The 72,089-nt window shown below is 35.4% G+C and overlaps 4 protein-coding genes across 5 annotated transcripts in view; 3 read left to right on the forward strand and 1 right to left on the reverse strand.

Annotated features, from left to right (window-relative positions):
- The first annotated feature begins 13,689 nt into the window (after positions 1-13,689).
- LOC139852653 (pentatricopeptide repeat-containing protein At1g01970) lies at positions 13,690-17,084 on the forward strand. The gene is made up of 3 exons (XM_071841971.1): positions 13,690-14,178; positions 14,735-15,588; positions 16,731-17,084. Exons 1-2 carry the CDS (start codon positions 13,750-13,752, stop codon positions 15,503-15,505), a joined length of 1,200 nt encoding a protein of 399 aa, XP_071698072.1. The 5' UTR covers positions 13,690-13,749; the 3' UTR covers positions 15,506-15,588; positions 16,731-17,084.
- A 573-nt stretch (positions 17,085-17,657) lies between these two features.
- Positions 17,658-24,951, reverse strand: LOC139852627 (uncharacterized). Its single transcript, XM_071841942.1, has 10 exons — positions 24,603-24,951; positions 22,686-22,791; positions 21,692-21,752; positions 21,323-21,606; positions 20,728-20,867; positions 19,561-19,635; positions 19,306-19,396; positions 18,725-18,928; positions 18,406-18,450; positions 17,658-18,193 (listed from the first exon to the last, which is right to left on the reverse strand). Exons 1-10 carry the CDS (start codon positions 24,813-24,815, stop codon positions 18,117-18,119), a joined length of 1,296 nt encoding a protein of 431 aa, XP_071698043.1. The 5' UTR covers positions 24,816-24,951; the 3' UTR covers positions 17,658-18,116.
- A 37,969-nt stretch (positions 24,952-62,920) lies between these two features.
- Positions 62,921-66,322, forward strand: LOC139852585 (probable protein S-acyltransferase 14). Of its 2 annotated transcripts, XM_071841890.1 has the most exons (8): positions 62,921-63,117; positions 63,206-63,407; positions 64,034-64,256; positions 64,360-64,451; positions 64,710-64,833; positions 64,933-65,018; positions 65,101-65,166; positions 65,882-66,322. In XM_071841890.1, exons 2-8 carry the CDS (start codon positions 63,219-63,221, stop codon positions 66,005-66,007), a joined length of 906 nt encoding a protein of 301 aa, XP_071697991.1. In that variant the 5' UTR covers positions 62,921-63,117; positions 63,206-63,218; the 3' UTR covers positions 66,008-66,322. The 2 variants fall into 2 exon arrangements, with proteins under 2 accessions (XP_071697991.1, XP_071697990.1); XM_071841889.1 differs by having other exon boundaries at positions 62,921-63,407.
- A 2,377-nt stretch (positions 66,323-68,699) lies between these two features.
- LOC139855592 (uncharacterized) overlaps positions 68,700-72,089 on the forward strand; it is a 4,077-nt gene continuing 687 nt past the window's right edge. The window contains exons 1-6 of the mRNA XM_071844831.1: positions 68,700-68,791; positions 69,499-69,869; positions 70,426-70,577; positions 70,660-70,740; positions 71,523-71,598; positions 71,677-71,769. Coding sequence (XP_071700932.1) covers positions 69,515-69,869; positions 70,426-70,577; positions 70,660-70,740; positions 71,523-71,598; positions 71,677-71,769 — 757 coding nt within the window. The 5' untranslated portion in view covers positions 68,700-68,791; positions 69,499-69,514. The remainder of the gene's footprint in view (positions 68,792-69,498; positions 69,870-70,425; positions 70,578-70,659; positions 70,741-71,522; positions 71,599-71,676; positions 71,770-72,089) is intronic.

The following is a 72,089-nucleotide window of genomic DNA, read 5'->3' on the forward strand; positions in this document are numbered from 1 at the left end:
ATTTCATAGCATTATTTCTCAAGAAAGACAAGCTTTTAGTTGCAATTGTTCTATTTACAAGTGATATTCGTTTAAATATTAAAAGGTGAAGACAAAAGACAGATTCGACGAATTGAAGACGCAAACGACCAAAAAGCTCAAAAGTACAAAATACAATCAAAGAGGTTCCAATTATTAATAAGAAACGTCTCGAAATTACAAGAGTACAAGATTCAAAACGTAAAGTACAAGATATTAAATTGTACGCAAGGACGTTCGAAAATCCGGAACCGGGACCAGAGTCAACTCTCAACGCTCGACGCAACGGACCGAAAGTTATAAATTAATTATGTAAATAAATATAATATAATATATAATTAATTATATAAATTATATATTTATATTATATTTATATATTAAATTCCGTCGGCAGATTAAAAGAAAAAGATGTGTGAGCTGGAAAATCAAACTCCGCGACTCGCGGAGTTTGAAGGCAAAAATTGCCGCGAGTCGCGGAGCCCCAAATTCTGAAACCGCCTATAAAAGCAAACGCAGTTTGATCGCAAATATATCAATATATATCCATCCATCTATCTATACGTAATATTTATATTTATAATTTATATTTTAATTTTAATTTTAATTTTAATCCTAATAATAAGGGTATGTTAGCGAATGTTGTAAGGGTGTAAGTCGAAATTCTGTCCGTGTAACGCTACACTATTTTTAATCATTGTAAGTTATGTTCAACCTTTTTAATTTAATGTCTCGTAGCTAAGTTATTATTATGCTTATTTAAAACGAAGTAATCATGATGTTGGGCTAATTACTAAAATTGGGTAATTGGGCTTTGTACCATAATTGGGGTATGGACAAAAGAACGACACTTGTGGAAATTAGACTATGGGCTATTAATGGGCTTTATATTTGTTTAACTAAATGATAGTTTGTTAATGTTAATATAAAGATTTATAATTGGACGTACCCATAAATTACCATATACACTCAATCGGACACGATGGGCGGGGTATTTATATGTACGAATAATCGTTCATTTAACCGGACACGGAAATGGATTAATAGCCACTAGAATTATTAAAACAGGGGTGAAATTATGTACAAGGACACTTGGCATAATTGATAACAGAGTATTAAAACCTTGAGTTACACTCAGTCGACATTCTGGTGTAATTATTAAACAAAGTATTAAAATCTTGTTACAGTTTAAGTCCCCAATTAGTTGGAATATTTGACTTCGGGTATAAGGATAATTTGATGAGGATACTCGCACTTTATATTTATGACTGATGGACTGTTATGGACAAAAACCAGACGGACATATTAAATAATCCAGGACAAAGGACAATTAACCCATGGGCATAAAACTAAAATCAACACGTCAAACATCATGATTAAAGAAGTTTAAAAAAGCATAATTCTTTTATTTCATATTTAATTCCCTTTATTTTATATTTAATTGCACTTCTAATTATAGCACTTTCATTTATTGTTATTGTATTTAATTGCACTTTTAATTATCGTACTTTTTAATTATCGCAAGTTTATTTTATCGCACTTTTATTTATCGCAATTTCATTATCGTTATTTACTTTACGCTTTAAATTAAGTCTTTTATTTATTTAATATTTTACATTTTGTTTTAACTGCGACTAAAGTTTTAAATCGACAAACCGGTCATTAAACGGTAAAAATCCCCATTTATAATAATAATATTACTTATATATATATTTGTGTTTTTAAAAGTAAACTAATATAGCGTTAAGCTTTGTTTAAAGATTTTCCCTGTGGAACGAACCGGACTTACTAAAAACTACACTACTGTACGATTAGGTACACTGCCTATAAGTGTTGTAGCAAGGTTTAAGTATATCCATTCTCTAAATAAATAAATATCTTGTGTAAAATTGTAACGTATTTAATAGTATTTCCTTGTAAAATATAAAGCTATTTTATATACACCTCGCATAACATCAACACATCACCTTAATGATCACTCATCTCATCTGTATAATATCGACACCCTTCTGCGTCTTCTTCATTGAAACAACAGGAAACAGACACAGATTATTAAACACAGCTATTCAACCCGCATCGTGATCGTTTTCTTCATCATATTTGTAACATTATTCATCGTCTTTCTCATGTGTTACGTTCACTGTTCATCATCACTTTTATGTGGATTTTGGTTGTTTGATTTGGTCATCTAAATAGAAAAAAATAGTAGACTGCAGTAGCAGTGGTGTTTTGTGGTGATCCCTAATGGTGATTAAAGGTGGAGGTGAGTGTTTGGCGGTATTTTAATTAGACAAGAAAAATATGACGTGTAGTAATTAGTGAAATATGTTTGTATTTTGTTCTTGGCTAGTGAAGTAGTAATAGGAGAATAGCTGTAGCAGTAGCAGTGACGGTTTTTTTGGATATCCGTTTAGGAACACAAACCCAGCTGCAACAGTGGGATTTGCAGGTTCGTTGTGGTTGGTTTGTAGGTTATAACAGAAGCAGGAAAGTATGGCAGCAGTGATGTTTATGGATAGCAGGAGGTGATTGTTCTAGTGGTCTATGAAAAAAATAATATAGTGATCAAAAGATTATGGTTATCGATGGTGAATATACACGATGATGTATATGTATATATATATAGATAGATATAGAGAGAGATGGTAGTTAATGATGGTTGTCGTGGTGATTTAAGATGGTGGAAGTGGTGGTTGAATCGTGTTCGACAACCCAGAAACAAAAAAAAAATAGTCTGAACTAAATGGTGGTTTAGTGATGATGGCGATGGAAGGTGGCGAGTGGTTTGTAAAGAAGACGAAGAGAGATAGTTGGATGGTGGCAATTGTAATGGTGATCTTGGGGTGTTCTTGTACTCGTAGTAGTAGTAGTATTTGGACAGAAAACGTGTGATTGATGGTGGTTATTAATCGAACCTCAAGTGGTTATTGATGGTAGCTTGATGGTGGTGGCGACATGGTGGCTGATGGTTGTATTCCATGTTGGTTCTAGGGTGGCGTTGGGAGGTAGCAGAGACATGATGAAGATAGTGGCATGAAAGGTTGATCAAGAATTTTAGATACATTTGTATATGCTCTTGTATGTATATGCATATAATTAATGTATGAATATAAGAGACTGAATATAAGAGTTAGAGGATAAGAGTTAGTGGTATGAAAAAGAAAAATATGGACGTACAGCTCATTACAATTTCAATTCAATCACCTAACTAATTGATTAGAAGTCAATAATATAAAAATATTAATAATATAATAATAATTATAATAATAATATAAAAAGAAAACATGTTCCATTTGATTTAAACAGAACTCTTAATTTGTAATATATGCCGACAGTTTTCACGGGGTGTGTCCACTGCTAAACAGTTACGGATAAAAGTGTTTCTAAATATCCCAAATTTTTAGATTAAACATATTTAATTATTTCACTCATTACCTGTTTGAAACCTGATCAAAAAGGTTCGAAAATTATTTATTTTCTGTTCCAATTTATATGTACGGAGTACAAAAACTTAGTTCGAAAAGGTAAAAAAATATTTATCAAAACTATTATCTTTTTATTCAAATTTTGGAACAACTTTTATTTTAAAACTTCATATATATATATTAGACCTATTTTAAAAATAATTAAATGTCAACCGAAAACTACAGACGTTTACCATTTAAACTCATAATTAATTATATTCAATATACGCTATGTATATATATAAACATTTTTAAATAACAAAATTTACTACGCAAATAAGTATATATTAAATAATTAAATTAAATATAACAATATATATATACAAGAAATATACATTTAAAATAATAGTTTTTATTTCAATGTATTTTATTGTACATATTTATTTATAACTATAAATGTATATAATAGTTTATTAATGTTCCAGTTATTATATATCTTATACATATATTTATATATACACATATTTATATATATCCACATATTTACAAGCAATGGTTCGTGAATCATCAGGAACAATCGAAATTGAATATATGAACATTGTTTCAAAATTTTCTAAACTCCACATTACATACTTTGCTTATCGTATCGAAATCATATAAAGATTAAGTTTAAATTTCGTCGGAACAACTTTAAAAATAATTAAATGTCAACCAAAAACTACATACGTTTACCATTTAAACTCATAATTAATTATATTCAATATACGCTATGTATATATATATAAACATTTTTAAATAACAAAATTTACTACGCAAATAAGTATATATTAAATAATTAAATTAAATATAACAATATATATATACAAGAAATATACATTTAAAATAATAGTTTTTATTACAATGTATTTTATTGTACATATTTATTTATAACTATAAATGTATATAATAGTTTATTAATGTTCCAGTTATTATATATCTTATACATATATTTATATATACACATATTTATATATATCCACATATTTACAAGCAATGGTTCGTGAATCATCAGGAACAGTCGAAATTGAATATATGAACATCGTTTCAAAATTTTCTAAACTCCACATTACATACTTTGCTTATCGTATCGAAATAATATAAAGATTAAGTTTAAATTTCGTCGAAAATTTCCGGGTCGTCACAGTACCTACCAGTTAAAGAAATTTCGTCCCGAAATTTGAGTAAGGTGGTCATGGCTAACAATAAAAATGTTTTCCTGACGAATATGAGTGATACATAGAGTTTTTATCATCACCGAGTAATATAGATTAAACGATTCGGTTACTTGAAGCGTATGAGTGAAGCTATCGCAAAAGATTGAGATAGAGACTTAACTTCTGACGTAGTCATGGTGGATTTTAGAAGATAAAGTATGTCTTAGCTTTTGACGTAGCCAGGGTTAAATTTAGAAAATAAGATGTATCTTAACTTTTGACATTGTCTTGGTTGAATTCCGGAATTCAAGGGATATAAAGAAAATCTTAGAAATCTAAAAGATTTGATTCTTCGGCGAATAATAAAATTAAGATCTCTATAATTAAATACGGTGATCTTCCTCGATTACACTGTCTGATATTTCCATTATAAATTAAGCTCTTTCGTTCCATTATTTTCCACCACTTTCATTTTCTATACTTTAATTCATATTTCCAAATCATCAGTCAATATGCTTAATCCAGTTTTAATTCTGGATATAATTCTGACTTTCATATCGATCATTCTCCTTTTTCATCTACCACCGGAGGAATCTATTCACTTCTACTATTACCTTGGGGTTGTAGTATTCCTAATTCTCCCATGTCTTTGTGTTGCTATACGCATTGATATACACGGTTTGTAATTTCTGTGTTGTTATTGGGTTTTATATCTTCCCTTATATTTGTAAGCTCTTTGCCTTTTTATTCTCATCTCGACCTCTAGTAAAACGAGTAACGGTCCAGAATTCGTAGGTATGGAGTTTCGAATGAACTTAATGCTCTAAGCAAGAAAGAACGTAATAGCATGATTTGATTTGTCAAATTACCAGAATAACTGAGAATAGAACTTTCAAGAATATATTTTCTTGATATGTTCATAAGTTAATTTGAATGAAAGAGTTGTGTAACATGGCACGTGATGACGATATGATCTGTGAATCATCAGGTTCCATTAGAAACTCAGCATGACTTACTGTAATATAATCACGTTGATCAAGTGTCATTATATTATACTAATTCATGCATCAATTTCTTTACATTTCTCCAGAATGTATTCATAAATTAAACTTAGATTTTACAGAAGTTTCCAATATAATAAAACACAGGAAGCACGAAGAGGTAGATAATTTCGGACAAGAATATTTAATGAAAATATCCTCAGAAATATCGAAGATATTTATGATGATATTTTGGAATTTCTAAGTTCGAAGGTTGGTGAAGAAAAATTTTTCCGCAAGATTTTAACGCGACTTCAGAGCAAGATATTCTCTAAAGATTTTATCGAATCCAGAACTACCTGGATTCTTTGAATATAGGGTTTGGTCCTTGTATTTGTCCTTGGTCTCCTTCATGGTTAGCTCAATCCGTTTTTCAGTACCAAATTTTTAATCGAGCGTTCCCAACACTCCATTCTTTATCATCAACCTCTTGGCCATTTAGGCCATCTACAATTTTACCGTTTCTTCTGCATTTAATGCAGCCATATCTGAATCATCGGTTATCAATCCGAGGTGGGTTCAAGAAAATTGTGTTTTTAGATGATTAACGCTGATGGTAATATGGTGGAATATAAAAGATGTTCCGGTAAAAATAAATGAGCACACATATATATCAAGATTAAAATAAGGTTGTTTCGAATGAAAAGTCGAAGTTGTTTTGTTGGAGCTGTGCCAAAATTGACTATTTTGAAGAAGAACTGCAAAGTTATTTTGGGTAATAATAACACTAAAAGAATTAGCACAGCTACGTGTTAAACGTTTATTCAGGTTCTGAGTGTTTTCAGGTGCATAACTATATGCATCAATCTTTTCTTTCGTAGATGAAGTGCGGTTGGTTCATCCTATCGATTGAAGTGTTTTCAAGAATTATGAAAGGTTTGAATCTCAGATTGTAATCGTCAAGATACAAATGAGGTTTAAGATGAAATCAAGTGGAAAACTTGAAGAATTGTTTAGTTTCATATGTTATAATCAATATTTTAATCCATTTTAATTTTCTAATGTTGGTAGTCCTCAGTTGATTATTCACAGTTAACAATTCAATAATTCTTATATAATTTAATATATAATATTCGAATTAATTAATATGTATCGTGACCCGTGTACATGTCTCAGACTCGATCACAACTTAAACTATATATATTATTGTAGAATCAACCTCAACCCTGTATAGCTAAATCCCGCATTACTGCATATAGAGTGTCTATGGTTATTCCAAATAATGTATATAGATGCGTCGATATGATATGTCAAAACCTTGTATACGTGTCCCGATATTTAAAGTGCGCAAAAATAAATAACAGAAATTAAATGACGATAAATAAAGTGCGTAAAGTAAATAACAGATATTAAATGACGATAAATAAAATTGCGAGAATGTAAATTGCGATAATTAAATTGCGATAAATAAAATGTAATCAGTTAGCTAGGAACAATTAGCTAGGAACAGTTAGCATGGATTCTTAACAAAATTTCTCATAATTAATTTGTTTGTTTCTAACAAATTTTATTTTGTCCAATGTTTTCTTCATTATACCACTTGTTGGATTCTGATAGGTCAAAATCCAAATATGAAATTGAATGAAAATGGTTATTATGCGGTGAACGGATACGTATATCGGTGGTTGTAAGTAGGATAGTAAATGATTTTTGAATCAAATTGGAAGAATGTACAGTGTAACTTATTAATGTGAAATCTAAATATTTCTGGGGTATTACCTACCCGTTAAAATATTTTCACAATTAACACTTTGTACGAAAGAATTTTTAATTACAATCTTTATGAAAACATATATACATATATATTTTCTTCAGATGTAATTATAGATTTAATGAGTTAATATAGTATTAATCTCATTTGATTTACCGTTAGAACTAAGATACATAATCTATAAAACATTAGAGATTACATAATCGCCATGTCGAACGAAGATAAAATAGATAGAATGATACGTAGAACGATGATTATGCTCGTGATACAGAATGTGATATTGAGGCAAGGATTGTTGATGATACAGGTGCTGTTACTGATGGTACTGTTGGTGCCGGTGATGTTGCTGAAGCTGGTACGTTTTGCACCATATTTTTCAAGGCTACAGCTCGGGCGCGAAGCTTGTTAACTTATTACTCCGGGATGATTTTTGGTAGGAACGAGCGAATGAATAAGGTTTAGAATCTAAGTTATGATATAGTCGTGGTGAGATATTCGGGAAATGAGAGTGAAAATGGTGTTTCGGATTGGTTCGCCGGTGAATGCTTCAAGTCCTTCGCCCAGCGGACAATATGGTGGATGAAAGGGATCGCTTCTTCTTGTTTCCAATGATTAAGTAGGCTACAAACCCATCAGATGAATTGAAGATGACTAGTTGGTTGATCCATTTAGTTTACGCTGCTTTCGGAGCTTAGGTGAATATCCATGTCGGAATAGCTGTCGGAATAGCTGTCAGAATAACTATCGGAATAGCTATCGGAATCTGAGGAATTCGAACTGGTTGAGGGATTCATCTCGTATGATCAGATGAAGGATTTTTGATAAAAAAAATAGATTATAGAATGTAGATTAGTACCCTGCAATACATAATTTACATATGCATATATAATACTAAAATTCCATAAGTTACGGAGGAATCTACGGAAGCTGTCAGACAAAGGTAACAATAACAGATACGCTAAGATATAAATATATCTATACACTGTCTATGCAATAGGGGCAGTAAGACGTGTCTAGACTTTAAGGATGATAAGCAAATAATTTTCGACACGAAATGATAAGAAAAACTTTTGACATGCAGACACGGTCGAAGTCCAGACTCACTAATGCATCCTAACGATTTATCAGTTAGACACACTAATGCAGACTTGGTTCGCTAAGACCACCGCTCTGATACCACATGTCATATCCCGTCCTAATCCGTCTGGACGAAGTCACCAACATCTGGTTCCATTGCGATGATCGACTCCAAATAATGTCTTTACAATGAGCAAATGCACAGCGGAAGATTTCTTTCATTCCTGAGAATAAACATGATTTAAAGTGTAAACCAAAAGGTTGGTGAGTTCATAGGTTTATCATAAAACAATAAAATTCAACATTTTGATAGACCACAAGATTTAAATCCTGCATGGTACAAATGGGCCCGAATCCTATACCCACCTGTAATGTACATGCGATATCTTGTAAATACAGTACACATTTCTCGTGTACGAAATCATCTTTCATAAATCTTAGTAACCGTACACATATCTCGTGCACAAAAAATAACATACACATAACTTGTGTATAAAATCATTCTCTCGATACATAACATTCATATCAATTGGTGACAATTATCATGTCCACATAATTCAATGGTGGCAATTATCATGTCCACATAATTCAATGGTGGTAATTATCATGTCCACATAATTCAACAATAATTCGCAGAACTTCTGTCTGCATAATAATTCATTCGAGGAAGGTTTTGCTTGTGTCTATCTCGTCAAACATTTATAAAAGCATTTCATGTATTCGCAGTTCAAAATATATTTCCAAAAGCATTTAATAAAGCAGTTGTAAAAACAGCGCATGTATTCTCAGTCCCAAAAATGTAAAGAGTAAAAGGGAGCAAATGAAACTCACGCATATAAATATTGTAAAACAGTTATTAAAACAGTGCATGTATTCTCAGCCCAAAAATGTAATGAGTAAAAGGGAGCAAATGAAACTCACGCATATAAATATTGTAAAATAGTTATTAAAACAGTGCATGTATTCTCAGCCCAAAAATGTAATGAGTAAAAGGGAGCAAATGAAACTCACAATAATGTATTTTGTAGTAAAAATACATATGACGATATTGAACAATGCAGGGTTGGCCTCGGATTCACGAACCTATATCATTTGTATATTTATTAATATACATAGTTGTAATCTGAAAAATATATATATAAATTTATTAATTATATCCTTTTTATGTTAATAACTTATATGTTCTAGGTATTTATTTTTATATATTTTAGCTAAATAATATATTAATTTTGTTATATCATATATTAAGTGTGTGTGTGTGTATATATATATATATATATATATATATATATATATATATATATATATATATATATCATTTGTTTGTTAAAACAGTATTTTAATAATATTAAGATAATATTTGTAGTGATAAAATTAATAATGATAATACTCATATTAGTAAAATAATACTAACAGTAGTTTTTAATAAAATACATAATCTAAAAATAATAGTAATGAAAATATTACTTTTTGATAATAATACTTAATTCTTTAAAATAATAATAATTGTAAAAATATCTATTTTACTACTAATGTTAATAATGATAACAAGTTCAATTATAACCATACTACTAATTGTATTATCAATAAATATGATATTATTACTAATACTTTTGTTGATAACAATGATAATAATACTAACAATTATAAAATGATACTAATAATGATATTTATAATAATAGATGGTATTATGTTCATAATAATGATAATAATAATAATGATCATAATAATAATAATAATGATCATAATAATAATAATAATAATAATGAAGATGATAATAATAATAATAATAATAATAATAATAATAATAATAATAATAATAATAATAATAATAATAATAATAATAATAGAAATAATATTTATAATTTATAATACTAATAATAACAATAATAATAATTATAGAGATAAAATAAAAGTGTATACCCCTTCATAAGCTTTTTGTAAAAAAAATGCCCTGGATAGGGCTCGAACTCGCGACCTCTCGCCCACCCACAACACGCTTTTACCAATCAATCTGTGCCGTTTCTCTCTGATTAAATGCCATGATTTATTTATTTAGCCTAAACATATCGGATAATATTGGGCCGCATTTCCAGCCCACCTCAGTTCTCTAGCCCAAAAAGGCAATTTAGCCTTCAACCCAATTTCAGTTACTTAAATCACGGCTCAAAATAAATCCAAAGGAATGTCGGCAGGGAATAAAAAAAATAATAGGAACAAAAAGGGGATCATTTTATCATCATCCAAAATAAAAAAAAATTATGGTTGCCATCGTTCTCCATCCACATAAATCATTCTCCTATCATTAGTGAATTATCATACTCGCATCAATTTCATTCATTATCGCCATCGTCATCATCTAGTATCATCATAATACATCACCTTAATGATCACTCATCTCATCTGTATAATATCGACACCCTTCTGCGTCTTCTTCGTTGAAACAACAGGAAACAGACACAGATTATTAAACGCAGCTATTCAACCCGCATCGTGATCGTTTTCTTCATCATATTTGTAACATTATTCATCGTCTTTCTCATGTGTTACGTTCACTGTTCATCATCACTTTTATGTGGATTTTGGTTGTTTGATTTGGTCATCTAAATAGAAAAAAAAATAGTAGACTGCAGTAGCAGTGGTGTTTTGTGGTGATCCCTAATGGTGATTAAAGGTGGAGGTGAGTGTTTGGCGGTATTTTAATTAGACAAGAAAAATATGACGTGTAGTAATTAGTGAAATATGTTTGTATTTTTTTCTTGGCTAGTGAAGTAGTAATAGGAGAATAGCTGTAGCAGTAGCAGTGACGATTTTTTTGGTTATCCGTTTAGGAACACAAACCCAGCTGCAACAGTGGGATTTGCAGGTTCGTTGTGGTTGGTTTGTAGGTTATAACAGAAGCAGGAAAGTATGGCAGCAGTGATGTTTATGGATAGCAGGAGGTGATTGTTCTAGTGGTCTATGAAAAAAATAATATAGTGATCAAAAGATTATGGTTATCGATGGTGAATATACACGATGATGTATATGTATATATATAGATAGATATAGAGAGAGATGGTAGTTAATGATGGTTGTCGTGGTGATTTAAGATGGTGGAAGTGGTGGTTGAATCGTGTTCGACAACCCAGAAACAAAAAAAAAATAGTCTGAACTAAATGGTGGTTTAGTGATGATGGCGATGGAAGGTGGCGAGTGGTTTGTAAAGAAGACGAAGAGAGATAGTTGGATGGTGGCGATTGTAATGGTGATCTTGGGGTGTTCTTGTACTCATAGTAGTAGTAGTATTTGGACAGAAAACGTGTGATTGATGGTGGTTATTAATCGAACCTCAAGTGGTTATTGATGGTAGCTTGATGGTGGTGGCGACATGGTGGCCGATGGTTGTGTTCCATGTTGGTTCTAGGGTGGCGTTGGGAGGTAGCAGAGACATGATGAAGATAGTGGCATGAAAGGTTGATCAAGAATTTTAGATACATTTGTATATGCTCTTGTATGTATATGCATATAATTAATGTATGAATATAAGTGACTGAATATAAGAGTTAGAGGATAAGAGTTAGTGGTATGAAAAAGAAAAATATGGACGCACAGCTCATTACAATTTCAATTCAATCACCTAACTAATTGATTAGAAGTCAATAATATAAAAATATTAATAATATAATAATAATAATAATAATAATAATAATAATAATAATAATAATAATAATAATAATAATATAAAAAGAAAACATGTTCCATTTGATTTAAACAGAACTCTTAATTTGTAATATATGCCGACAGTTTTCACGGGGTGTGTCCATTGCTAAACAGTTACGGATAAAAGTGTTCCTAAATATCCCAAATTTTTAGATTAAACATATTTAATTATTTCACTCATTACCTGTTTGAAACCTGATAAAAAAGGTTCGAAAATTATTTATTTTCTGTTCCAATTTATATGTACGGAGTACAAAAACTTAGTTTGAAAAGGTAAAAAAATATTTATCAAAACTATTATCTTTTTATTCAAATTTTGGAACAACTTTTATTTTAAAACTTCATATATATATATTAGACCTATTTTAAAAATAATTAAATGTCAACCGAAAACTACAGGCGTTTACCATTTAAACTCATAATTAATTATATTCAATATACGCTATGTATATATATAAACATTTTTAAATAACAAAATTTACTACGCAAATAAGTATATATTAAATAATTAAATTAAATATAATAATATATATATACAAGAAATATACATTTAAAATAATAGTTTTGATTACAATGTATTTTATTGTACATATTTATTTATAACTATAAATGTATATAATAGCTTATTAATGTTCCAGTTATTATATATCTTATACATATATTTATATATACACATATTTATATATATCCACATATTTACAAGCAATTGTTCGTGAATCATCAGGAACAGTCGAAATTGAATATATGAACATCGTTTCAAAATTTTCTAAACTCCACATTACATACTTTGCTTATCGTATCGAAATCATATAATGATTAAGTTTAAATTTCGTCGGAAATTCCCGGGTCGTCACATGTGAGTTGCAATCTTTGCAACTTAATCTTTTTTTTTTCTCCTTCTACTTTTGTTTAAGTACTATAATATCTTAGTGTCTATGTATGTACTTTCAATAGCTTCGTGTTGTTAGTTTGTGCAGTGTGTTGTAAGTTATGAGCACAATTTGTGTAAGCTGGATGGGTAGATACCCTACTGCTTCGAGTTGTTTAGTAATATAAATTGTTTTTCGAAAAAAAAAAAGAAAAAAAGAATTGAATTGACGTAAACTATTTTATACTCTGTATTAGTTAGTACGGATTATAAGGGAGATCCTTAATCTAGAAGTATAATTGTGGGTTTATGAATAAAAAATTGATATGGATCACTAATTCTCTATCTTTTTTGGCTCTTTCTATATATTTTTTTTTCGGTAACCTGGCTATCAACATTTTTTTAACTGATTAATCTCAGGGCGACTACCTGCTTTGCGAGCGGCCCGAAGTCATTGCAGGCGAAACTCCGTATCATGAGAGAGAATAACTTTATGGGTGTAATAAATCGAACCTTATGACCTTCACATCTGAAGGTCAGAGTCTTTGCATACCACCGCCACGGCCACCGCCACCGCCACCTTCATGGTTTTGGCTCTTTCTATATCCATTTCATTCTTTTCCACTAATAAAAAACTGGAGAACTCAGTAAATTTTGTTTCTTATGTACAGTGCAAACTATTCTTTAATCTCATAAATTTCACTTAGCTTCTTCACACATTCCGTTTTCAGCTAAAACAATGTTATCTTTCTCAAACCCTAACTGTACCCTAATTCACAAAACTCAACTATATAATCACTTATTATATTCATATACACAATCACCATTCACCAAACTAACAAACACACACCGTCTAATTGTTAACCCTCGGTTAGTATGTGCTGTTGGCGAATTAGGGCAAATACAAGATGAAAAACCTAAAATTAGGTGGATTGAAATCAAACTTGATGAAATTAACGATGCGCAAAGGAATCACATATCTCGTTTACCGAAAAACATGACGAATCGATGTAAAGCTTTGATGAAACAATTGATTTGCTTTTCACCTGAAAAATGTAGTTTATCAGTGTTGTTGTGTGCTTGGGTGAGGAGTATGAAACCAGCTAGAGCTGACTGGCTTGTTGTTCTTAAAGAATTGGATAATATGAATCATCCATTGCGGTTGGAGGTATATATATTCTTTTCAATACTTATACTTATTTGATTATCTTATATTATGTTTAGAATCTGGGAATCGCTTGTCGTCTTACTATTAAAATGATAAAATGTCTAACCTTGTGTTGTAGTTAATGTGGTTGTGGCCTGCCTAGAGAGGTCAGGAGTTCGACTCTCTTAGCGCGGGGGCAGTGGGGAAGGGGTTTTTACCGCCCACACCCTCGGATTTGGCCGGGTTTCCTTATGGTCAGGGGGCGCGTTATGCAACTGTGGGAGATGAACGCGTGGTTGGTTAAGTCCCCTGGGTGATTCCCGTACTGATGTTAAAAAATGATAAAATGTCTCTTATTAATTGTGTTGGGTGGACTTCATAATAAAGGTCAAAAGGGTTTATTTATTATTTTGGCGAACATTGAACTTAATTTGCTCATTTTTATTGAAAACCACCACATGCTACTAGCGAATTGCACTGTAGGTATATGACTGACATTAGCACTTTTAATCTCTTTATGAAACTGATGGAGAACTTTCAATCTTCAATTTTCCTAAACCTTTGAATTTTGATTTAGGTGGCTGAATTTGCACTTAATGAAGAATCATTTGAACCTAACATACGTGACTATACGAAGTTAATCCATGGTTATGCTAAGCAAAGTCGGTTACAAGATGCTGAAAACACACTTCAAGCCATGAAAAACAGAGGTTTAGAATGTGATCAGGTGACTTTTACGTCCTTGATTCACATGTACAGTAAAGCTGGGAACTTTAATCGTGCAAAACACACATTTGAAGAAATGAAACTTTGCGGTCTTCTTTTAGATAACAGAGCTTATGGGTCAATGGTTATGGCATACATAAGAGCCGGAATGTTAAAAGATGGAGAAACCTTGCTTAAAGAAATGGAAGCCCAACAAGTTTATGCTAAAAGTGAAGTTTATAAAGCAATGTTACGAGCATACTCCATGAATGGTGATAGTGTAGGAGCTCAAAGAATTTTTGATGCAATTCAGATCGCGGGTATTATTCCCGATGATAAGATATGCACGGTTTTGATCAATGCGTATGTAGTTGCGGGTCAAAGTCAAGAAGCTATTGCTGCTTTTGAGAATATGAGGAGAGCTGGGATTGTACCTAATGACAGGTGTGTTGGTTTAATGTTGGATCTTTATGAGAAGGATCAAAAGCTTAAGGAAGTGTTAAATTTTTTGATTTATTTGGAGAGGGATGGGATAATGATTGGGAAAGAAGCTTCGGAAAAGTTGGCTCGTTGGTTTCGAGAATTGGGAGTGTTAGAAGAAGTTGAACTTGTTCTTCGAGATTATGGTTCCGTTAAAGCATAATACAATGCAAAATTTGCAATTGCTTTAAAAAGTCTATGCCAATGTGTCACCTTTTGCAAAAAACAATGCAACCAAGCTTCGGTGTATGTAATCTCTGACACTCACTTATTGGAGCGTGATGGCTTTTTGCTTTATATTTTTAATACTTCTCGTTTCTAGTTATATTGTATGCAACGTTTACCTAAAAGAAGGTAGTCATAAGGGATGGGATGGGTAACGCTAAAAAAAAAAAAAACTTGATAAACATACAATGATTTAGGTGGCTGTAAGTATTTAAGTTACACTTTGGGTGACCTAAAATCTGTTAATATGTAATGCTATTAGCCAACGAATACAATATTTGCCACTACCCGCGTCAATTCATTCCAAAAAGTAAAAGAGTTGAAATTGCTAGTTTTTAACTACAAGATTGGTCTGTTGTGTCCTTATTGAGGGCGGTGTAGATGTTTGGCAGGTATTGAGACAGTTCGGTCCATATCCGGTGTGGGCGTTAGAGCATTGAGAGGACCTTTCCCTAGTACGAGAGGACCGGGAAGGACGCACCTCTGGTGTACCAGTTATCGTGCCCACGGTAAACGTTGGGTAGCCAACTGCGGAGCGGATGCTGAAAGCATCTAAGTAGTAAGCCCACCCCAAGATGAGTGCTCTCCTATTCCGACTTCCCCAGAGCCTCCGGTAGCACAGCCGAGACAGCGACGGGTCATTTTCTATTAGTCAATTTGTTTAGTCAAATGTTACATTTTTGAAGATGGGAGGCCTATAATTTTTAGTATCTGTTAAGGAGATGGTAGGGGTGATGCTCTGTATCTTACTCCTTCCATTAGAAGAAGGTGCAATCTTGGTCAGATAAATAGTTAAGAAGATGCGTTTGACTTTTTGTTGAATATTTGAAGTACATCCTCATATTGACAAAGTAAAAGAATCTTGCTTAACAATAGGCTGAATACTTGTCAATATTTTTGTAATAATTCTTGATAGACAGAGGTAAATCAGAATTGAAACTTTGCCGAAGTAGCACTTTGGTATGGAAACGATTCCATTGATTTAGGAATAGAATGCTAATGCTGCAATGTTAAGAGACCATCGCATTGCAGGTCCTTGGGACACAAAGATCTTCAAGATAAACGTGCAATAAATACTTGTTTGTTTGTATAATTTCAAATTGAAGTTGGTCCCATTATCTTATGTTTTTAATGCTGATCCATTTACATTTTTTGTAATTCAGGATCATGGTTTGAACTCTTAGGAACAACTGAACAAGTAGCAGCTATGGTTGGCTTGATACAGCTTTTCAACGGAAACTGCATGCTGAGATCATAATAATAGTTGCAGCATAGCATAATGACCAAATGCCGCAGGGCAAGAGAGGATGGTGTTGTTTGCATAAGGTAAAGAAACAGAAAAATCCATATTTTGAGCCCAAAATGCCAAGTTTGGTAGAATTTTTTATATTGTACAATGTTAAAATGTCTAATCTGATAGTTGATACCTTGATAGTATTATAATTTACAAATTTTGATAAGATTACGAACTTTCATTTCATTAGCTTTGTTGTCACATATAACTTCCTCCTAATATTCAACTCTCAAACTTAATCGTTTGTATTTTTCATCTTCTGATTCTTGCTCTTCGTATAACTATACTTCTGTTAATATCATATGTTCTATGTTATATTTCTTCATCACGTGTGTATGTATTTGGCACGAGGTAAATTTAATCTCAAAGGATTCTTCTAAGTATACTTAATTTTGAGCAGCATCGTTAATCCTTGCTTATCAGTAGGAGATTCGTAAAAGTTGAACCACTTACAATAGTTCAATTAAACGAACACATGGTTTCGTTAAACCAATATGTTTAAATTTTAACATTTTGAACCTCTTTGATTATGGCAATGCCAATGGCAATACTTGTGATTTTGCTTACTTGAACTTTTTATTAGTATAAAAGGTATTTTTCTTTTGAATTGTAGCATATTAGTCTCTATCTTTATGTAGCTTTGTATTACACCTGAATAAAACCATCAGATGTAACATTAAGATTTATACATACCAAACTTCATGTGTTTGATTGGGAAATGTTAGCATGAGTTTTTCAACAATATTCATATGCGATTAGGACACCAAATAAGCTTTATAAAAACCACCATTATAAAGCAAAACTGAATTTTCTAGCACGATAGCATAAGGTAAGCAAGTCACCATACATCTTGCAAGGTATCAAACGTTCGACAAAACCAAGCACCATCCAGATCTCCATAAAGTAAAAAGATTCAATAACTTGTACTATGTTTTAACTAGTGTCCATCATGATTGGTCATCTTATTTTACTTTCATGCGAAAAACCTTCCACTCAACTTTTTTAACATACTATTGCTCAGACACGAAAAATAGTACAACAAAGAGCGCAGAACTAGTGATGACTTGTGTGATCATTACAAGCTATAAACCCTGTCACTGGTTATAAGTTGTCTGCAGGTGGCATAAACGGGTAGGATCCCTTTGCGACATTTCTTCTCTTTAGATGGTTTCCAAAAGCCAAAAACATAAAATGACAATTTTCTTTAAAGAACTTTCGCGCCTGCGGTAGTTTAGAAGATTGCTTTGGTGGTCTATTAAAGAGGAGGAGCTGCCCACAACTTCACTTTCTTGTCAACACCTGAAGTTGCTAGAATAGTGACCCGTTTATCGCCTGTTGGGAGTTGTAAAAAATTTGGTTATTAAACAGCAGATAGATCTGCCACCTTGGGCCCAGGTGGCTCAGTTTATGAAAAGCATATGTAGGCCTGGTTTTTAGGTTAGTTTGGCACGTGTTCTGAGTTTGACTCATATAGTTTACCCATAAGGACTCATATAGTATAAATTTCAAATTAGAGTAAAAGATAAATTGAAATTGATACTAACCGACTGGAATAGGTTTAGGTGTCCAAGCAATGTCAGTGATATCACCTGCATAAGTACACATAATAACACAACCTTCAGTTTAAAAGAAATATCGTTCGCAAGAAAGAAGTTTCCAAACAAAGTGAAATATACAAACTAGATCCATAATTCAATAGAAAATAACGCGAGCTGCCTTCTTTAGATTAGAGTTTATTTTTAACTTTTAAGCAGGAATGGAAATATTTCAAAACACATAATACTTGTTAACTACATAAAACCAAATGCAGTGACCCTTTGTCTACAAAAATATATTTTTTAGTCAAAAGGAAATTGAAAATACCGTCATGTGCTTTGTCAGCTGTTTCTAATACTTCCCCAGTTTCGACAGATAGCCACTGTAGTAATGGACCATGAGTAACAGCCAAAATCTTTCCATCAGGGGATACACTGAGACGGTCATAGTGCAATGTAGTGCCATTTGAATCATGCAGTGGAATTGGGAACACCTTCAAAGTCTTTGGATCCTCATCAAGATGATATCGAACTTCAACAAATAACAATTCACATATGTTAGAAAAAAGGTTGTACAATAATAGTAAAAAGCATATGAAATAAAAACAGTATTTAGGTTTAGGCCCACATATGTCAGCTGCTAAAATTTTGGTCCTGACCAATTTAACATTTACATTTTGGGGATCTCATTTGTATGGTATGGGAAGACATTGAGATGTGATTATGAATCACATCCAGGAGAACTAAGAACTGGGCCCCAAATATTGAATATGCGGGACTGCTCATACAAATTGCAGGACTTGAACCATGGATTATTATCTAGTACTATTACTTTACTATTCTAATTTATAAGGTGCAAGATAGCTTGTGAGGAATTAGCTATAGACAAATGAACAAAATACTACACACCGTTAATGTTCCACACTCTTATTGAACCATCCTTTGATGCCGTAATGATCCGTTCCGAGTCAGGTGTAAAGCTCAGCCATGTCACAGCACTCTGCACATTTCCAAAACACAAGTAGTACCAAGGCAATGAAATAAACGACAATGCAAGTAAGTCAACAGTTTTCGACTGTTGAAGATCACTTGAATTTAACAAACTTTTACATAAATTTCTTGCTAAAAGATAGAGGGAGGAATTAAAAAAGAACTATATATTACCTTATGGCCTTTCAGTTGCATAACTTTTGTAACCTCTTTAATCGAACTATCTTTTGAATAAACTATTTCCCAGACCTGTCATAATAAGTTATAGATTCTGTAAAGCTTTCAATCCAAGCCACATTGGACACTAAGAAATCATAAGTGTTTCAACCTTTTGATACGACTCTGATTATTGCTAGCAGATTATATTTAGTTTACTACGGAGTATTAATTAATATGTATGGATATAAACTAGATATTCTTTATTAGTAGTAGCAAAGTATTACGTAGTACTCCCTCCCTCGGTCCCAATTTAATTGTCCCTTGACGACAAAAAACACACAGTTTAAGAAATTTCATCATATTAGACTATTAGACTGTACTTTTTGTTTACCTTACAGTTTTACCCCTTAATTTTTACCTTTTTTTGTTTTTGTTTTTGCATGCATACATCAAGGGTATATAAGAACGTTACCTCTTTATTCTTATCTAATTATGAAGTGAACAATCAATTTGGGACATTCCAAAAATGAATAATGAATACTTGACAATAGAATTGGAAAATGTGGTGATTAAAGGCCTTATAATTGTATAAGATATCTAAGTTAGGGATTATCTATTAATAAGGCCTTATAATTGTATAACTTATTATGTTGCACCTTAATGGTGATTAAATATCATTTGGGAGTTAGTTTACCTATCAAAAGTAAACTGTGGGAGAGCCAATCGCCCTCTCGAAATAATTACCTATAGTTTACCTCTTGAAAGTTAGCTACCTATCTTTTAAGTTTGTTAACTCAATAATTAGTCCCTTTGTGTTCTATTATCATGTTGGTTCATATCACTCTTTTGCTAACCAGTCAGTCTTGCATTAGATTAAGGCAGGTTTCACCACTTCAGAAAGATGCTTATGAATCGTGGGCATCTGTTACACATTATACACGATTACCCACGATTGACAAGAACCTAGTTACCCAAAAAAGTGTAGTAGAGGTACAATCTTATAATAGATGTACATGAACTCTCACTTAGAACTAGATGTCAGACTCTTTACACTAAAATGGCTCATATAAAACCCGATATGGTGTTTTAGTAGCTTCGAAAATTCTCTCACTGTAAGACCTTACTTCACAAAATATATGCAAGAGTAACCCTACTGAAAGATACACTGTTTAAGGACGTCACCTTGACATCGGCAGTGAAAGCCGCTGCAGCAATGAACCGCCCATTTGGAGATACAGTGGCCATATTATTCTTGAGCTGATTTGTGTCAACATTTCCCAGCATCTTTCCAGACTTACCATCCCAAAGCTTAATATCAGTTCCTATGGTAAGACAAGTGAATGAATGAAAAATAGAAAAGGCAAGTGCACCATACCAATAGGATGTAGATTAACATGTTAGCTTACAGAAACAATCAAATGTACTGTTTCACTTCCTAAATACAAAGAGTTACACATGTAACAATGCTATCTCAATGAGATATAAGCAACAAAAATAATGAAAAATGAGAAAGTGTATTCACAGTTTCACACTGCTTTGTATTTCGTTTTCTCAGACTGTCTACATAAAATAGATAGAGTGCTTTTGCAAGTATGAAACTTTTTGTGACTCATAAATTGGCGAAACAAGTCAAAGAAGTCCCTGGTCCCTACATACATAATATGATTTTATAAAGTGTTTTCTAGGTTACCCTTTTACCTTAATTAGGTTATAGTTTACATCCCTTAGGTCCCAGAAATTTATCATTCTAAATGTTTTGCAAGGAATAAGAATATACCCTCTGAACTTGATGCAATGATTGTACTCCCATCAGCAGCACCATGAGTAGCTTTGGTTCCAAATAAAGTGATGATGTACTTCTTATCATGAACATTATGCTGCTCCCATTTCATTTCAGGCTTAAAATGCTGCCTATTTTCACCACCTTTTGGGTTGTCTTCTCCATACATGTACAAAGAAGCTCCAGTAAGATTCTGAGAAGCCACAACAACTGAAGAAGCATCGTCAACAAATGTAACTGCAGTTGGATGACCTCCAGCTGGCAGGTTGATTCTCATAAACCTAAATTGGATTACCAAAACAATACAATTTAGAAAATATGACATTCGTTTAAGTGTTGAAGGCCATAAACATTACATATTCTTACTTGAAGCTTTTGCTTGTAGCATCATCCAACTTGAATACCCTGACAACACCATCATCACAAGCTGCACGCACAAGTAACATATAAATCAACACAAAGGCATCACTTCCTGATAAAGAAAGATACATCTATGGGAGAAACTTCACTTATGTAACTAATATAAGATCATTTTCGAATCTGACTTATAAAGTTGCTTTTATCAACGAACGGAGCTTCCTACTAAGTAAAAGAATGATTGATCCTAGAAAGATCAGGTCTAACATAACATATACAGCTGTGAACCAGTAGAGGCCCTCCCAAAAGACCCAATAAGTTTTAAAAATCTCAAGATTCGTAAGTGCTAAATTCGAGAAGTAATACTAATAGCAGCCACCTTAAGTCTATGAATGGAAAAACAAGCAGGTGAGGAGAAATGAATTTGGAATACCGGCTCAGGTAACAGTACCTTAGGTATTTGCATGAGTATTTGCATGGATAACTCAATGGGTTTAGCAACTGATTCTACCTACCTCAGATAGTACATGGGTTGTTAATTAAGTAATTCAATCACCCAATAAGAGAATATAGAGCATATTGTATTAGTCATATCCTAGTGATTGGGGCCCTAAACTCCTTGCGAGAGATCGCAAGTTCAAATCTTGGGGTGGTCAGGGAAGGTTTGGGAAACGGTCACGGATTATTCCGGATAGGCCACGTACATCAGAGTCAAATACTAGCCCTCTTGATAACCCGAACAGGAAAAACCTCATAACTAACTTTATAAACAGACAAAATATAGCTGCTTCTACAACCATGTAACTAAATCTGCAACACTACTCGTACGTGGAATTATGATATACTACGTATTAATTTGTGTCACTCAGCTAACAAATACCAAACCAATTAATTCATCAACCTGACAAAGGGGCTAATATTTAAAGCATTCATTGCAATGGTTGTCATCATTCTTAAAGCTACAATATCATTGTACAATTAGAACAAATGTAATGAAAATTACCAGTTGCCAGACTGTGTCCATCCGATGAAAAGCATACGCCGTTGACAGAATCCGCATGACCTTTCAAAGTATTCAAGTCTAACGGGTGATGGCGCTTGTTCAAATCCTACATTTATGGCCATAAGTGATATGAGCAAGAACATATAATCTGGTAAACTTATGAAGACACTATAAGCATCCACACACACATGCACATGCACACTCACACGCATTAGCACATTTCATACAATTGCTTTCAAATACCTAATCTCATATATGATATTCCCAATTAAAAAACTGTAACTAGATAAGAGCTTGATAAATTGAGCATGTTGTTAACCTCTTGGTTTCCCTCATTCAAATTTTTGACAAACTTCTCCATACTCATCAAGTAAAAAATTTCAATAAAATTATTATTAGATATTTTAATCATGCGTAATGGTACATCATAAAATGTTAGAAAACTTCCTTTATCAAAGTGTACAATGTTTGTTTAAATATTAGTCATTCACTAAAAAATGTTAAAGATATTCAACAAAATATCTATCATACACTGAATATCATAAGTTACATAGATACTAATCAACAAACAGATATACATGGATAGATAAAATAAAAATAATAAAAACGATAAAATGCTTCCTAAACTCCAAAAGACATGTAATTTCTTATAGCATTTAAACTTGTATTCATTCAACAAATTACAAACTGTATATAACCCAAAAAAAGAAATGTGACTGCACATTTCAGGCATATTTCAGCATCTTGATTTTTATGAAGGTTCACTGTCTTAGATTAGCTAGACTATTTTCCTTACAAATTTATATCACAATCCTTTACCCGTAATATGAACATATATTCTCAAGCCAAATTTCATATAAAGCTTACGGGGAACTTTAGAGACAGAACTATAACATAGTGCCACAAAGTTGTCCATCATCGTAAATCATACAAAAATATTTTTGGCAATTGGCTACAAGCGGAGAACAGCAGTAATCACTTAACAGCTTTCTATTTGTTTTAGTACTTTAAATAGTTTCAGTAGACTCCCGAACTGACTGTGCACTATTAGCACATACTTTAATAGATATTGAACACCTACATTTATTAGTTACGATCACATATTATTATAGACGTATGCTGTCTCTTTCAAATTACTTATCACAGTTTATAATTATGTCGAATCAACTAAATCCCAGAGTTTCATATTTCAATCATGTGTCTTCTATACAAGTTTTTTTTTTTTTTTGTTTACATACTTCGTTCCAGACTGAAAAGGAATTATCAGACAACAATATATCCACCAAAATCAAAAGGCATCATTCACAAAAAACAAAATACCTTGTGCTCATTCACAAAAACTAGTTCAGGGTATAAAACTTACAAATACCTTATCACACAGCAGCACTAAAACTTATATGTCCATATATTTCGAGTTCATATTTAATACCAAGTACTTTAAAGGTCTTGAGATCACAAATGAAATAAACTAGCAACATGAACAACAGTCTCAACAATCCTAACGAACGTTATAGTGCATCTGACGGATCTCGGTACATCTGTGGAAACAAATGACCGAACCACGCTAATGCATCATTAATCTAATAAGAATAATTTGCTAAAAATCGCTTTCATCTCAAATTCAGAGCTATATAATAAATCAAAAAAATCCGTGACAAAAATCAGCGTATAAGCCCTAGAAAGTTGATTTAAAACAATTATTTTCCATACCTTATCAGTAATTAAGTATACGCATTCAGCTAATAATTACATTTCTCACAATTAGGTTAAAGTAAAGTAATCATATTAATTAAGGAGTAACATTTTTAAAATCACGTAATTCACCTCAAAATGATACGATATAACAACCAGATTGTCATCATCAGAAGAAATTAATTCAATAAGATCATCAACTGAAAATTGATCAGATTTGTGTACCTTATCAGCATGCGAATGATGAGGTTTAAGCTGAGATTTCTTATTTTGTTGAGGCTTTGAATTCTTCAGATTCGTTGCTGCCGTTTCGGTAGGTTTTGCAATGGAAACGACTTCCAATTTCCGGTTGCGGAAGTAACTACCAAACGCTATAAAAGTGATCAAAGCTCCGATTATTAGAGATGTGATAACTGAGATCAATACAATCGGTTCCATTTTCTGTTTACGATCGACGGATATTTATGATTTTGAAGCTTAATTTGGATTGGATGTGAAAGATGAAATACTGCGATCGAGAGGGGGGGAGGATTCAGGAAGCAAAAATGGAATGAGCTTTTAAACCCTTATTAGAAATTAGAATGGGAAATGGAAAATATATAGCCAATGGGGCTTTGCCTCATTGGTCACCATGTTAACATGGTGTTCGAGGAGACCAAGGGTTCGAGTCTCGGGGGGGGGGGATTTTCGTGAATTAACTCTAACCACTAACATTGCCTTTCAAAAAAAAAATGGAAAATATATAAAAGTGAATGATCCAGCGGCTGGATGGTTCAGAATTTAAGAATGAAAATAAAGTGTTTGATAATTATTTAAAACCAATCATATAAATTAAGTAAAATTACTTTATCAAAATGTAACATAAATAAAATATTTTATATAATTGTTAGTTAAGTATTCAGATATGATTTGAAGAGAAAATTACAGAAAATTTAGGCTCTTAATAGTTAAAATAGTGTTTCATCTCTCAATAAATTCTGAACCATTCAGTACCATATGTCATTCAGAGGTCATAAACAAATGCACTGAATGCTGAATGATTCAGCATTCAGCACTGAACCATTTCATTAAAAGGCAGACAAACGCACCCTTACTCCTTATTGAAAATTGAATAACTAATATTTAAATTTAATATTTAGTATTTAGGAATATTAATATTTGATTGATATATTATCTATCTTCCATGTGATCCATGTACACCTAATTATCTATTATACATTTATTATACTTATAATAATAATATAAGTTCAACTCATTAATTCAGGGGTATAACTGTAAATTTATGAAACAAAAGTGTACATGGATCAAAAAGTGATGTGTGAGAATCACCTTCCTCCATCTTCTATCTATCTATTCTATCGATAATAATAACATTAGAATTAGATAAAGCAGATGCATTTACCCTGCTAATGATGCTGCCACGTCTCCTCACTAATTAATTTTGATTAATTTTTAAAAAATTACACGTGTCCTACAACTATCCTACAACTGCACGCCTAATAGTCGACGAAGAGAAGGTGTGATGCCCCGTACAAAACCATCGTGTACGAATCATCAACAACAGGATCATTACAAGGTTAAGTACTATATGCTGCAATAAAAGAAGTTGCATTCACGATAAAAAGGTGACGTCATAACCGACATCAAATGTTTCACAATCCAAAAGCACGCTTCACTAAGTAAAAGCAAATAATAAGTGTATGTGACCACAATGGTCGTTACAAGTCATAGTTCAAAAGTACTAAAGTTTGAATGCAAGGTAAAGTAGTTCATGCGATGACAACTCTAAGCAGCGGGTGTCTACAGCACGACTAGTACACAGCGGAAGCTAACCTCAAGCACCTGAGAAAAACATGCTTAAAAACATCAACACAAAGGTTGGTGAGCTATAGTTTAAGTATAACAGTAAGTAAGGTAGGCCACGAGATTTCAGTGCTACAAAGAGCGTTTCAAAACAGTATAATAAAGTATATGTTAACCGTGGGCACTTGGTAACTAACTTAACGTTTATACCCCCTGAAAGTACACTTGGCAAGTGCGTATGTCTACGAAGCATTAAACACCCATTAAATGCTAGCGCTACTAGCCCGAGTGGGGATGCCAAACCCTATGGATCCATATCTAAGATTCGCGTTCACGGTTCAAAAACCAATGATTAAACGTTACCGAGCTAAAGGGAATGTTTATGACGTTGTATAACCCACACATATATAAGTTTATGTACTCGTGCCTAGTATGTAAAACATAAAATCCGCATGTATTCTCAGTTCCCAAAATAAGTTAAAGTAAAAAGGGAATCCTATAACTCACAATGATACAGTAGCGGTAAAAGTCGAGTCGGGAAAAGTGTGCAAGTAATCGGTCCGAAAAGTCCAACGAGTCCTCAACCTAAGTCAAATAGTACTAAGTCAGTAAATCGTCCGAATAGGTTTAAAAGTATGTAAATAAGGTCTTAAAGGTCATCATCACTCATCATCAAACAAAAGGAGTAAAGTAAGTTTCGTTTATGAAAGTAGTTTAAAACAAAGGCTGACTTTGATCAGTCACCACGGCCTCTACCCTTACTGAATTAAGGTGAGACCAGTGGCCATGGCTCCGTATATGAGTCCTTTAAGTGTGGTAAAATTTACAGAACTAAACTCGTCTTCGTTTGACCGTGGCGACGGTCTAAGTGCGAGTAGGTCAGAAATTTCTGCACAACGTTAAAAGGACATAGTGACGATCGGAGGGCCATAAATCCTAAACCGTAACTCGGATTAAGACGAGTCTTATATGAAAAATTATCTACTCGAAAAGATATATTTGAAAATCAAGGTCTCAGTAGCCCAGGTCTACTGGTATGTTACAGAAACAGTAGGACAGAGGGCTGTAAACAGAAAACAGGAAGTTAAAAGTGAGTTCCGGTGGTCTTGGTGCTTGATGTTCATCATGGTTCTCATCCTTGATGCATATAGCCTCAAGTGTACAACTCATTGATGCGTTTACATCATCTTCACCAAGGTTTGACCATCATAACCCAAGTGCAAGTCTAAGACATGAAGCACAACTCACTTAAGTGTTGCAAGTGTTTTGATGAACCAAAGTTACATCAAAGTCTTAGATCTAACACATACATGAACTTTAAAGGTAATATTGAACTATAAACTTGAAAGTAAGCTAACTAATCAAGATCTTAAGGTGTAGAACATGGTTCTTAGTTAGATCTTGAAGATCCAAGACTCAAAATTCTAGATCAAGCATAAGTATACAAAGTTATATTTAAAGAAAACTTATTTGTGTGTTCTTGAACTTTCAAAGTTAACTTTTAGTTCAAGATTAATGAGATCATGACTAACTTGTAGTACTTGACCATTTAAACTAATTACATGAAATTAAAGTGCAAGAATGAAGAAGTAAACTAAGTAAATATGTAATTTGTTCATGGTTGTTCATACTTTAAAGATTCAAACCAAAGTTTGATCTTTAAGAAAGTAAACTTTAAAGTTTACTTCATGAATCACAAGTATGATTTTAATCAACACATGGACTTGCAATCCATTAAGAAAGTATATGTAGAACATAACTAGTAAGTTATATTCTTGAGTGTTCTTGTAATTACAAGATAAAAGAAGAAAGAAACTAGCAAGTTTGATTCTTGAAACCAAGTAAGTAACTAACAACTACTAGAAATCAACACAAGTAAACAAAGATTAAAACAAACAAAGTATGATGATGATTATGGGTGTTCTTGCTACGGTTTTAGAAAGAAAAGAAGGAAGAAATGATTCAAGTTTACTTACAAGAACTAGAGAGAAAAGTGAGAGAGAAAGAGTTGCAAGTATGAGAGTGTTTTGGAAAATGAGAGAATGAGTGAACTAGTAATGAAAAAAAAGATTTTGAATCTCTCCCATGGCCAAAGGCCTATGGTTTCTGCAGCAAAAAAGAAGGGGAGGCCAATGCACACTAGTCTCTTGCATGTTGTTGTCCTTAAAGGTGGTTAATGGAGGTATGTGCATGGGGATTAAGAGTTAACAAGATTCCAAGTATTCTAACTAACTAGTTCACATTTAATTTGGTACTTACATATGAAAGAGTGGGCTAACTAAGTCCATTTAAAAGGTAGGGTGGGCTTGGAAGTCCAATATCATGAGTCCATTTACTTTAAACAAGCCCAAGTTCCACTAATTAACAATTAAATCCAATTAAAGCCCAAGTAACTAACTAATCACCATAGTTAATTAAAATGATTAATAAAATTAATCATGAATGTAAATAATACTTGAAAATATTATTCGTGTAAGTTCCGGGTGTCACAAAGACGTTTCGGGCAATTAAAGTCAAGTTCGGGCAATCATGGCAACATGTAAATGTAATAACATACATTCGTTTTATCACACGTATTAATAATAACAATTATTAATAAATAAAAGTTGAAAAATCCAGGGTCGTTGTAGCGACCCGACAAAATCGTCATTGACGGCGCCGTCTACTTAGGTCCCGTTACGTGGTCATAAGTCCTTAAGATGACGTTTGACCCAAAAAAAAAAAAATATGTCGCATTCATTTCAAATGTAAAGGACGTTTCAAGTTTACAAAAGTAGTTCAACGACTAGTTACATTACAATGTTTAACGTACAATTGAAACCTATGCGACACAATTTAAAAGCAAGTCAAGGGCTCCAAATATGCATGTACACTCGACATCCAAGCAAGTATCAAAAAGAGTGCGGAAGCATGTATCAAATAGCATTCAGGGACCTGAGAAAACATAGAGAATCTGTCAACGAAAACGTTGGTGAAATCATAGGTTTAGTAAATGAGTATGTAAGTAAAATAAGTTGAACCACAAGTTATAGTATAAGTCGATTTTTCGAATCGTTTGAATTCCATAAGTATTGTTGTTTACCGAGCACCCAATTATCAAAGCTTAACCGTATCATTTACCTCAGCATAAAAGTGTTAGAACATACACCGTACCAGAATATATTTCATTCGCTTAACGGTAGCGAACCGTCCGAATGAGGGTTAGTCAAACCCGTATGGATCCACACAACATAGTCTCGCTTACACCATCTGATGTAATTAATGATAATTGAATTGAGGGTTTTCGTTCAAACTCGTCCGTATCTCTGTATTCGTATTCGTGTTCGATGTATAAAAGTACGAAAGGTATATATACATATGAAATGTATATAAGTAAGTAACGTATATGTTTCTCAGCCCACGATTTAAAAATATAAAAGTTGTTGAAAAAGTGGGACTATGATCTCACCTCGAGTGCACGAGTATAAAAGTACTTCACAAAGTAAACGTGTGCATGAAAGTTGCTTAGCCTTGACCTAAACAAGTAAGTTGTATCAATTTACCGGTTACGACACAAGGTCGGGTGAAATGTGTTCAATTAGTCCTATGGCTCGTTACGACTCGATTATATAGCATGTGAATCAAATTGTCAAGTTTCATGCAAGAATCAAATATAAAATAAGATTAGAGCGATTGCATAAGTGTTTTGTTAAGTTTGACTAAAAGTCAAACTTGGTCAAAGTCAACGAAAAAGTCAATGGGGTCGGGCCGGGTCTCGAACTATTTTCATGAGCTTAGAAATCATATATGAGCATGTTGTCCAAGTTTCATGTTGATCGGGGGTGTGTAGCATAGCAAACATTATTCAAAAATCGACAAAATTGGACAGACCACTTTGGCGTGCCGCGCGGGTATATGGCGCGCCGCGCCATTACCTGTACAGAGAATTCTGGCAGTTTTCACACTCAAGCACGAATCCAACTTCAAATACCCATAAATCCTAAACCGTAAACATCCAAAACAAGTATCTTATATCGTTGGAAAGGTATTTTGACAAGGAATACAACTAACTACTTTTCACAAGCAAATACATCAATTACAATAACCGAAAACTCATCAATTGATCAATAAAGGTTTATTTTCAAAGTTCAAGTTCATCAAATGCATTTTAAGTTTTGGGAATCCAATTCACACATATGATATGCCGTTTTGAAGGTAATGAAACTTGCATTACAACTAAACACTTACTAACAACATTTCATGGTATCCAAAGTATCAAAAGTTCATTTCAAGTTCATCAAACCCTAATCAAGAATCACAAAATCAATAATCTTGTTAACGCAAGGTTTTCATATCATCCAACATACCAAAACGAAACTAACGATGCTAGTAACACTTTTAACACAATGGGTTTAATATCTAACAACATTTAATCAATCAAAATCAAAGATTAAACTAACCCATTTCAAGTGTTCATGCTAGTTACACCTAATAACAAGATCGAGCATACAAATTACATACACGACATCACAATGAGCCATAGACACTAACTAACATCATTTCAAGTCAAAAACACGAATTTAGAGAAATCTAGAGTTTTAGAAATGTTACCCAAACGAGATGAAATTGGTACCAAAATGTAGAGGATGAAGAGAGGATCACGAATATGTAATTTGTTTTGATGTTGGCCTCCTAGATCGAATTTAGATGATGATTGAATGAATTGGGTGTTATGGTTGTTCTTGCAACTAGAGAGAAAAGGAGGAGAAAGGAAGTGGAAGGTGGATGGAAATGAATGGATGAGAATGGTGGGTTGACTAGTTGACCTAGTCAACTAGTTTGCCCACTTGACAGCTTCGGTCCCTCAAGTTTCAAAGCGGGTGCGTGAATTAACCGAACGAATATTTTAAAAACGCTAAAGTAACCGAGAGATGTTAAAATTAAATAACAGAAATATTAAGAACGTTAGTTAACGAAAACTACGAATTTAAATAACGAAAGATATTATAAAAAAAAATAAGATAGTGTTAAAAATAAATTTTAACGGAAAAACGCGGGATGTTACATTACCCACACCTTAAAAGAAATTTCGTCCCAAATTTAGTTGGAAGTAATAGTCGATGTCTCTTACTCGAGACCTTACGTTGTCAATGCTATGAATAAGTGAAGATACGTCCTTGGGCATTCTCATGAACTTTGACATTCGGGATTTCACGTTGTATTAAGGCTTGATTTTACGATCCACAATTTCAACCGGTTTTCCCACGAAGGGGAGTTTGTCATCAATAGTAAGTTTATCTAGAAGGATAGCACGTTCCTGTTACGCAGGATACGTCTCTAAGTTTGTTACACGAAATGTAAGGTAAACGGAAATCTTAATTGAGTCAGGAGACATATACGGTAGGAGGCGGTTCCAATACGCCCCAAGATTTTAGAAGGATCAATATTGCGGATATAGCTTCCCTTGATTTCCCGAACGGATTACACCTTTCCAAGGTGCGGTTTTTCAATATTACACAATTGTTGGCTGGGAATTTGGAAGGTTTATGCCTAACATTGGTATAGTCCTTTTTGGCGACTACGGGCCGTCTAGAGCCCTTCTCGGACATGAACTATCTCAACGGTCATATCTTGAATGATTTCGGATTCGGTGATTTGCTTGCCATATGCTTTGGTCCAACGAATAGGGGTATAACATTTGCGGTCACATAGGGTTTTGGAAGTGCGGCGTTAATACACGAATGGTAACTACCGTAGTGAGAGGAATCAACTAAAAGCGACAATACGAGTTGGTAACCTTTCTTTCCTAGATTTGAATCGTGCGTTTGCTTGTTCCGTCAGTTTGCGGATGATACGTGGTACTCATGTTTAAACGTGTTCCCAAGGCTTCTTGTAACACTAGAAGTGATACGAGTATTTCGATCTGGGATAATTGACAATGGTACACCGTGTTGGAATAGAATTTATTAAGATATGTTCGAACAAGTTAGTTAGGGCTTGAAAGCGTCTGTTGGGACAAGTTTCTTATCGGCTACTAAAAATGTTCGTCTGGGCCCTCCCCCCCTCGTGGTGAATACTAGTAATACATGAAGAGTCTCTTTCTTCGTTGAGGATTTAGATATAAAGGTTTCCTTATACGGAAGTACGAAAGAAAAGATAGGAGTGAAATGAGAACTTAGAACAGGATGAGTTTACGTCTTGAGGTAGCCACATCGCGCATCTAGTGGTCAAATGTTGAGACGGGGTGGGAAACGAGATAGTACACGTAGTTGTATAGTTCGGAGTTGAGTAGTAATACTAGACGGTAACGGTGAAATAACAGAGTTATGTAATGTGGTACGTGATGACGAGAAGGTTGATTGAATCCATAATTAAGTACTCAAATTCTTCGTGTAAAATGACGAATTTCAGTTTACTTGATTTCGAGTCGAGAGAGTATGCCTTTCCGGCGTTCAAGTAGAAATATTTCCATTTTTGGTTCCATCTTGTGCTATACGAATTTAGCTAGCAAGGTTGGTGTGAATAATCACGGTCAAGGTTCGGGAATGGAGAGGTTTAAATTTCTCTTAGTGAGTTAACGAGGTTAAAGATCGTACAATGCGAGAAGAAGTCGGAAATGAAGCTTCGGTAATAACCAGCGAGATCTAAGATTTTACGAATACAAGTCAGAGTTGTGAGGGTTTCCCGATTACGTGTGGCTTCGATTGCGAGATTTTATTGTAATACCCTGACCACTAACAACATGGTCTAGAAATTGGACTTTGTTTAACCAAAGTTCACACTTGGAGATTTTGGTATAGAGTTGCTCTTTCCTCAAGAGTTCAAGCGTAAGACAAAGATGTTGTTCGTTTTCGTCTTTGCTTGAATTGAATAGGTTAAAACATCACCTATGAATATGATGACAGATATGTCTAGATAAGTTTGCATATGCGACCCATAAGGCCCATGAATACGGAGGAAGCCTTTGTTAAACTGAACGACACTATAAGAAATTCATAACTATCGTAACGAATTTTGAAAACCGTTTTGGAGATAACCGGAATGGGGGTCGATTTTGGAATACACACGGAATTCTTGTGATTGATCAAGAGGTCATCGGTACGGGAAAGAGAATATCGGTTCTTAACCAGAAATTATTTAGTTCACGATAATCTATACACATGTAAGGGATCATTTTCTTCTTAACGAATAGGTTTTGAGTTCCCTAGTTCTATAGGTGTCAAGTCAAAATTCAAATTCTCCACCCAAAAAGTTTAACGTAATAGTTTTTCGTCGGTCACTTGAATGGCATAGGTAGTGTCTAGGGGATATGGTGGTGTGCAAAGAGTACGAGTCAAGGCCTTGGTTATAAAACGTCTAACGGTACCCGAATTGAATAAACATGAAATATAAGGGTTGTTGAGAAGAAACGTACCCGTGTCTAGTTGTCATCTCGGGCTTCCTCGGTGTTAATGTTGAAAGCTCGGCCGCGTGTATTGGGGTTTGTCTTCTTCTCCGGGCACGCATTCTTAAAATGACCCGGTTGGCCACATTCAAAACAAACGCCCGTCCGGTGTGCATTGGGCGCCTTTTGGGCAACGGGAGCGACACTCCTGCAATCGTTGGCCGTATGACCACTTCCTTGGCACCGGTGGCAAGTTAACTTACCACATTCACCATAATGACGGTTGCGGCATTTGTTGCAAAATGGTTTGCTACATTCGCCATAATGATGTTTGTGGCACTTGTTGCAAGATGGTAGACTTCCGGCATAGCCTTTCTTGTCGTTGGAGGTGAAAGGCTTCTTGGCGGGGTTGTTGTTGTAGTTGCTCAATTCGGGGGCTTCCCATTTTCTTTTGTTGCCACCCGACTTATCCTCGGCTTTATATGCCGACACCTCAATTTCGTCCACCGTTTCGATCAATTGGCGGGCCATATTTAAAGCCTCTTGGTGATTAGCGGGTTTGGATGACATTACTCCTTGTTTGATGCTCTTAGGAAGACCATCCATGTAAAGCTCAACCCTTAGAGACTCGGTACTCACGAGATTTGGGCACATCAAGGCTAGCTCAGAAAATCGTTGATTATAGGCCTTTAGGTCACTCCCGACCGCTTTTAAAGTTCTTAGCTCGTGTTCAATCTTGCGGGTCTCTTTGCGCGGGAAGTATTCGGTGATCATCTTTCCTCTTAAGTCGACCCAAGAGAGAGCGTGGGCTTCGTGGATACCCACCAATTGTACATACGTATTCCACCATGTGAGAGCAATACCGGCGAAGGTGTGAGTGGAAAATCTGACCTTGTCTTGGTCCCGACAACCGCTTATGCTAAAGACGGCTTCCGTTTGCTCAAACCATCGGGTGAGCACTACCGGTCCCCCGGTTCCATCAAAAGTGTGAGGTTTGCACCCCATTAAGTTCTTATAGGAGCACCCTTCATTTGAATTACCGGCTCCATTGTTGTTGTAGTTGTGATTGTTGTTATTGTTATTGTTGTTGGAAGAGTGACCGGCCATGGCCGCATCCACGGCGGTGGCTATCATTCGTTGTAGAGCTTGTTCGGGAGTTTCGGGAGGAGCGCGTCGACGAGCCATTGTTCCTTCAAGACACAAGAATATCGTTGGTTAGTATTCTCAATAATACCAACCGTGATATGGAATAAGGATAAAGAGAAAATTTCCTTAACCCGCCTTAAATTCTTTATGTCATAATGTCGGAACGTCCATGTGAACCACCGTAATATAATCCCGGAAATTATATTACCCTGATTCACATGTGCATTTAACATTACTTCATAAAGTCAAGGTGGCGTGTCAATCAAATTTAACGACGTGATATCAAGATCGAATAAGAGTTAGATATGATAGGAGAGTTCGAGTATAATGCACAAATAGTCAAGTAGTTCCTACTTCAGTCTATATGCCGGTTGTAGTCTAGATTCACTAATGTACCCTATGACTCGGGGTCGACACCAATGAACTCTAAATCCCTACAACCAACGCTCTGATACCATCTGTAGCGACCCGACAAAATCGTCATTAACGGCGCCGTCTACTTAGGTCCCGTTACGTGGTCATAAGTCCTTAAGATGACGTTTGACCAAAAAAAAAAAATATATGTCGCATTCATTTCAAATGTAAAGGACGTTTCAAGTTTACAAAAGTAGTTCAACGACTAGTTACATTACAATGTTTAACGTACAATTGAAACCTATGCGACACAATTTAAAAGCAAGTCAAGGGCTCCAAATATGCATGTACACTCGACATCCAAGCAAGTATCAAAAAGAGTGCGGAAGCATGTATCAAATAGCATTCAGGGACCTGAGAAAACATAGAGAATCTGTCAACGAAAACGTTGGTGAAATCATAGGTTTAGTAAATGAGTATGTAAGTAAAATAAGTTGAACCACAAGTTATAGTATAAGTCGATTTTCCGAATCGTTTGAATTCCATAAGTATTGTTGTTTACCGAGCACCCAATTATCAAAGCTTAACCGTATCATTTACCTCAGCATAAAAGTGTTAGAACATACACCGTACCAGAATATATTTCATTCGCTTAACGGTAGCGAACCGTCCGAATGAGGGTTAGTCAAACCCGTATGGATCCACACAACATAGTCTCGCTTACACCATCTGATGTAATTAATGATAATTGAATTGAGGGTTTTCGTTCAAACTCGTCCGTATCTCTGTATTCGTATTCGTGTTCGATGTATAAAAGTACGAAAGGTATATATACATATGAAATGTATATAAGTAAGTAACGTATATGTTTCTCAGCCCACGATTTAAAAATATAAAAGTTGTTGAAAAAGTGAGACTATGATCTCACCTCGAGTGCACGAGTATAAAAGTACTTCACAAAGTAAACGTGTGCATGAAAGTTGCTTAGCCTTGACCTAAACAAGTAAGTTGTATCAATTTACCGGTTACGACACAAGGTCGGGTGAAATGTGTTCAATTAGTCATATGGCTCGTTACGACTCGATTATATAGCATGTGAATCAAATTGTCAAGTTTCATGCAAGAATCAAATATAAAATAAGATTAGAGCGATTGCATAAGTGTTTTGTTAAGTTTGACTAAAAGTCAAACTTGGTCAAAGTCAACGAAAAAGTCAATGGGGTCGGGTCGGGTCTCGAACTATTTTCATGAGCTTAGAAATCATATATGAGCATGTTGTCCAAGTTTCATGTTGATCGGGGGTGTGTAGCATAGCAAACATTATTCAAAAATCGACAAAATTGGACAGACCACTTTAGCGCGCCGCGCGGGTATATGGCGCGCCGCGCCATTACCTGTACAGAGAATTCTGGCAGTTTTCACACTCAAGCACGAATCCAACTTCAAATACCCATAAATCCTAAACCGTAAACATCCAAAACAAGTATCTTATATCGTTGGAAAGGTATTTTGACAAGGAATACAACTAACTACTTTTCACCAAGCAAATACATCAATTACAATAACCGAAAACTCGTCAATTGATCAATAAAGGTTTATTTTCAAAGTTCAAGTTCATCAAATGCATTTTAAGTTTCGGGAATCCAATTCACACATATGATATGCCGTTTTGAAGGTAATGAAACGTGCATTACAACTAAACACTTACTAATAACATTTCATGGTATCCAAAGTATCAAAAGTTCATTTCAAGTTCATCAAACCCTAATCAAGAATCACAAAATCAATAATCATGTTAACGCAAGGTTTTCATATCATCCAAAATACCAAAACAAAACTAACGATGCTAGTAACACTTTTAACACAATGGGTTTAACATCTAACAACATTTAATCAATCAAAATCAAAGATTAAACTAACCCATTTCAAGTGTTCATGCTAGTTACACCAAATAACAAGATCGAGCATACAAATTACATACACGACATCACAATGAGCCATAGACACTAACTAACATCATTTCAAGTCAAAAACACGAATTTAGAGAAATCTAGAGTTTTAGAAATGTTACCCAAACGAGATGAAATTGGTACCAAAATGTAGAGGATGAAGAGAGGATCACGAATATGTAATTTGTTTTGATGTTGGCCTCCTAGATCGAATTTAGATGATGATTGAATGAATTGGGTGTTATGGTTGTTCTTGCAACTAGAGAGAAAAGGAGGAGAAAGGAGGTGGAAGGTGGATGGAAATGAATGGATGAGAATGGTGGGTTGACTAGTTGACCTAGTCAACTAGTTTGCCCACTTGACAGCTTCGGTCCCTCAAGTTTCAAAGCGGGTGCGTGAATTAACCGAACGAATATTTTAAAAACGCTAAAGTAACCGAGAGATGTTAAAATTAAATAACAGAAATATTAAGAACGTTAGTTAACGAAAACTACGAATTTAAATAACGAAAGATATTATAAAAAAAATAAGATAGTGTTAAAAATAAATTTTAACGGAAAAATGCGGGATGTTACAGTCGTTACATTACCCACCTGTTAAAGAAAATTTCGTCCCGAAATTTAAGCTGAGGTAGATGGAGGAGTCGGGAAAAGGTGAGGATACTTTCGCATCATTTGATCCTCTCGCTCCCAAGTAAACTCGGGTCCTCGTTTGGCATTCCATCGTACTCGTACAATTGAAATCTTGTTGCGTTTCAAAGTTTTGATCTCACGATCCATAATCTCAACTGGTTCTTCCACAAAGTGGAGTTTGTCATCAATTGTAAGTTCCTCAAGTGGTATGATAAGTTCAGGTGTAGCAAGACACTTCTTCAAGTTTGACACGTGGAAGGTAGGATGAACTGAGCTCAATTGTGTCGGAAGGTCTAGACGGTAAGCAACGGGTCCAACACGTTCCAAGATCTCAAAAGGACCAATGTATCGTGGGTTTAACTTTCCACGTTTTCCAAAATGGATCACACTTTTCCAAGGTGCAACCTTCAATATTACACGATCACCAACGTTGAATTCAAAGTCTTTACGTTTAAGATCGGCATAACTCTTTTGACGATCACGGGCAGTCTTAAGTCTAGCTTGAATCTGAGCAATCTTCTCCGTGGTTTCGTGGACTACCTCGGGTCCGGTGATTTGCTTTTCGCCTACTTCGGCCCAACAAATAGGAGATCGGAACTTACGGCCATACAATGCTTCAAAAGGTGCAGCATTAATGCTCGAGTGATAACTGTTGTTGTAAGAAAATTCGGCGAGTGGCAAATGCCTTTCCCAGGCCTTTCCGAAATCAATGACACATGCACGCAACATGTCTTCCAATGTCTGAATTGTTCGTTCACTTTGCCCGTCAGTCTGTGGGTGATATGCTGTACTCATGTCGAGACGGGTTCCCATGGCTTCTTGTAAAGAACGCCAAAATCTAGAAGCAAAACGGGGATCACGATCGGAGATGATCGATAAAGGTACACCATGACGAGATACAACCTCCTTGATGTATAGATGAGCAAGTCTTTCCATTGTATCGGTTTCCTTCATCGCTAGGAAGTGTGCAGATTTAGTAAGGCGGTCAACAATAACCCAGATGGTATCGTATCCGCCCACCGTCTTTGGTAGCTTAGTAATGAAATCCATTGTGATCCTTTCCCACTTCCATTGTGGGATTTCCGGTTGTTGAAGTAAACCAGAAGGTCTCTGATGCTCGGCTTTAACCTTTGAGCAAGTCAAACACTTACCAACATAAGCCGCAACGTCCTTCTTAAGATTCGGCCACCAATACTGTTCTTTAAGGTCGTGGTACATTTTGCCCGCTCCAGGATGAATCGAATATCTTGATTTGTGTGCTTCATCAAGTATAAGGTTCCGTAGATCTCCATAATAAGGTACCCAAATTCTTCCGGCATAACATCGGAGTCCAGACTCCCTAACCTCGAATCGAGAGACAAGTATGTTCAAATGTTCATGAAATATGTTCTCCTCCTTGAGAGCCTCATCTTGGGCTACTCTGATCTGGCTGTTGAGGTTCGAATGGATGGTGATGTTCAGAGCCCTAACACGAAGAGGTGCCGTCCTCTCCTTTCGGCTTAAAGCGTCAGCTACAACATTGGCCTTTCCAGGGTGATAACGGAGTTCACAATCGTAGCCGTTGAGCGTCTCGATCCATCGATGCTGTCTCATATTTAGTTGCTTCTGATCGAAGATGTGTTGGAGACTCTTGTGATCGGTGAAGATAGTGCTCTTAGTTCCATACAAATAGTGTCTCCACAATTTAAGCGCAAAGGCAACGGCTCCAAGTTCAAGATCATGTGTAGTGTAGTTCCGATCGTGAATCTTCAATTGGCGGGAGGCATAGGCAATAACCTTTGATCGTTGCATCAGTACACAACCAAAACCACTCTTCGATGCATCACAATAAACAACAAAGTCATCACTGCCATCAGGAAGTGATAGGATAGGTGCGGTGGTCAACTTCTTCTTCAAAGTTTGGAATGCTGATTCGTGTGCGGGTTCCCAAATGAACTTCTTGCCCTTGTGAGTCAGTGCGGTCAAAGGACGTGCAATCAGAGAAAATCCTTCGATGAATCTTCGGTAATAACCGGCGAGGCCTAGGAATTGGCGAATATGCGTCGGAGTAGTGGGGGTCTCCCACTTACTGATGGCTTCAATCTTGGCGGGATCAACTTTGATACCCTGGTCGCTCACAACATGACCCAAAAACTGTACTTCCTTCAACCAAAATTCGCACTTGGAGAATTTGGCGTAAAGTCGCTCTTGTCTTAAGAGTTCAAGCACTAATCGGAGGTGTTGCTCATGTTCTTCTTCGCTCTTAGAGTAGATGAGGATATCATCTATGAAGACCATAACAAACTTGTCCAAGTAAGGCTTGCAGACACGATTCATGAGATCCATGAACACGGCAGGTGCATTTGTCAAACCGAATGGCATCACGAGGAACTCATAATGACCATAACGGGTTCTGAATGTAGTCTTCATCACGTCACTTTCCTTCACCCTCAACTGGTGATAGCCGGATCGCAAATCGATCTTTGAATAAACGCTCGATCCTTGTAGTTGATCAAAAAGATCGTCAATTCGTGGAAGAGGATACCGATTCTTGATTGTCAATTTGTTGAGTTCACGGTAGTCGATACACATACGGAAAGATCCATCCTTCTTCTTTACAAACAACACAGGTGCGCCCCAAGGCGAGAAGCTTGGTTGAATAAATCCTCGATCAAGTAGTTCTTGTAGTTGACTCTGTAATTCTTGCATCTCGGAAGGTACGAGTCTATAAGGTGCGCGAGCTACAGGTGCAGCTCCTGGCACTAAGTCGATCTGAAATTCTACTGCTCTCTGCGGCGGCAATCCAGGCAATTCCTTTGGGAAGACATCAGAAAATTCATTCACAATTCGAACATCGTTCACGTTCTTTACCTCAGTTTCTACCGCTTTCACATGTGCTAGGACAGCAAAACGTACCTTCTTCATAATTTTTTGCGCTTTCACGCAACTAATGAGGTTCAACTTCGAGGTACATCTCTCTCCATAGATAACCAGTGGTTCGCCATCTCCTTGTGGTATGCGAAGTGCTTTATCTCCACAGATAATATCGGCCTTTATCTTGCTCAGCCAATCCATACCGACGATCACGTCAAAACTTCCCAGTTTGATAGGTATCAAGTCAATTTCGAAATCTGCACCAGCTATGTTGATAATAGCTCCTCGACTAATATGGTCAACTTTCTCAAGTTTACCGTTGGTGACCTCGACAAGCATACTTTCTTTTAACGGAACTAATGACCAATTAATCTTATCGCAAAAATGTCTACATACATAACTTCTATCTGCACCAGTATCAAACAAGACAGTAGCTAAAATATTGTTGATTGTGAATATACCTGTCACCAAGTCGGGGTTATCGCGTGCATCCCTTGCATTAACATTAAAAGCTCTACCACGGGGTGGCCCGCCATCTTTTTGCTTGTTGGGGCATGCATTCCTGAAATGGCCCGTCTGCCCACATTCGTAGCACTTCTTTGGCCCATTGGTGTTCAGCTTCCCATTCAAAGTGGTGACCTTGCAGTCTTTCCCGATATGCCCAGCCCGTTGACACTTCTCACAGACCAACATTGCAATATCCAGTATGGTATTTGTAACACCACTTGCATTGTGGTAAGGTTCCTTTGTAGTTCGGGTTGGTATTGGTGTTGTTGTTGGGATTAGGGTTTCCACCGTTGTTGTGCCTCTTGGCGGGGGTCTGATCGTAGTTTCTCCTCCTGTTATTGTTGTTGTTGTTGTTGTTGTTGTTGTTGTTGTTGTTGTGGTTGTTGCCCCATTTCCTCTTTTCACTACTACCGGCTTCAAACTTAGTCTTCTCCGGCTCATCAATGAGAATCTGATTCATGAGAGTATGCTCCATGCGCATTGCTTCGGGAACATTCGGTGGTTTGGATGAGGTGACATTACCCTTGATGGACTTAGGAAGTTTCGAGAAGTATTTCTCCATGCGCTTGAATTCGGGGGTGACCATGGTCGGACACATCAGTGCTAACTCCAATAACCTACGATTGTAACTGTTAAGGTCGTTCCCTACGGCCTTCAACTGCATGAATTCAATTTCTATCTTCTGAATTTCGGTTCTCGGACAATACTCATCAATCATAACCGCCTTGAATTCCTCCCATGGCGTAGCATACGCCTCATCGATACCTTTCGCTTGAGCTAACATGTTCCACCACGTTAGCGCGCCGTCAGATAGCGTGCAAGATGCAAACTTGGTCTTATTGTCCTCCGAACAGTTGCTAACTCGGAATACTGATTCAAGTTTCTCGAACCATCTGGTGAGACCAACTGGTCCCTCGGTGCCGCTGAAGTTATGCGGTTTGCAGCTCTGGAATTCCTTGTATGTACACCCATTTCGAACGGGTGGAATAACCGGTGGTGGTGGCGGTGAAGCTTCGAGATTTCTTTCTGCTAGGGCTGCAGCGACCCGTTCGTTGATCATGTCCTCAATCTGGGCGGCGGTAGGTGTGGATCTTCCGTTAGCCATGGTATTCTAAACAAAATTTTTGACTCAAGTCAAAATCCAGTATGCAAGTAGTAATAATACAGTATATAGTGACCAATATGGAATTAAAACATCACATGTTATTAAATAATGCATATAGGTACAAATACCACAGAATCATCGTACAACAATGTAAATAGAACATCGTGCAAGAATTAAATAACGCAAAGTTCCATTCATTAATAATAATAAGTTTCATACATCTGAATAAGTTCGTACAATACATATGAAATACATGAAACTATATCTAGATTACATCATGAAATCTAAATACAAGGTCCTACGGTGAAGGCGGGTGAACTGCTCCTCGAGCCAACTGCTCCTCGAGCTCAGTGACTCGAGCTCGGAGAGTCTCAATCTCCCTCATCAGTTCCTCGTTAGAGGGAGCTGGTGGGGCAGGCGGTGCAGGTGGGGCGGGTGGTGCGGGTGGTGCTGATGTAGATGGTCCGGCTCTGGATGTAGATGGTACGTCCCTAGATGTAAGTGGTCCGTATCTAAATCTAGGCGGTACGGTTCCAGGAATAGTCAATACGTAACGAGGAACCTTACGTATCTGTGGGTCAGCAGGGTATGACACAACTCGTTTACGAGCAGTAACCCTACGACGATGGCCAAATGCGTCAGTAAAAGCACGACCTCCATTCACCCCTGGAATGACGGTGCCGTCGAAACGGTACCGCTTCTTCGGCGGGGTGGAGGGTGGCTGAATAGGTATATCAGCAGGATCCTCATCATTGCTGGAGTTGTCTGATGATGAAGAATCGGCGGATGATGAGTCATCCGAATCGTGTGGTGGTGACACTGATGGCTGAGCTGGTAATCCGAAGCGTCCGAAGGCGGCCAACATCTGTCTGTGTCTGCCTGGCGGAATCACGACTAAACGTCCGTCGGGAGTGCGTCAGCAAGGCGTGTGCATGTGGTTACGAAACGGCCCTTCCCCGAACTCCGCGGGGATCTCAATACCACCAATGCGGGGCTGTGACCTCGAGGGTCCGGGAGCAGACATTGGGGCAGGTGCACTAGTACCAGCTCCGGAAGTAGAAGCGCCGGGATCACTAGTGGGTGTCGGGGCCGGTGTATCGGCAGTAGCAGTAGCAGGTGTAGCAGTAGGTAGGGCGACGGGGTCTGAGTCTGTACTGCCCGAAATGCCAGCAGGTGGAACATCCGACATCTGAACAAGGAAAAATAAATTTTCCATGTCAGTAAGTCATAAGCAAGCACGTATTAGGCCAACAGTTTAAATCATGTATAACAATAAGTAGCATGGCAATAATAACGAATCGTACAGAAGTAGCATGCAATCGAAAGCAAGTAATATCATGCAGTAGTGAAATCATGTAGTGGCATACGGCATATAGCAGTAAAAGTAAGCAGCAGCATGCAGTAAGTTCAGCGGAAACACGTAAACTAGCAAGTTATTAGTCCTATTAGTGAATCCTACTTGGGTCGGTCTTAGACTCACTAATGCAACTTAATTCACTACAACCAACGCTCTGATACCAAATGTGATGCCCCGTACAAAACCATCGTGTACGAATCATCAACAACAGGATCATTACAAGGTTAAGTACTATATGCTACAATAAAAGAAGTTGCATTCACGATAAAAAGGTGACGTCATAACCGACATCAAATGTTTTACAATCCAAAAGCACGCTTCACTAAGTAGAAGCAAATAATAAGTGTATGTGACCACAATGGTCGTTACAAGTCATAGTTCAAAAGTACTAAAGTTTGAATGCAAGGTAAAGTAGTTCATGCGATGACAACTCTAAGCAGCGGGTGTCTACATCACGACTAGTACACAGCGGAAGCTAACCTCAAGCACCTGAGAAAAACATGCTTAAAAACATCAACACAAAGTGTCATAACCCGTCCTTAACCATAAGAACGAATTAGATAACGTATGATTTCATTGCGAGGTATTGACCTCTATATGCGACATTTTTAAAAGAACAACTGCATTTATTTTACATTACAAACCATAACTCTTATTTTAATACAAGCTTTAGACAATAAAAAGATGATTATCGTTTATCGATAATCTTAGACTTACAAACTTTACATGTGATGATAACAATACGATTTCTAGCATATTTTACATTACAAATCCTCCGATATGCAGTTTTATTTTTGACACAAATATGCATACTCAAGATCTTGTTTAAATTCAACATGTTGCAGCGGAAGCTTCTAATTATCACCTGAGAATGAACATGCTTAAAACGTCAACATAAAGTTGGTGAGATATAGGTTTAATGCCGGCAGCAATATATATATAGACCACAAGATTTCATATATAAACATTTTAATAAAAATATTCTAAGTGGTTGAGCACTTGGTAACCATACTTAACATTTAATCACGTCGCATATTCCCTTTATTATGAAATCTTACTACACCGTACCAAGTGTAGTCACGAAACGAAGTACTGTGCAACCGTTGAATACTGGTCGTCCAGTCCGGTTGGGGTTGTCAGGCCCGATAGATCTATCAACAGGATTCGCGTTTACAATACCGCTGTAAATAATAGTTACCAAGCTACAGGGAAGTATGCCAGTGGTACAACTCAACGTAGAATATATTTTCCAGTTACTTGTGTCCATAACGTAAAACATAAAATACATGTATTCTCATCCCGAAATAGTTAGAGTTTAAAAGTGGGACTATATACTCACTTTTGCCTTGAAGATATATATATTTTGACTTGGTCTCCGGTTGATATCACGAACCTATCCATATATAATATATCAATATATTTTCGTTTTAAACAATCGTCACGTATATATACTTACAATACTTTTAATGTCTTCTTAGTCCGTAGTTAGCAATTCAATTTTAATGGTTCATATTTAGGTGTTTAATAAATAAATAAAACCCCCATCGAAATAAATGAAACCCCATCGTATTCGTATTGGTCGGGATTAATCTTGACCCACGGTACCGGTGTTGTCAAATGACGTGTTGCGTACATAAAGTACCGGTGTTGTCAAATAACGTGTTGCGTACGTGCATGAGGTCTTATGATTAATCTTCTCGTGTTGTTTACGGGTGATCCCGAAATATATAAAATTAAATTATGAATACATATATATAAAATATCATGTTATTTTAGAAAGATGTGATTTATTTAATTTTTCTCCAATTATTTTCGTGGCTAAACTAGTTTTGGATATCCGATCTCGTTTTGGTCATAGTTTCTTCGTTACAACTCCGTTTTCGTTGGTTCAACTTGCCACTTCCTTGGATCGAGTCCTTCTTTAAGAATATGAACTGTAAATACCTTAGTTTGTATTCAAAATCACAGGTAATAGGTCAAACTTTGGTGAAACTTATGAAGTTAATCATTTTCCCTTATGTAAACAACATTAAATGATTATTTTTCTAAAAATACTTATACTTTGAGTTAAATCATGAAATTTTTATGTGTTATCATATTCATAGTAAATATCATTTTTCCAGAAAATAAACCTCCAATTCAAGGTTCAAAATAGTTTTTAATTATCCAACCCAAAACAGCCCCCGGTTGTACTCCGACGACGTAAATTCAGTTTTTAAGGTGTTCTTTGAAAAACCAAGTTTTACCTTGTTAAGTTAGCATATCCTTATGATATATTACAGGTCTTGAAGTATTTTAAAAGTTAAGTTAGAAGGATCTGTTTAGTTTGCAAACAAGTTTGAAAACATTCAAACTATGTTCTTGTTGTTAAAATTTTATACCATAAAATAAGATAGCTATATATATATGAATCGAATAAGGTTATGAACAAAGTTACTACCTCAAGTTACTTGGACAAGGTTGCTGTAAAAGAAAAGTAAAAACCTAGAACCAAAAGAGTGATGGAGTTGAATGAAAGATTGGAAGTAAACTTGTGTTCTTGGAAGGATTCTTGAAGTGTTTTTGTAAGAGTTTTCTTATGATGATTAAGGCTTGTTTCTATGGCTAGATCTTCATGGTTTCTTGCTGAATTGATGAGGGTTTCTTATGGCTTTCAAGTAGGTGTGTTAGAGAGTAATTTGGAAGTGTTAATGGTGAACTAGAATTGATATGGGGAAGGCCATATAAAACGTGAATGGGGGGGGGGACATGGACAAGTTTTCCTTTTGTTATTTTGTATGACTTTCAATGCTAGCATCCAATTTCTAATTACCTTATACATAAGGCATGAACAAGGGCTGGTTGGTGGTGATTTGATGTGTATATACCAATAGTAAATACGTATAGAAGCTAGGTATGATACGAGTACATATACTCTAGATATACGTATAGAAATCTTGTGAAAACGGAACGAGGATTCAAATATAGCTATCTTTTGTGAATACACTTATATTGTTTTATGTATTTAAGTCCTTAAAAGTGATTAAATACATTACTTATACGATATATGTATAAACATTATAGGTCATAAGTATTTATGTCAAATAACGTTACGTATGGTTATCGTTTTGAAAACTTAAGTTAGTAGTTTCAAAATATACTTATAACTTATTGTTATTAATACAAAATGAGGTATTACAACATTCTTAGATCATGTTAAATATGTATATATACATATATATACACAAACGTATAATTATCATATGTTATATAGTTCGTGATATCATCGGTCAACTAGACGGTCAAACGTTGTGTAAAACTCTTTTCAAAACATAATTCTCAACAATTTGGATTGCTTATCATGTTGGTAAGGTTTAATTTATGTAAATATTAATCTTATAAGTGTAGAACGATCGAAAAAGTCCGGGTCATTACACAAAGGTTGGTGAGCTATAGTTTAAGTATAACAGTAAGTAAGGTAGGCCACGAGATTTCAGTGCTACAAAGAGCGTTTCAAAATAGTATGATAAAGTATATGTTAACCGTGGGCACTTGGTAACTAACTTAACGTTTATACCCCCTGAAAGTACACTTGGCAAGTGCGTATGTCTACGAAGCATTAAACACCCGTAAAATGCTAGCGCTACTAGCCCGAGTGGGGATGTCAAACCCTATGGATCCATATCTAAGATTCGCGTTCACGGTTCAAAAACCAATGATTAAACGTTACCGAGCTAAAGGGAATGTTTATGACGTTGTATAACCCAAACATATATAAGTTTATGTACTCGTGCCTAGTATGTAAAACATAAAATCCGCATATATTCTCAGTTCCCAAAATAAGTTAAAGTAAAAAGGGAATGCTATAACTCACAATGATACAGTAGCGGTAAAAGTCGAGTCGGGAAAAGTGTGCAAGTAATCGGTCCGAAAAGTCCAACGAGTCCTCAACCTAAGTCAGTAAATCGGCCGAATAGGTTTAAAAGTATGTAAATAAGGTCTTAAAGGTCATCATCACTCATCATCAAACAAAAGGAGTAAAGTAAGTTTCGTTTATGAAAGTAGTTTAAAACAAAGGCTGACTTTGATCAGTCACCACGACCTCTACCCTTACTGAATTAAGGTGAGACCAGTGGCCATGGCTCCATATATGAGTCCTTTAAGTGTGGTAAAATTTACAGAAGCAAACTCGTCTTCATTTGACCGTGGCGACGGTCTAAGTGCGAGTAGGTCAGAAATTTCTGCACAACGTTAAAAGGACATAGTGACGATCGGAGGGCCATAAATCCTAAACCGTAACTAGGATTAAGACGAGTCTTATATGAAAAATTATCTACTCGAAAAGATCTATTTGAAAATCGAGGTCTCAGTAGCCCAGGTCTACTGGTATGTTACAGAAACAGTAGGACAGAGGGCTGTAAACAGAAAACAGGAAGTTAAAAGTGAGTTCCGGTGGTCTTGGTGCTTGATGTTCATCATGGTTCTCATCCTTGATGCATATAGCCTCAAGTGTACAACTCATTGATGCGTTTATATCATCTTCACCAAGGTTTTACCATCATAACCCAAGTGCAAGTCTAAAACATGAAGCACAACTCACTTAAGTGTTGCAAGTGTTTTGATGAACCAAAGTTACATCAAAGTCTTAGATCTAACACATACATGAACTTTAAAGGTAATATTGAACTATAAACTTGAAAGTAAGCTAACTAATCAAGATCTTAAGGTGTAGAACATGGTTCTTAGTTAGATCTTGAAGATCCAAGACTCAAAAGTCTAGATCAAGCATAAGTATACAAAGTTATATTTAAAGAAAACTTATTTGTGTGTTCTTGAACTTTCAAAGTTAACTTTTAGTTCAAAATAGTTTTTAATTATCCAACCCAAAACAGCCCCCGGTTGTACTCCGACGACGTAAATTCAGTTTTTAAGGTGTTCTTTGAAAAACCAAGTTTTACCTTGTTAAGTTAGCATATCCTTATGATATATTACAGGTCTTGAAGTATTTTAAAAGTTAAGTTAGAAGGATCTATTTAGTTTGCAAACAAGTTTGAAAACATTCAAACTGTGTTCTTGTTGTTAAAATTTTATACCATAAAATAAGATAGCTATATATATATGAATCGAATAAGGTTATGAACAAAGTTACTACCTCAAGTTACTTGGACAAGGTTGCTGTAAAAGAAAAGTAAAAACCTAGAACCAAAAGAGTGATGGAGTTGAATGAAAGATTGGAAGTAAACTTGTGTTCTTGGAAGGATTCTTGAAGTGTTTTTGTAAGAGTTTTCTTATGATGATTAAGGCTTGTTTCTATGGCTAGATCTTCATGGTTTCTTGCTGAATTGATGAGGGTTTCTTATGGCTTTCAAGTAGGTGTGTTAGAGAGTAATTTGGAAGTGATAATGGTGAACTAGAATTGATATGGGGAAGGCCATATAAAACGTGAATGGGGGGGACATGGACAAGTTTTCCTTTTGTTATTTTGTATGACTTTCAATGCTAGCATCCAATTTCTAATTACCTTATACATAAGGCATGAACAAGGGCTGGTTGGTGGTGATTTGATGTGTATATACCAATAGTAAATACGTATAGAAGCTAGGTATGATACGAGTACATATACTCTAGATATACGTATAGAAATCTTGTGAAAACGGAACGAGGATTCAAATATAGCTATCTTTTGTGAATACACTTATATTGTTTTATGTATTTAAGTTCTTAAAAGTGATTAAATACATTACTTATACGATATATGTATAAACATTATAGGTCATAAGTATTTATGTCAAATAACGTTACGTATGGTTATCGTTTTGAAAACTTAAGTTAGTAGTTTCAAAATATACTTATAACTTATTGTTATTAATACAAAATGAGGTATTACAACATTCTTAGATCATGTTAAATATGTATATATACATATATATACACAAACGTATAATTACCATATGTTATATAGTTCGTGATATCATCGGTCAACTAGACGGTCAAACGTTGTGTAAAACTCTTTTCAAAACATAATTCTCAACAATTTGGATTGCTTATCATGTTGGTAAGGTTTAATTTATGTAAATATTAATCTTATAAGTGTAGAACGATCGAAAAAGTCCGGGTCATTACAGTACCTACCCGTTAAATAAATTTCGTCCCGAAATTTTAAAATTATACCTATTTTGCGTCATCGGGAAACAAATGTGGATATTTTTGTTTCATCTGATCCTCCCGTTCCCATGTAAACTCGGGACCCCTTCGAGCATTCCAACGAACCTTAACGATAGGTATATTGCTCTGCTTGAGCCGTTTAATTTCACGATCCATGATTTCGATTGGTTCTTCGATGAATTGTAGTTTATCGTCGACATGGATTTCTTCAAGAGGAATGGTAAGGTCTTCCTTTGCAAGACACTTTTTAAGGTTTGAGACGTGAAAGGTATTATGTACTCCGGCGAGTTGTTGCGGTAACTCGAGTCGATAAGCTACCGGTCCAATGCGTTCGATGATTTTGAACGGGCCTACATATCTTGGGTTCAGTTTACCTCTTTTACCGAAACGTATTACACCTTTCCAAGGTGACAACTTTAGCATAACCATGTCACCGATCTGAAACTCTAATGGTTTCCTTCGGACATCGGCGTAGCTCTTTTGGCGACTACGGGCTGTTTTCAATCTCTCCTTGATTTGTACTATCTTCTCAGTCGTTTCGTGTATGATCTCGGGACCAGTTAATTGTCGATCTCCTACTTCATTCCAACAAATAGGAGATCTACACTTCCTTCCATACAATGCTTCGAATGGCGCAGCTTTAATGCTCGCATGATAACTATTATTATACGAGAATTCTGCTAATGGTAGATATTTATCCCATCCGTTTCCAAAATCGATCACACATGCCCTGAGCATGTCTTCAAGAGTCTGAATTGTTCTTTCACTCTGCCCGTCGGTTTGCGGATGATATGCGGTACTCATATCCAAACGAGTTCCTAGTGCCTCCTGTAGTGATTGCCAGAACTTTGAGGTAAATCTACTATCACGATCAGATATAATGGAAATAGGTATTCCATGCCTTGAAACTATTTCCTTTATATATAATCGTAATAATTTCTCCATTCTATCTGTTTCCTTTATAGGCAAGAAATGTGCAGATTTGGTAAGACGATCAACAATTACCCAAATGGTGTCGTATCCCCAGGCAGTCTTTGGTAACTTTGTGATGAAATCCATGGTAATACCGTCCCATTTCCATTCTGGAATTTCTGGTTGTTGAAGTAACCCTGACGGCTTCTGGTGTTCTACTTTGACTTTGGAACAAGTTAAACATTCCCCAACATATGTTGCAACGTCTGTCTTTAAATTAGGCCACCAATAATGTGTCTTAAGATCTTGATACATCTTTCCAACTCCAGGATGTATCGAGTATCTTGTCTTATGTGCCTCGTTCAATATCAACTTCCTTAATCCACCCAACTTCGGTACCCAAATACGATTTGCAAAATATCGAGTTCCATCTTCCCGCATAACGAGTTGCTTCTCATACTTCTTCATTATTTCATTTCCTATATTTTCTTTAGTAAGTGCTTCTCGTTGAGCCTCTTTGATTTGTGAGTTGAGATTCATGCGAATTTTTATGTTCATCGCTCGAACTCGAATTGGTTCTCGTTCCTTTCTGCTTAAAGCATCGGCCACCACGTTCGCCTTTCCGGGATGATAACGAATTTCACAATCATAGTCGTTTATCAGCTCGACCCACCTATGTTGCCTCATGTTCAACTGTTTCTGATCAAAAATATGTTGGAGACTTTTATGATCAGTAAACACAGTGCATCTAACCCCATATAAGTAGTGTCTCCATATCTTCAACGCAAACACGACTGCTCCCAGTTCTAGATCGTGCGTCGTATAATTCCGCTCGTGAATCTTCAATTGTCGGGATGCGTATGCAATAACTTTCTTTCGTTGCATAAGAACACAACCAAAACCTTGTCGCGAAGCGTCACAATATATTTCAAAATCATCGTTCCCTTCAGATAACGATAAAATAGGCGCCGTAGTTAACTTCTTCTTCAGTAATTGAAATGCGTTCTCCTGCTCCGAGGTCCATTCGTATTTCTTCCCTTTTTGCGTTAATGCTGTCAACGGCTTAGCTATTCGGGAAAAATCTTGAATAAACCTTCTATAATAACCGGCTAAACCCAAAAATTGGCGTATCTGCATTGGTGTTTTAGGAGTCTCCCATTTTTCAATGGCCTCAATTTTAGCTGGATCAACCTGAATTCCTTTGCTACTAACAACGTGACCAAGAAATTGCACTTCTTTCAACCAGAAAGCACACTTAGAAAATTTAGCGTATAGCTGTTCTTTTCTCAATAACTCTAATATCAACCTTAAATGCTGCTCATGCTCTTGCTCACTCTTGGAATAGATAAGAATGTCATCAATGAAAACAATAACAAACTTATCTAAATATGGACTACAAACTCGATTCATGAGGTCCATGAATACAGCTGGCGCATTCGTCAATCCAAACGGCATGACCAAAAATTCGTAATGACCGTAACGTGTCCGAAAAGCAGTTTTCGGTATATCTTCTTCTTTGACGCGTAATTGATGATAGCCCGATCTTAGGTCAATTTTCGAGTACACACATGATCCTTGCAGTTGATCAAATAAGTCGTCAATTCTCGGTAATGGATACCGATTCTTGAAAGTTAACTTATTTAATTCACGATAATCTATACACATCCTAAAAGATCCATCTTTCTTTTTAACAAATAGAATCGGAGCTCCCCACGGTGAAGTACTTGGTCGTATGAATCCACGATCCAGTAATTCTTTTAACTGACTCTAAAGTTCTTTTAACTCGGACGGTGTAAGTCTATATGGAGCACGGGCAACTGGTGCAGCTCCTGGTACTAAATCTATTTGAAATTCTACAGATCTAAATGGAGGTAATCCCGGCAACTCTTCCGGAAATACTTCAGGAAAATCTCTTGCCACAGGCACGTCATTGATGCACTTCTCTTTTTCTTTCTTTTCGACTTTATTAACATGTGCTAGAATAGCATAACATCCCTTTTCTAAACACTTCTTGGCTTTCAAACAGCTAATGAGTTTTAGCTTTGAGTTACCCTTCTCTCCATAAATCATCACCGGCATTTTATCCATACAAGGAATGCGAATTGCCTTCTTGGCACACACAACTTCAGCTCCTACTTTGGACATCCAGTCCATGCCGACTATTACATCAAAACTTCCTAATTCTACGGGTATCAAATCAATCTTAAATGTTTTTCCGGCTAAATTTATTTTACAATCACGGCAAATTTTATCGGCTTTAATTAGTTTACCATTAGCTAACTCAATCATGTACTTAGCATCTAGAGGTAATGATGAACAATTCAATTTAGTGTGAAAGTCTCTACACACGTAACTTCTATCAGCACCAGTATCAAATATAATAGATGCGGATAAGTTATTAATGGTAAACGTACCCGTAACAAGCTCCGGGTCTTCACACGCCTCTCTAGCATTAATAGCAAATGCTCTTCCTCATGCAGATCCATTATTCTTCTCTGGATTCGGACACTGGCTCTTATAATGACCCTGTTTTCCACACCCATAACAAGTAATGGTAGCCAAAGCAGTTCTATTTGCATTGGTGGCAGGAGTCTTGGTACCATTTGTATTTGTAACGAGAGCCCTACAATCTTCAGCAAGATGACCCTTTCGATTACATTTGTTGCATACCACATTACAGTAGCCAGAGTGATGTTTGTGGCATCGGTTACATAAAGGATTTTGTCCTTTGTAACCAAAGCTTAAACCATTACCCGCACCTTGCGTGATTTCTTGTTTCTTAAAAGATTGTTGTTGGTTACCTCGATCATAATTTCCATTCCACTTTCTTTTGTTACCTGATACCTTCACATCAGTATTGGATACTTTCTTATCCATGATGACCTGATCCATTAGCTCGTTTGCCATGGTTATAGCTTCATGAATTGTCTTAGGTTTCGATGCTGTAACATTTGCCTTGACCTTTTTGGGCAAACCATCTTTGTACATTTCAATCTTCCGTTCTTTGGTTGGAACCAATTCAGGACATAGCAAAACTAATTCCATGAATCGCTGATTGTAGTTGGTGATTTCAGTACCAATAACCTTCAGACTTCGTAATTCATCTTCCAACTTCCTAACCTCGTTCCTTGGACAATATTCGTTGATTAACATTGTTTTGAATTCTTCCCATGGAGTATCATAAGCTACATCTCCTCCTACAGCCTTCACAAAATTTTTCCACCACGTGAGTGCACTATCTTGTAAAGTGCACGATGCATACTTGGTCATGTCCTTCTCAACACAACCACTGATTTTAAACACAGTCTCCATCTTTTCTATCCACCGGGTTAAACCGATCGGTCCTTCTGTTCCACTGAATGATGAGGGCTTGCAAGCTTGAAAAGTTTTGTAGGTGCATCCTACACGAGGATTTGGGTTAACTGCAGCAGCTCTTGCAGCCTCGACCCATAACATTCTGTCGTTCACTCGCTGATTGATGAGTTCCTGGATTTCTTGTTCCGTCATTCGGTTCAATCGCGCCATAATCTTCAATAAGAATGAAAAAAAATAATTATTCACATGGAATATTATAGATGTAGTATGTATTTACAGTACATCGTAGCTTATTAATAATATGAACCAGTTATTATTATAAAAGCCTTTTCTTCTTATTAGCATTTTATAATTATATCTAGGGCAGTACCTACCCGTTAAAGTTCATACTTAATAGCTTAGTACGAAAATCAATTACTACCACCCAAATAATACTTAACCATGGAAAATTATTGCATTTCACACTTCACTATTTTACATATGCTTATCTTACATCGAACATTAAGCAAACCACACTAATAATATTATACAAAACATTATATGATCCCATGGTTTAATACGGCAGCGCATCGTTTGGTCTATTTTCTAGGACGTTTAGGTTCAAAGAATCGCTTAACGCTTATCCTGGCTGTCTGCCTATATTTTGGCGGTATCTCCCTATATTTTGGCTGTGGGGCTGAAGAACTAGATGCCGGGATAGAACGAATAGGAATAGCGGGAATAGGGGTGGTAGTGTCTAGTGGAGTTGGTGCCACATCATCCTCTTCTGGATTTGAATTTTCTAATTCATTAGCCTTTCGTTTCTTTCCTAGTTCGAACTTGTCTTTTGTAATTTCCTGTATTTCTTCCTCGGGTTCACTTTCCTCCTCGGGTTCACTTTCCTCCTCGGGTTCACTTTCCTCCTCGGGTTCACTTTCCGGGTTCTCTATAGTCGGTTCATCCGGAATTTGTGAGTCTTCCCCAAAGATATTATTTTCGTCATCGGATAGGTTAATGACTGGAACACCATCTGAAGATTCTGGTTCGGAGTCGCTGAATGTGATAACAAGTTTTGAGCCCGACATCTATCACACAACAACTAACCCATTAGTACTACATATTATTTACATATAAATTTTAACCAACAATGATAAGCAATGGTTTTTAAATCAGACCCGGTCAAAGTCCAGACTTACTAATGTATCCTAACGACTTATCAGTTAGACACACTAATGCAAACCTGGTTCGCTAAGACCACCGCTCTGATACCACATGTCATAACCCGTCCTTAACCATAAGAACGAATTAGATAACGTATGATTTCATTGCGAGGTATTGACCTCTATATGCGACATTTTTAAAAGAACAACTGCATTTATTTTACATTACAAACCATAACTCTTATTTTAATACAAGCTTTAGACAATAAAAAGATGATTATCGTTTAGCGATAATCTTAGACTTACAAACTTTACATGTGATGATAACAATACGATTTCTAGCATATTTTACATTACAAATCCTCCGATATGCAGTTTTATTTTTGACACAAATATGCATACTCAAGATCTTGTTTAAATTCAACATGTTGCAGCGGAAGCTTCTAATTATCACCTGAGAATGAACATGCTTAAAACGTCAACATAAATTTGGTGAGATATAGGTTTAATGCCGGCAACAATATATATATATAGACCACAAGATTTCATATATAAACATTTTAATAAAAATATTCTAAGTGGTTGAGCACTTGGTAACCATACTTAACATTTAATCACGTCGCATATTCCCTTTATTATGAAATCTTACTACACCGTACCAAGTGTAGTCACGAAACGAAGTACTGTGCAACCGTTGAATACTGGTCGTCCAGTCCGGTTGGGGTTGTCAGGCCCGATAGATCTATCAACAGGATTCGCGTTTACAATACCGCTGTAAATAATAGTTACCAAGCTACAGGGAAGTATGCCAGTGGTACAACTCAACGTAGAATATATTTTCCAGTTACTTGTGTCCATAACGTAAAACATAAAATACATGTATTCTCATCCCGAAATAGTTAGAGTTTAAAAGTGGGACTATATACTCACTTTTGCCTTGAAGATATATATATTTTGACTTGGTCTCCGGTTGATATCACGAACCTATCCATATATAATATATCAATATATTTTCGTTTTAAACAATCGTCACGTATATATACTTATAATACTTTTAATGTCTTCTTAGTCCGTAGTTAGCAATTCAATTTTAATGGTTCATATTTAGGTGTTTAATAAATAAATAAAACCCCCATCGAAATAAATGAAACCCCATCGTATTCGTATTGGTCGGGATTAATCTTGACCCACGGTACCGGTGTTGTCAAATGACGTGTTGCGTACATAAAGTACCGGTGTTGTCAAATGACGTGTTGCGTACGTGCATGAGGTCTTATGATTAATCTTCTCGTGTTGTTTACGGGTGATCCTGAAATATATAAAATTAAATTATGAATACATATATATAAAATATCATGTTATTTTAGAAAGATGTGATTTATTTAATTTTTCTCCAATTATTTTCGTGGCTAAACTAGTTTTGGATATCCGATCTCGTTTTGGTCATAGTTTCTTCGTTACAACTCCGTTTTCGTTGGTTCAACTTGCTACTTCCTTGGATCTAGTCCTTCTTTAAGAATATGAACTGTAAATACCTTAGTTTGTATTCGAAATCACAGGTCATAGGTCAAACTTTGGTGAAACTTATGAAGTTAATCATTTTCCCTTATGTAAACAACATTAAATGATTATTTTTCTAAAAATACTTATACTTTGAGTTAAATCATGAAATTTTTATGGTTATCATATTCATAGTAAATATCATTTTTCCAGAAAATAAACCTCCAATTCAAGGTTCAAAATAGTTTTTAATTATCCAACCCAAAACAGCCCCCGGTTGTACTCCGACGACGTAAATTCAGTTTTTAAGGTGTTCTTTGAAAAACCAAGTTTTACCTTGTTAAGTTAGCATATCCTTATGATATATTATAGGTCTTGAAGTATTTTAAAAGTTAAGTTAGAAGGATCTATTTAGTTTGCAAACAAGTTTGAAAACATTCAAACTATGTTCTTGTTGTTAAAATTTTATACCATAAAATAAGATAGCTATATATATATGAATCGAATAAGGTTATGAACAAAGTTACTACCTCAAGTTACTTGGACAAGGTTGCTGTAAAAGAAAAGTAAAAACCTAGAACCAAAAGAGTGATGGAGTTGAATGAAAGATTGGAAGTAAACTTGTGTTCTTGGAAGGATTCTTGAAGTGTTTTTGTAAGAGTTTTCTTATGATGATTAAGGCTTGTTTCTATGGCTAGATCTTCATGGTTTCTTGCTGAATTGATGAGGGTTTCTTATGGCTTTCAATTAGGTGTGTTAGAGAGTAATTTGAAAAACGGTGAACTAGAATTGATATGGGGAAGGCCATATAAAACGTGAATGGGGGGGGGGGGGACATGGACAAGTTTTCCTTTTGTTATTTTGTATGACTTTCAATGCTAGCATCCAATTTCTAATTACCTTATACATAAGGCATGAACAAGGGCTGGTTGGTGGTGATTTGATGTGTATATACCAATAGTAAATACGTATAGAAGCTAGGTATGATACGAGTACATATACTCTAGATATACGTATAGAAATCTTGTGAAAACGGAACGAGGATTCAAATATAGCTATCTTTTGTGAATACACTTATATTGTTTTATGTATTTAAGTCCTTAAAAGTGATTAAATACATTACTTATACGATATATGTATAAACATTATAGGTCATAAGTATTTATGTCAAATAACGTTACGTATGGTTATCGTTTTGAAAACTTAAGTTAGTAGTTTCAAAATATACTTATAACTTATTGTTATTAATACAAAATGAGGTATTACAACATTCTTAGATCATGTTAAATATGTATATATACATATATATACACAAACGTATAATTATCATATGTTATATAGTTCGTGATATCATCGGTCAACTAGACGGTCAAACGTTGTGTAAAACTCTTTTCAAAACATAATTCTCAACAATTTGGATTGCTTATCATGTTGGTAAGGTTTAATTTATGTAAATATTAATCTTATAAGTGTAGAACGATCGAAAAAGTCCGGGTCATTACACAAAGGTTGGTGAGCTATAGTTTAAGTATAACAGTAAGTAAGGTAGGCCACGAGATTTCAGTGCTACAAAGAGCGTTTCAAAACAGTATGATAAAGTATATGTTAACCGTGGGCACTTGGTAACTAACTTAACGTTTATACCCCCTGAAAGTACACTTGGCAAGTGCGTATGTCTACGAAGCATTAAACACCCGTAAAATGCTAGCGCTACTAGCCCGAGTGGGGATGTCAAACCCTATGGATCCATATCTAAGATTCGCGTTCACGGTTCAAAAACCAATGATTAAACGTTACCGAGCTAAAGGGAATGTTTATGACGTTGTATAACCCACACATATATAAGTTTATGTACTCGTGCCTAGTATGTAAAACATAAAATCCGCATGTATTCTCAGTTCCCAAAATAAGTTAAAGTAAAAAGGGAATGCTATAACTCACAATGATACAGTAGCGGTAAAAGTCGAGTCGGGAAAAGTGTGCAAGTAATCGGTCCGAAAAGTCCAACGAGTCCTCAACCTAAGTCAGTAAATCAGCCGAATAGGTTTAAAAGTATGTAAATAAGGTCTTAAAGGTCATCATCACTCATCATCAAACAAAAGGAGTAAAGTAAGTTTCGTTTATGAAAGTAGTTTAAAACAAAGGCTGACTTTGATCAGTCACCACGGCCTCTACCCTTACTGAATTAAGGTGAGACCAGTGGCCATGGCTCCATATATGAGTCCTTTAAGTGTGGTAAAATTTACAGAAGCAAACTCGTCTTCATTTGACCGTGGCGACGGTCTAAGTGCGAGTAGGTCAGAAATTTCTGCACAACGTTAAAAGGACATAGTGACGATCGGAGGGCCATAAATCCTAAACCGTAACTAGGATTAAGACGAGTCTTATATGAAAAATTATCTACTCGAAAAGATCTATTTGAAAATCAAGGTCTCAGTAGCCCAGGTCTACTGGTATGTTACAGAAACAGTAGGACAGAGGGCTGTAAACAGAAAACAGGAAGTTAAAAGTGAGTTCCGGTGGTCTTGGTGCTTGATGTTCATCATGGTTCTCATCCTTGATGCATATAGCCTCAAGTGTACAACTCATTGATGCGTTTATATCATCTTCACCAAGGTTTGACCATCATAACCCAAGTGCAAGTCTAAAACATGAAGCACAACTCACTTAAGTGTTGCAAGTGTTTTGATGAACCAAAGTTACATCAAAGTCTTAGATCTAACACATACATGAACTTTAAAGGTAATATTGAACTATAAACTTGAAAGTAAGCTAACTAATCAAGATCTTAAGGTGTAGAACATAGTTCTTAGTTAGATCTTGAAGATCCAAGACTCAAAAGTCTAGATCAAGCATAAGTATACAAAGTTATATTTAAAGAAAACTTATTTGTGTGTTCTTGAACTTTCAAAGTTAACTTTTAGTTCAAGATTAATGAGATCAAGACTAACTTGTAGTACTTGACCATTTAAACTAATTACATGAAATTAAAGTGCAAGAATGAAGAAGTAAACTAAGTAAACATGTAATTTGTTCATGGTTGTTCATACTTTAAAGATTCAAACCAAAGTTTGATCTTTAAGAAAGTAAACTTTAAAGTTTACTTCATGAATCACAAGTATGATTTTAATCAACACATGGACTTGCAATCTATTAAGAAAGTATATGTAGAACATAACTAGTAAGTTATGTTCTTGAGTGTTCTTGTAATTACAAGATAAAAGAAGAAAGAAACTAGCAGGTTTGATTCTTGAAACCAAGTAAGTAAGTAACTAACAACTACTAGAAATCAACACAAGTAAACAAAGATTAAAACAAACAAAGTATGATGATGATTATGGGTGTTCTTGCTACGGTTTTAGAAAGAAAAGAAGGAAGAAATGATTCAAGTTTACTTACAAGAACTAGAGAGAAAAGTGAGAGAGAAAGAGTTGCAAGTATGAGAGTGTTTTGGAAAATGAGAGAATGAGTAAACTAGTAATGAAAAAAAAAGATTTTGAATCTCTCCCATGGCCAAAGGCCTACGGTTTCTGCAGCAAAAAAGAAGGGGAGGCCAATGCACACTAGTCTCTTGCATGTTGTTGTCCTTAAAGGTGGTTAATGGAGGTATGTGCATGGGGATTAAGAGTTAACAAGATTCCAAGTATTCTAACTAACTAGTTCACATTTAATTTGGTACTTACATATGAAAGAGTGGGCTAACTAAGTCCATTTAAAAGGTAGGGTGGGCTTGGAAGTCCAATATCATGAGTCCATTTACTTTAAACAAGCCCAAGTTCCATTAATTAACAATTAAATCCAATTAAAGCCCAAGTAACTAACTAATAACCATAGTTAATTAAAATTATTAATAAAATTAATCATGAATGTAAATAATACTTGAAAATATTATTCGTGTAAGTTCCGGGTGTCACAAAGACGTTTCGGGCAATTAAAGTCAAGTTCGGGCAATCATGGCAACATGTAAATGTAATAACATACATTCGTTTTATCACACGTATTAATAATAACAATTATTAATAAATAAACGTCGGAAAATCCAGGGTCGTTACAGAAGGAAACAAAAGCGCAATAAGAGAAGGCTACTATTTAATAGTCCAGATAGAACCAGACTTTTCGAACACACACTCATTAACAGTTTTAGGGATACGGCCTATAAACACCATGTTACCCAGATCCTCTGTCACTGGCGGCGGAGGAAGAAAATCCGGTGGAGGTTTGTCACCTGAATTAACTCCAGCAGTAGCAGAAACAAACGACAGATTCGGAAAAGGGGAGGGAAGATGAGAGGAAGAAGAGGCATCATTAAATGGTAAAATAACAGGTGACGTGGAAAAAACAGGTGATGTGGAATGTCATGTTGGCGTTTAACGGAGAAAGTTAATGACACCCCTCTTTTTGACTAACTTTTGGAAAAGACTCATTTTTATATCCAAATGAAATAGATTACCGAAAATAGAAAACAGCTAAAATATGTTACTTTTTTATGAAATTTGCCCAATCCAAAATTATGAAAATGCCCCTCCTAACGCAAAAAACCGACATGCATTCACAAATATTTTATAAACGGAACGACAATCGGATCCCTCTTTTTTAATGAATGAATAATGATAATGATAATGATGATAAATGAATATAAATCCGTAACTATTATCTATATTAAAAATAAGGGTCTTGTATTGGAGTTAACAATATGAACGTGTCTCATTTATTTTATGCGGATGATGCGGTGGTGGTGTCGGATTGGCACAAGGAAAGTTTCATGAACATTATGAAGGTTTTTACTTCGTTTCACTAATGTCAGGGTTGAAAATGAACGTGAGTAAGTCTTCAGTGTTCGGGTTGGAGGTTCCCACGGCTGAACTTGATGCGTAGGTGCGTGAGGTTGGATGTTCAAAAGGAGATATGCCATTTTGTTACTTGGATTTATCCATGGGTACAAGCATGTCTTCGGTTTCAAATTTGAAGGGTTTAATAAATAAATTTCAGAAAAAGTTATCAACGTGGAAAGCTAATTTATTGTCAATCGGGGGTAGATACACCTTAATAAGAGCCGTTTTGGGGAGTTTGGGCATTTATCCGTTTTCGTTGTTCAAGTGTCCATAAATGGTTTTGAAAGAGTTAGAGAAGATTCGTGGTTCGTTCTTGTGGGGATCGACGGAAGGCGATCGAAATATGGCATGGGTAAATTGGGATCAAACTATGGCATATTTCGAACACGGGGGATTGGAGATCGGTAGCTTACGTGCTTTTATCTTGGTATTAATGTTTAAATGGGTGTGGCGAGCGGTCATTGACGTAAATGCATATTGGGCCACGGTCATAAGTTCAGTTCATGGGGTGCATCTTGGGTTAGATAGTTCGAAGTTAAAAGGAGATAGCTTCTGGGTAAAGATTGTGGATACTTTTCAAAAAGCACAAAATACGGGTCTGTTACCTACTAACGTCTTGCGCAAGAAAGTGGATAATGGTCGATCGATACGCTTTTGGAAAGATAACTGGTTAGGTGACGGGCCTTTGATGGTTAAATACCTGCAGTTATTTCATTTAGATTCTAACTCGGACTGCTTATTATGTGATCGAGTAATTAATGGGGAATGGATGTGGAGTTGGAGAAGAGATTCGCTTGGGTCACGTGTTACGGTTTTGATTAATCAGTTAGAGTACGAGCTTGATCATTGTATCATTTCAAATAGGGAGGATAGTTGTGTGTGGAGTATAGCCAATGACTTTTTATTTACTGTTGGTGTTACTCGCAGGTTTATAGACAACATTGTTCTACCATCCTCAAGTCATAAGACAAGATAGGTTAAAACACTTACGCGAAAGGTAAACATTTTTATTTGGAGGTTAGCCTTAAATCGGTTGCCTACTACTCTACTAGATTATTTGTCTCGAAAGGGTTTAGAAAGTGAGCATATTGATTGTGTTATATGTGACTGGATGGTCGAGAGTTTGGATCATATTATGTTTTCATGTTCTGTTGTCGTGGAGTTATGGAGAAAGATTCGTGTTTGGTATGGAGTTCAGTTGTCGGTTTTCTTCGCTTGGTTCGAATGGATAGCGTGGTACGAAGATTGGCATGCATCGGTGGAAAAGGAGAGTCGTCTATATACTATTATCGCATGTTTGTTATGACATTTATGGAGGCTTCGAAATAGTGCCATTTTTCAACCTCGAACGATGAAGAAGCATATTGTTTTTGACTCTTTGTAATCTTTCTTTTAATTGGTTAAAAAGTAGAAGTCATTGTAATATTTCATGGAACGATTAGATGATGAATCCATTGTAATTTTCGTGGTTATGCTCCTTATAAGCTTTTTAAGGAGTTGAGTAATAAAATTGTTGATGTTTCAAAAAAAATATTATACGTAGTACTTATAAAAAACTACATGACCATGATGAAACTGAAGATAAACTCGAAGCCCATGTATGTAAATTATACGGAGTAATGTCTTTTGCTTTTATTTTTTTTGACAAAATAACAAGTCCTTGTTTTTAGCTCCTCTTTCATCCCATCTCTCTCATCACCCATGGATTCAACACATCTTCCCTAAAATTCATAAACCCTTAAAAACAAAACAATTCCCACGTCACAAGATTCACAATCAATCAAAACCCACAAATAAAAATCAAGAATTTACTAAACCTTTTTTCAGGGGTTTGATTCATTCTGTATAAACTTTCTTGAGATTAAAATTATTTTTTATTTATCTTAATTCATTATAAAGGAGTATTATTATGTATAGATCTGGAGCTGTAATGGCATGGAATGTGTTCAAATTTTGTACGGCTTTAAGAGGGTTAGGTTCGATCATGATCTTATTGGTTCTTGGTGTTGTTGGTGTCACATATTACGCTGTCGTTTTGTGTAATTATGGTCCTGCTTTGGCAGCCGGTGGTCTTGATTCTCTCATTTCACTTGTTGTTTTAATCATCTTTCATGCCCTGGTAATGTTGATGATCTTTTTTTAATATTTTTTAGCTTCCTATTTCATATATATTTGATTTTTTTTCATTTAAGTGTTAAAGTTTAATAAAGTTTAATGTTTATGTCTTCTGGGTGTTTTATGCTCCTGTTTTTTTAGCTTAAAGTTAAGAACTTTGAGCTGTATGTGCATCCTTAAATTGAAATTTTATTATTGATCATGTGCCAAAATTCAAGACTTTAATTTGGGAATATAGTAGTAGATGTTAGGTGATATAAGGTATCATTTAGCTGCCTATTAGAGTAGTATATAGTAAATGCCTTGTTCTGATTTAGGTCATACAGTTTATTGAAGGTGCCTTTAAGTCTATCAAGCTTTCTGAAAACTATTAATGAACATTAGTTTAAAAAAAGGAAAGAAATTTATAATCATGAGCTTTATTATTATTCAAATTCAAATCAAATGTTGTTGACCTTTCTTCATTGTTCTTATTTGTAATTTGACATCTAAGGACTTTGAGTTGCTGCCTTACAAATTATGAGGTTGCTATGAAACAATTAAAATCAAATAATCAGCTGTGTATAGGTAATTAGGTATAAGATAGTTTAGGTTATGCTTACCTAAATAACAACAATTATACTGATCCAGCTGGTGATGCTACTATGGAGTTATTTTTCGGTGGTGTTCACGGACCCTGGTGGTGTCCCACCTAATTATAGGCCGCTAATTGATCAAGAACGAGGGGACCTTGATCCACTAGAAGCTTCTGAATTTGGCCCGTTGACTACACCTGATCCAACCAATGGTAGAATCCGTTATTGTAGAAAGTGTAACCAGTTAAAGCCGCCCCGGTGCCACCATTGTTCTGTTTGTAAGTATTATCTCGTGCTTTATTAATAACAAAATAATCTCTGAGTATGATCTTTGTTTCTTGAGCGTAAAGTATGAACCTTTTTTTGTTGCATGTTATATAGGTGGGCGGTGTGTGCTGAAAATGGATCATCATTGTGTGTGGGTTGTTAATTGTGTTGGGGCACTAAACTACAAGTATTTTCTTCTCTTCCTGGTATGTTGAATAATTCTTGAATTCTGCTCTTGTCAAATGTCTAAAATACCCTTCAATGATGATTAAGAAGAAGAATATCGTCAACTAAGGCAATACTTAGGCAAATAAGCAAATATTACAATATTACAGTCCTTGATATTGAAATGTTTAGAAATTTTTAACGGATCTCACCTTGTGTCTAAAGGATTTCTATATCTTGCGTTTATAATTAATGTCACCAACATATTTTTTAGTTAATATTTGTGTTAATTGATGCAGTTTTACACGTTTCTAGAGACTACAGTTGTAACGTTAGCGTTGTTACCACATTTCATAGCGTTTTTTAGTGATGGGGAGATACCCGGGTCACCTAGCACTCTAGCAACAACGTTTCTCGCTTTTGGTAAATCTAACTAACCTGTTTTTATAATATGTAATTTATTAGGCCTCTTGTTATTGGTTACCGTTTAATCACTTATGCAACTATTCTTTGTTTTTGCAGTGTTGAATTTGGCTTTTGCCTTGAGTGTTTTTGGATTTCTAATTATGCACATATCTTTGGTGTCTGCTAATACCACAACAATCGAGGTATTATTTGTTTGAAGTTTATATCCATATGCAGCACTTTAATGGCCTTCGTGTTCTTGATAAGTTAATTTGTTTTGATTAGGCATATGAGAAGAAGACTACTCCAAAATGGCGTTACGATCTTGGTCGGAAAAAGAATTTCGAACAGGTACCATTTCATCATGTTAAATCATAAATAGTAGTATTTTCCCATTTTCCACATTATTTTGTAAATATCAGAACTAGTTTGAGATATTTTGGCTATGGGAGAACATTTCTTTTGTGTTATATAACCTGGACACGTGTCTAAATAATTATCCGATAGAGCTAGTATTTTGCTTTTAAAGTCAGATGTCAGGTCTGATGCTGCTTGACCCTTTCGTACGGTCTAGTTTGTTGTATACTTCCAGATTAGTTAGTTTTGTCCGCTTGAGATTTAGTTCAAAGATTTTGATATTAAATTGAAGTGTTGCACGACTCACAATTACTCGGAAAATCAGTCAAAATTGGTCAAAGTCAAACTTGGTCAACGTCCGAGTACTCCCCGAGTTGCCAAGTACTCCCTAAAAAGTCCCGATCGAGGACTCCCCGAGTAGCAATTTTCGCAACCTTGATTAATTGATATAGATTCGTACTGCAGTACCTATTACTAATGCTTTCGTATTGGTCCTCCATCCGATTTTATATGTGCATATTGTTATGTGTAGAAAATTTGAGCTCGTCAGAGGTCTAAATTTGACTTTTTAGTGTGATGTTTAGAAAAGGACCCACACGTCTCTTATACTTGAAAACATAGAACAAAAAGAAGATTATGGGTATTCCTTTGTTAAGGTATATTAGCTTATTATCGTCCGTTTTAGCTAACAACTTGGTTAAAAATTCAGGTATTTGGAACTGTACAAAAGTATTGGTTTATCCCAGCGTATTGTGATGAAGATTTGAGAAGAATGCCCGCACTGCAAGGTATCGAGTATCCGTCAAAACCAGATTTGGATGGCCAAGAATTTTAAAACAGGCACCGGTTTTCTTAATTTATGATGACATCAGGTCGCGACGCCCTACTTGGGCGGATTTACTTGAATGCAAAGGGTATTCAGTGCTACACAGGATATTTGTCGATAATGTATTTATTTTTCATTTTAGATATACTCGTGAATTAAGACAAAACGATGCTTGTTAGCTTGATTTGTGGACTACTTTCCTTAGAAACAAAGAGTTATAGGTTCAAGACTCTGTCGGAGGAAAACAAAAAATTAGTGTTTTTTTGTTTGTTACACATACAGTTTTGGTACGTTTATTATAGATTCACCTCCTGCAACTTCCAATCTTAATTTCAAGGAATTTTTTATACAACTTCATTCATAATTCATACTCCGTATTAGAGAAATAATTTATGTTAACAATTCTAAATGGGTCTTTGTCTTTGTGCGCCCCAGTATGAATTAACCAGCATTATTTTGTGCATCCTGTGAACAAGGTTTCTAGATCAGACCCGCGCCACAAGATACACTTAAATGACGACAACTGATTCGAGTATAGGTGTTTCAACTTCCTTGTTTTCTCATATCATTTTTTGTATTCTCTGTTGATGGCGATTTCCTTTAGAAAACAAAAATATCGTTTCTATTAGAGTATTAGTTTTCATCGCAAAAAGAAAAAAGAAAAAGAAGTGTTTCAACTTCTTTAGGTGTTGTTGGACTGTAAGTCAGGACAAGTTGGATAAATCGGATGTTTATTTCACGAGTTAAGTTTTTCGGGTTGGTTTTGGTTGCTCTTTGTTTTGTTTACACGCTAATGGTTAAGATTTGGTTTGTCTTAAATGTTTTCGGAACGATATTATGCTTAAAAATTTGGATAGAAATTGTAATGTAGTACTCCCTCCATCTATTTATAAATGTTTTGTTTTATCTTTTAAAAGTACTATCATTTTTTACTTTGACTTTAAATATTTTATTTATTTTACATAATATATTTGAAAATTGAAAATTTGGAAATGATATGATCGATTGTACATAAGATGATACAATAAACATTATTGCAAAACACTCGCGCAAGTTGCAAGGGATTTTTGCGACCTTGCGAATTCATGATTTTTAACCATGACCGAGAAGCTTCAAATCATGAGTACAAAAGTTTAGGTCGCGACCAAAAAAATTTCGGCGACGACCACTATTTTGGGCTTGCAATCTTGCGACTTAGACAAAAACTGGATACGCAAGGTCACAAGCGATTCTTGCGAATGACCTGAAATACGTCTAAACTTCGATATGTCGTATCTTTTGATTTCTAGCTCCGACTTAGTCATCGTTTATTCAAATTATGGTTTTTTGAGATCTATTCGTTGGCAAACAGTAAAAGACGGTTTTTCCCAACATATTTTAAAATCCGGGCTCAGTAACCTTCAATTTTGATGCTTTTCGTAGATTTAGACTTTTAAACATATTTTGACCGCTCATAGCTTGTTATATAAAGTTCTAATTCGCAACTCGTTAAAACTAGTCCGGACCGGCCCGCGCGTTGCGGCGGGGGCTTTCGGCCTGCGTATTCATATTTAACGTAACGTTCTGTATTTACAGAGGGGAACACGGCCCATATGTTAAACGCCGTTTTAGATGCCGTTGTGTTTAGCGTTTTTTAAAAAGTGCCCCTTTCGAACGTGGTTAGTTTCGTTTTGTTCATAAAATTATTTCGAGTTTGACGGTGCCGTCGGAAAAATTTAACTCGTGCCGAGCGGGAAGATACGGGTTGTCGTTGTGTTTAGCGTTTTTTTTGAGAAGTGTCCGTTTCGCGTATAGTTAGTCCCGTTGGGTTCGCAAGATTTTTTCGAGTTGAACGGTGGTCTCTGAAAAATTGAACTCTCACCGAGCCAGAAGATAGGGCCCTTTATAAATTCGGGTGAAATTAGTTTTTTTTTTATTTTAATAAAATTATATATTTACACTTTTTACCCTGAAAAAGTGTAAACTTGAGGGGTCGTTGTGTAAATGTAGTCGAAGTTTTAGGACAGTTTGTAATATGAACACAAACTCAAAACGACAATCCGATACAACTGAAACGACGTGTTTATCCAACAATTTTAGTAACCATCAATCAAAATTTTAGTAACCATCAATATTGACTAAAGTTAAACTAAACCCCTCAATCAATTTCAATAAATAACACAATTCATAATTTTAACTCACATCACAATATGAGGTCAAATTTTAAACATTATATTAGGACTTCGACGGTTTGCTAGTAGATAGATCTCGAAAAAATACACGATTACAAAAAAACGGTGACTAGATATAAGTTACAAATCATAATATATGACGTTTCAAAGTTTATAGGCCATGACTAGAATTTTTGCTAGTTGCAAGCCAAAAAACCGGCCATGATCGAAAATCTGGTTCTAAGGAAAAAAAAAAAGCAAGAAAAACGAGGCCATGACCAAAAATTTAATAACTGAATTTTTTGTGTTAAAAAAAAGGGCGATTTCGTTTATAACCCTTTTCTGTTTCAATATGTGTGTTAATTGGTTTGAGAAGTTTAAGAAAGTTTGGAGGTTATTACGGATTTTATAAATACCTAAAGGACGTAAAGCGTAAATATACATTTCTCGTGAGAAGTTTAGAACAATCTAGGGTCAAGCAGCAAGACAAAAATTCAAATATTTCTTTTCTGTGAACAATATATATATAAACCTCTGAAATGAAACTTCGCGATTAGATTAGATTAGATTGTCCCTCCAATTTTATATTTATATTTTTTTTGCTTCAGAGTTCAAATTTCTCTCAAAAGATCATCGTCGTCAGGTACGTAATTTAAATATTTTTAATTGCGTTAATTATGCATGATCATTTTTTCTTTTTTTTTTTTTTTTTTTTTTTTTTTTTTTTTTTTTTTTTTTTGTGAAAAAGGAGAGATAAGTGCATTTATTTCATTAGTGTTGAAATTGATAGATTTGGATTCATTTATGTGTATAGTTAGGGTTTTTTGGTATCTGTTTACATACACATATAATATATATTTGTAATTTTGTATATGTATATGTCGGGGTGGAATAGTTAATATGAAGATGAAGATTGTAGTCAGTGGCGGAACTAGGATTTTTTTCACCGGTGTCAAAAAAAAAATTTAAAACCGTAACAATTTTTTTAGGCAAAATATGAAGGTTTGGGGAAAAAAATTGAGGTTTTTATACAAATTATGGAGGTTTTCGGACAAAATCTGAATGTTTTTGGGCAAAATTTTAAGGTATTGAGACAAAATATGTAGGTTTTCGTGAAAAAAAATCCACTTGTCCAAAATTGAAAAATTCAAAATTTTTACACTGAAAATTGCAAATCCAGTGGGGCCCCACCCTGTCCCCAAATAGTTTGGCCCTTGATTGTAGTAATTTACTGCTATTATGATTGATTCTGTTTGTGGCAATCGTATTGTGAGGTCACTGGTTAATAAATGAACATTTTTAATCCCTAATTTAGGTGATAATTAAATTAAGAATTTTTTGAATTTCTAGGATCTGTTTATAAAGAATGCAGAGGGAACGGGATAATAGAGACGCACGAGTTCCCCATGACCGATTTGATGGTGATCAGGGTTTCACGTCTCGTAGAAGCATGATATCTAGTCTTCTAGGAGGAAGGGATCCGTTTGATGACCCGTTTTTTACCCGACCTTTTGGGAGTTTGTTCGAGCCTAGTGTATTTGATACACATAGCTCTTTTGATGCTTTGTCACATACGAATGACAGTAGTTCAAAGGGACTAGTTATCGAAGAGTTAGATAGTGATGACGAAAGCGAAATTGAAAAAGGTGGAAATGGTGATTTTGAGGTTAAGGATAATAAAGCTCGCAAAGGTCCTCTTGTAGAACATCCTGATGATGATGGTATCGATAATAAAACTTTCTGACAGCGTTTTGTTTGTAGTTAGAAATCATTATGGGTATGGGTTTGGTATAGAGTGGAATGTGAATGTGTATCATGCTCCCTCCGTCCCAATTTAACAGTCCGATTTTTCTCTTTAGGTTGTCTAAAACTTATAGACCACTTCTAGTAAGAACAACGAGGTGGAGTTCTTTTATACTCTTACTTTATTCATTTAAAACAAAAATGTTAGTAAAAAGTCAGGGGCATAACTATACTAAAAGTACACTGCAATAACGACATTTTTTAAATTGTGTATTTTTTGTTTGTACACTATTGTTGGGACGAAGGAAGTACTATACTAAAAGAGGGTAGAACTGACTCTCCGACCGGTCCTGTGACCAACATGGGGAGGAAAATCACATAACTTATTGTTAATGGGACATGCAAGGATTAAACCTAAGACCTCCGCTTTATGCTGCATGTCCCTCAATCACTAGGCTACCATTCATGGGGACATCATACTATACTAATACCTACCCTATAAATCTATTATTGATCTTGGCTATTTTGAAGCAGAAGTGAAGGATGTCAGCATTAACAAGAACTATAACAGAGTTGAAGGGACGAAATCGCAGAGTCAGAGTGTCAGCTTTAAGAAAGTTACGTATGGTGGTATTAATGGAGCGTACTATACTGCCACAACAGCTAGGAAATCAGGCAGTGACGGAGTAAGTAATTTTGATTTTGTTTTATATTTGTTTGAATTGGGTATGCTGTTTTTGTTATTAATGTGTTATGTGTGGGAATCAGGTAGTTCTGGAAGACAGCAAAGAAGCTGATAAAACCACGGGTCGAGCAACACACAGGATTTCAAAAGGAATACATGATAAGGTGCCTTTATATGTTACCTTTATTAATCGTTCTTTCTTTTATTTTAAGTAGTTATTGAATGAATTGGCCAACTCATAGGGTAGTATATTCTCTTTGACAAGGTTGTATAAGTTGTGAGTCGAGGACAAGTCGGTCTGGACCTTGGAGGGAGGAGTCGGCTGTTGGCCAATATTGACTTTTAGCAATAAATAAGATATAACATATACATTACACATAAATATATCAAACAACATAAAATTTTCAAACATAGATTATATAGCACAAAATCTAATTTTTAAAAAATATAAAGTTTTTTGCCTAATTTGACTTTGACCGACTCAGACCCCCTCAGCCAGACGTTGACCCGAATTTTTTAGCGTAGACCGACTTTTAAGGCGTTTTGGGTGAGTCGAGTTGGGCTAATCCCCAAACCGACACGTCGCCGACTCTTACAAAAGTGCTCATAGATGGCTTGAACACCACTAGGATTTGCTTAAAATAAATATGATTAGCAATCTTTTGGACTCCTATGTAGATCGAAGAAAAATGTTCTTTGTTAGTATCGGATATACATGAAACTGTGAACGTATGGGACAGAATATTAGTTCAATCAAAAGTTCATCAATAAGATATCGAAGTAAACACAGGAAATTCGCATGAGATGTACAAAACAAATATAGTTTGAAGGTTTTCTAGATGGTTAAATTTTATCATACCAACAGATTATGATACACCTAGAGTTTTAAACTTTATCTAATTTATTGTTCGATATTGTAGAAACTAAGTTTTGTGATTTTTTTTAGGGGCATTCTGTCACAAGGAAGCTTGGTACAGATGGGACAGTGGACACAGTGCAGACCCTACACAACCTTGAGGAAGGTAGCATCTCGTACCACATTTATATATTTTAATCTAGCTAATTAGGTGACTGAAATTTAATTTCTGGTTAATCTTCAGATGAGCTGTCTGGTTTTGATGAAGCATGGAATGGTAATGCTGATAGACATTTGCCTGGATGGAATGAAGACTTCAACTTGTTTGGGAGGGCAGGTAATTATCATTACAGATTGTTCTTGTTGAGGGTTTCAAATAGTTGTTGAGGGTTTCAAATATTTGTTTGTGTTCCCATATCATACAACTTTTACAACAATGTTAAAAGAAAAGTTAATATGAATATGCCATGTTTGGTGAGCCTTTGGACCTGAACAAATCGATTATTGGATTGCCCTTCTTCAATATATCGTTTGGACCTGGACAAATTGATTATTGCAACCTTATGTTGTAGCTCAAGTGGTAGTGGCCTAACACGTTTTGTTAGAGGTCAGGAGTTCGACTCCTGGGGACTACAACAATGCACACAAGATTATCCC

The sequence above is a fragment of the Rutidosis leptorrhynchoides genome, chromosome 6, assembly GCF_046630445.1.
Source record: "Rutidosis leptorrhynchoides isolate AG116_Rl617_1_P2 chromosome 6, CSIRO_AGI_Rlap_v1, whole genome shotgun sequence".
In the NCBI taxonomy this organism is placed as follows: domain Eukaryota; kingdom Viridiplantae; phylum Streptophyta; class Magnoliopsida; order Asterales; family Asteraceae; genus Rutidosis; species Rutidosis leptorrhynchoides.

Excerpts from the sequence above, each read along its gene's own strand:
- LOC139852653 (XM_071841971.1), top strand. The coding sequence starts at position 13,750 with ATGTTATCTTTCTCAAACCCTAACTGTACCCTAATTCACAAAACTCAA. Across the intron at positions 14,179-14,734 it reads ATCATCCATTGCGGTTGGAG|GTGGCTGAATTTGCACTTAA; the intron begins GTATATATATTC and ends ATTTTGATTTAG.
- LOC139852627 (XM_071841942.1), bottom strand. The coding sequence starts at position 24,815 with ATGGAACCGATTGTATTGATCTCAGTTATCACATCTCTAATAATCGGA. Across the intron at positions 18,929-19,305 it reads AAGAGTGTGGAACATTAACG|TTCGATATCATCTTGATGAG; the intron begins GTGTGTAGTATT and ends TATTTGTTGAAG. Across the intron at positions 18,194-18,405 it reads ACCTAAACCTATTCCAGTCG|GCGATAAACGGGTCACTATT; the intron begins GTTAGTATCAAT and ends AACTCCCAACAG.
- LOC139852585 (XM_071841889.1), top strand. The coding sequence starts at position 63,198 with ATGTATAGATCTGGAGCTGTAATGGCATGGAATGTGTTCAAATTTTGT. Across the intron at positions 64,834-64,932 it reads AACAACGTTTCTCGCTTTTG|TGTTGAATTTGGCTTTTGCC; the intron begins GTAAATCTAACT and ends TTGTTTTTGCAG. Across the intron at positions 65,167-65,881 it reads GGAAAAAGAATTTCGAACAG|GTATTTGGAACTGTACAAAA; the intron begins GTACCATTTCAT and ends TTAAAAATTCAG.